This window comes from Rhinopithecus roxellana, chromosome 20 (assembly GCF_007565055.1).
Source record: "Rhinopithecus roxellana isolate Shanxi Qingling chromosome 20, ASM756505v1, whole genome shotgun sequence".
Classification (NCBI taxonomy): domain Eukaryota; kingdom Metazoa; phylum Chordata; class Mammalia; order Primates; family Cercopithecidae; genus Rhinopithecus; species Rhinopithecus roxellana.
In genome coordinates, this window is record NC_044568.1 from 68,505,904 (window position 1) to 68,573,483 (window position 67,580).

General features: G+C 42.2%; 1 protein-coding gene across 1 annotated transcript; it reads right to left on the bottom strand.

Moving 5' to 3' along the window:
• Positions 1 to 5,327: 5,327 nt before the first annotated feature.
• Positions 5,328 to 48,303, bottom strand: LOC104655878 (cytochrome b5 type B). The gene is made up of 5 exons (XM_010355416.2): positions 47,947 to 48,303; positions 23,118 to 23,246; positions 22,255 to 22,284; positions 11,009 to 11,037; positions 5,328 to 7,400 (listed from the first exon to the last, which is right to left on the bottom strand). Exons 1-5 carry the CDS (start codon positions 48,118 to 48,120, stop codon positions 7,310 to 7,312), a joined length of 453 nt encoding a protein of 150 aa, XP_010353718.1. The 5' UTR covers positions 48,121 to 48,303; the 3' UTR covers positions 5,328 to 7,309.
• Positions 48,304 to 67,580: the final 19,277 nt, after the last annotated feature.

Sequence of the window (67,580 nt, forward strand, 5' to 3'; positions counted from 1 at the left end):
CCAGCAGCTCAGGAGACTGAGGTAAGAGGACTGCTTGGCCCTGGGAGGCGGAGGCTACAGTGAGCCAGGATGATACTCCAGCACTCCAGCCTGGGTGACATTGTGAGACCCTTATCTCAAAAAATTAACTATCAAAAAAATGACTTTCTGTCTTATGGGAACTTAGGTATACTTGGAAAGGAAGAACTTTTTTTTTTTTCTCTGAGATGGAGTTTCACTCTTGTCCCCCAGGCTGGAGTGCAGTGGCACGATCTCAGTTCACTGCAACCCCCACCGCCCAGGTTCAAGAGAGTCTCCTGCCTCAGCCTCCCGAGTAGCTGGGAGTACAGGCGTGCACTACCACGTCCAGATAATTTTTGTATTTTTAATAGAGACAGGGTTTCACCATGTTGGCCAGGCTGGTCTCAAAACTCCTGACCTCAAGTGATCCATCCGCCTCAGCCTCCCAAAGTGCTGGGATTCCAGGCGTGGCCACCACACCCGGCCAGAAAGGAAGAACTCTTAAAAGGACATTACCCAGGCAAGTGTTTTACGGTCAGATAAGTTGCAGAGACCACAGTTGTCAAGATACGTGGGTTTCAGAAGCCCAATTTTAAGTAACTGAAAAGGCAAATTTGATTCACGTGAATGGCCCAGAGCTTGAATGTAGCTTTAAACGAAGGTGAATAGAGATGTTCAAACAGAACTGCATTCTTTCTGGATGGTCCAGTTTATAAACAAATTATTTCTTCCCATTGTTTTTAGGACAGAGCGTCAAGTACATTTTTGTACCACAACACAAAAATGAAGATGTAGCCAGTGCAGTGGTGCGTGCCTGTAGTCCCAGCTACTGGGGAGGCTGAGGTGGGAGGATGGCTTGAGCCCAGGAGTTCCAGTCCAGACGGGGCAACATAACAAGACCCCAGCTCCAAAACAAAAGAAAAAGAAAAGAGGAGCATAGCTGAGGTGTCGTCCTTTATAAGATAAACACGAGGCAAAGCAAGAGGGCAAGATGAGGTAGGATGAGAGGTAGGAAAAAAAAGTTACAAAAGAGAAAAAGGGGGTCAGACTGGGAGTCTCGGAAGCTCATTTTCCTGTGCTGTTCATGACTTAGCTTCTCCTGATTCCATCTCTATTTGTCTCTGATTAGATTTCTTAGGTTATTAAAATCAGAGTGAGTAGGTCTGTCAGAAGATTCTTATTATGAACATCATTGTATTGTCTGGGAAGACAATCCCACCTCAATTTCTGAAAAACAGGGAAGAAAAAAAAAAAAAGGAAAATGGGGCCAGGCACAGTGGCTCATGCCTGTAACCCCACACTTTGGGAGGCTGAGGCAGGAGGACTGGCTTGAGGCCGTGAGTTTGAGACCAGACTCGGCAACATAGTGAGGCTCTACTACTACCAAAAAAAAAAAAAATTTTTACGTTGCTGGGCATGGTGGCACACACCTGTAGTCCCAGCTAGTTGGGAGGCTGAGACTTGAGCGGAGTAGTTTGAGGGTACAGTGACCTATGATCATGCCACTGCTCTCCAACCTGGACGACAGAGCAAAACCTTCTTTAAAAAAAACCCCAAAAACTATGTATTTACATACATAGTTCCATGTTAACTTTTATCCAGGATCCTAGACTGATGAAATGCAAGGACTTCTCATATGTGCTGCTTAAGGATTTCATCAGTCGTCCTCAATTCTCAATCCTTTGCCTTTTTTTTTTTTTTTTTTTTTTGAGGCGGAGTCTCGCTCTGTCGCCCAGACTGGAGTGCAGTGGCCGGATCTCAGCTCACTGCAAGCTCCGCCTCCCAGGTTTATGCCTGCCTCAGCCTCCCGAGGAGCTGGGACTACAGGCACCCGCCACCTCGCCCGGCTAGTTTTTGTATTTTTTTTTTTAGTAGAGACGGGGTTTCACCGTGTTGGCCAGGATGGTCTCGATCTCCTGACCTCGTGATCCACCCGTCTCGGCCTCCCAAAGTGCTGGGATTACAGGCTTGAGCCACCGCACCCGGTCAATCCTTTGCCTTTTATGAAAAGTTTTTTCAGCAACATAGTTCAGATCTAAAATTCTCATTAACTGGCTTCAAGAAACTAAGCCATTTGCATGGGATTCAAGGGTCATTTCAAACTAGTCTCTACTGAGGGAGGTTTAAACCCTGGCTCTCAGGCCAGGGGAGGTGGCTCACGCCTGTAATCTCAGCACTTTGGAAGGCCAAGGCGGGTGGATCACTGCAGACCAGGAGTTCAAGACCAGCCTGGCCAGCATGGCGAAATCTCGTCTCTACAAAAAAATACAAAAATTAGAAGTGCCAGCTACTTGGGACGGTGAGTGAGGCGATTGCTTGAGCCCAGAAGGTAGAGGTTGCAGTGAACCAAGATCACACCACTGTGCTCCGGCCTGGGGGATAGAGACTCTGCCTCAAAACAAAACAAAACAAAAAAACCCTGGCTCTCCTCTTAGCTCTGTGGTCAAGTCAGGTGGCTCTCTGAGTTGCCATAAAAGTGTCCTTACAAGGTAGACAGGGACGGATCAGCAAGGTTTGTAAACCACATTGCATGGCACATAGTAGGTGTCAGAGAAATGACAGCATTACAAGTGCATTCTCATGTTTCACCTGGAAAGCCACTCTAGCCTCTCACTGCTTCATCAAATAATTTTGTTTTTAAAATGCTGGTATATATGTGATTAAGCTGACTGGGCTTTGCACATACATAGCAATCTAGTTCACTAATTAACGTTAGATTTATGCTATCAATTACCAGCAGCTTAACAGATTGTGTGGATATTTCTTCCTTTAAATTTACATAATTGGAATCAGTCTTCTACCTCAGACTTTCATCAATCGACCAGGATTTGTCAAGCACCTACCAACTATTCAGCATCAGGGAGAGTACTATGATAATAAACTCTTATTAGTATCGAAGATTAAACATTAAATTCAAACTTTGGTAACAAGAATGGGGGCATCCTTTCCTGTTAGTAATCCTCAGTTCCTGTGATAGTGAAATAGCCAAGCCCTAATGAACGATCTCTCAACAGAAATCTGATATGTTAGTAATGGTAGATGGCTATCAGTATGCTTTAAAGGTAATTATAGAAATGGTTTATTTCCCTTGTTTTATTAACACAGTCACTAAACTTCAATTTCAGTGTTTAATTTTCCCCAACAGTTTCAGCTATTTCCAAGAAAAACAATCATTTGAAGACTGGCATTGCAGATAACAAAACAGTATTACCTGGTACTGGCTTCTCTTTCAGTAGGTAGTTTCAGTGGAAACAGAACCTCAAACCTGGCTACCCCGTTCCCACTTCACATCCATTAAAACACAGCCTTACTTTTTGCATTTCACGATTATCAAATGAACGATTCACTTCACGAAAAGAACAGTGAGCAGAATCCTGGAGAACCACGGAACTCCCCACCACGTTGTGCTAAACACATCGTTAGCACAGACACGGGAGACTGTCATGCTTCTCAAATCCTTCTCTTCCAGAACACCTGAGGATTACAAAACCAACACTTCTACTTAAAAAAACATCTTTTTTAATTAAAAAAAAAATTAAGTGTAGTCAGGGCAAGAAAAGGAAAACAGTGGCTTTATTGTGTGTAGTTCTAACAAACATTCACTGTGTGTGCATTTCAGCAGAAAGAGACAAAGATCTTCGTTCAAAATATTCTGAAATAAAACAGGTAAACTAACTCCATTAGTGAATATACAAAAGGAATGTTAATGTTACTTGTTCACAGTCAAAGGTGAAGTTAAAAAAAAGGGAAGTTAAATAACTGAAGTAATGGTTTGCCCAAATAGCAAACGTAGGATACACGCGTGGGCAAAGAGCAGCTACTGAAGCTCACGAGGAGGATGCTGGATATAGGGTAGGTAACTTGACAAATGCCTCTGCTTCTTTGGAACCTTCTTCCTAGATCACCCCCACAAATTCCAAACCTGGCTCTTTCAGAGCACAACAGCCAAATGTAACTAAACTCCTCATTACTTCTGTGATATTTGGCAACAGAATGAGATAGTTAAAAAAAGAAAAATCAATTTCTTGTTGAGACAAGACATGTCTGAATCCATTTCTCCTGGGGTAGGAGGAGGTAATGAACATCAGCGTTCTGCATCTCAATCTCCTAAAATGGAATTTAACCAGATAGATATCACTTGAGATTTTAAAGCAGGAGATACCGTAAGTAATGATACTTAAGGCCTGTAAAGCATTTTTCATTGTCCCACATTGCAGCTAAATGAGTATAAACGCGACAGTGTTCTGATTTCACAACATATGCATTTATGACAACTGCTAAGAGAACTTTACAGGCTCAAAAGATAGGTTCCAAGGGATTTTTGTTTTTGCTTAAGCAGTCTTGAGGAGATCTAAACACAAGATAAACTTTGACCCCACCACTCTGTTATCTTGACAAATGTGGAAGTCATTTGGAAACCAAAACCAATTGCTGAGTAGGGGCTGGGGAATTTTGGTGTCATTTCAAACTAGTCTCTACTGAGGCAGGTTTAAACCCTGACTCTCAGACCAGGGGCAGTGGTACCAACACCCTCTATTTTGGTGGCATGAAACTTCTCTCACCTCCTCCTTCGTGCCCAGCAGCCACGATGTGTACAGTCCAGTTTGCAGCAGCAGCAGCAGTTAGTCTTCCTCAGGAATAAACAACCAAACACCCCAGAGACCAGCTCCAGGTGGCACTGTCAGCCAATGGGGACTGGCTCCACTTGCTCTCCAGAGGATTTTCACCACCTACCCATGGCAAGACTGTTTTGTGAATTCAAGTCTACTTCCTTAAAAAAAAGTCCTTTTGGATGGATCTGGCTAGTGTGCTATATTACTTTATTGTTTAGAACAACCTCCGCAAACTCTCACGCAAGATTTACCTTTCATCTGGCTGTTTTTGTAGGCAACAGAATAATAGTAAATGGACCCCCAAGTGGTTTTCCTAATACAAAGTGACATCACATCAGCAGTAGCTCAGAAGCAGCCCTGGGTACTGCAGGGATTTCATGGGTGGAAGAGACAAAGTCTAATTATCTTTTCCTCTGGCTCTCAGTAAAAAACAAGTCCAGATGTAAACAGGAAAAGAAAACCAATATGAAGTAGAAAAACATACCTTTTGCACTGGCATTTACCTTAAAAATAACAAAAACACCAATTTTACTTAAGATGGTAGTTCTTTAACACTGCTTATAAGCCAGATGTTTTTCATTCAATTTTGGACATTGCCAACACACTTTTACAACTGATTCAAGTTATCTTCAGGCTTGGCTTTAGATTGAATGCTCCCTTTCAAGCTCCTCAATACTCCTCTGTTCTTTACTTTTACCCCAATGTACTCTAATAATCACATAATTTATTTATGACAGGCAATCATATACCAATCCTTCCTTGCCTTTAAATAGAGAAGCATCAAGTCATACCACTTTTGTTAAATAATAACCAAGGTTTTTTATCAATATTGTCTTTAAAGTAGCATCTTATAATGCATACGAACATTTTTCTAAAGATAAAAGTTTTACTAAACCCATATCCCTGACAGTAAAACTCAGCCAGAAATCTCCTAAAATTACTCTCAAATATATCCAAGTGTGCAAGTACAAGGTTAATATTATTTTGATGAATTCTGTACTCATTCAACTACTAAATCACAGGATACAAGACCTGGATTGAACTTTTTCTTAAATAGTTTGCATGGGCAGTCCCTGGTTTGCTGGGCAGTTTCCTGTCTCATCAAATCCCTGGCAAGCTGGGAAGGAGGAAGGAGATGCTGAGCAGCCTCTATGGTCCTTCTTGAACCAAGCTGCTCCCTGCCGGATATGACAATGGCTCAGAAGCAGACTAGCAATTCTCAAAGGACAGGGAGAAAAATCACCAGAGTTGCTGGCAGAAAACAGCCAGTGTTCTATTTATTTCCTCAGGTGCTTCCATGGGGAAAAAAATAAAAGTCTAATATGCCAGAGAAATCATCACTGAACCAATAAGACACAGTAACATAATTCTAGTAACCTACTTCTCAATGAACACACATCAGAGAAAAAAACTGCCAGTATTTTATTCTTATGGAAAAACAGAACAAACCCACAAGTTGGAGTCATGGAGGTAAAATACAGAAGAAATGGAAAACGGGCTCTTGTCATGAACTCTCACTTTCAAATACCATTTTATATGGAAGTTACTTTACTCGGGGGCAAACAGAAGGCCATGCTGGAGTCTCTTACTTTTGGAAAATGGAGAATCAAAAATTTGCTAATCAACAAAAATAGGAGGGAAAATCCTTGGTAAAGCTCTACAGACGTAATTATACATTTATATTTTACCAATAAAAGATAGCTAGGGTAGAAAAAACAGATGGTTAGAAACTGGTGCCAAACCAAAGTGAAAGCTTCGGTGTTTTTTCTAAACCCCTATCCTGAAGCAGTGGTTTTCAGTATTTTTCTGAAGAAAGATAACTCTGAATTCACCAGGGTTCTATCACCCCAATTCATCCCTCCCTCTCCGGCCCCAAGACATAAAAGGGCCATGTAGTTTTTTTTGTCCAGCACCACTTGGGAAGGGACTGGGCTCAGGGGGTGGGAAGAGCTACCTGCTGCCCTAGCTTGAAAGGAAGGAGGAGGTGGCCACACCATTCCTTGTAGCTTTATCATGCACATAAAAGGAACAAAAATCATTTGGCAGTTTTAAGTTTAATAGGTGCATACCTTTACTTCAGGAATTAAACCCCTTATGATAAATAACAGAATTAAATCAGATTTTTTAAAAAAAAACAGATAAGGGTCTCGCTATATTGCCCAGGCTGGTCTCGAACTCTTGGCCTCAAGCAATCTTCCCACCTTGGCCTCCCAAAGTGCTAGGATTACAGGCCTGAGCCACTGCACCTAGCCCTAAATCAGAATTTTTTTTTTTTTTAATTTACTTAAAAGAAAAATGAAAAAATAAAAGTTTCAACACTAGACTGCCGCCCTGTTAAGAATGTCTAATGTGCAATCAAAGTATTGGAAAGCAGGCATTTTTACGAAAGAGCAATGTCACTATAACTTATGAACAGGAAGTTTTGAAATATAAGGGTACTCATGGAAACCAGTGAAGAGAGGAAACACCGGCAATCATTGGACACAGAACAGTGAGCAGGTACTTGGGGAGTAAGGCTCTGAGAGATGGAGGACGCTGGTCCCAGATCTGAGGTGGATGCCTGGCCAATCGTCTCGACTCCAAGGGGGAAGAATGCAACTGGCAGGATTCGAGGAGAGGGCACTTCTGCAGCCCCCAAGCAAGTCTCTAGTTTTCACCCCAAAATGGATGCACTTTCCAACTTCAGCAAGGCCTCCTCAGGAGGATTTGCTTTCCGATGTGTAGTAGCGGTACAGGAAACCTAAGAGAACAGCGCCTATGATGGGTAAAATCCAGTATGACCAGCAACTAGGAGGAGGGGGAGAAAGCAATAAAATTGTTAAGTATTTTAAGACAAATGTTCACTATCTTTCAGCTTTCACATGTTTTTATATGGGCAAGGAGTTTTTACTTTGGGAAATTTAACTGCTTTTATCACAAAGTAGTTGGGGAAAAAATATTTGGATTAGAGTGACAATATTACAAAGTAATTTTTTAAAAGGTTAAAAACAACCAATAGTATGATATCAAATAAGATGCCTTTACATGCCTTTATATGTGTTTCTACAAAGTCATATAGTGGTTATTTCTGAGTTAGGGATTATGGATACTCTCACATTGTCTTCTTTGTGCTTTTGCTTTTCACGTATTCTGCAATTAACATTTTTAAACAGGAAAAAACACCATTATGTAAGTGACATTTCATATATGTATTTTAAAAAAATCCATCCCAATATAAATTCGGAAGTAATCATATATAATATAACTACCAGAAATATCCTATCTGCTTCATATGTATTTTAAAGATTTAATCCTTACAACACCCTATGAAATAGGGTTATTATTCTCATCTCATACAAGAGAAACACGTAAGCTTTGCACCCCAAATCCCAAAGTTAGTAAGGGAGTTGGACAGTGTGATTCCAAACCCATCCTCTTAATCCCTAGTTAAGTTTGGACACTAATAAGGATACACATACACAAAAAGTATATACAGTTCTAATAGGGTAAATGGCAGCTTCAAAAGTACTGCAAGAGACTTTCCTTAGGAGCTTCAGAACAGTCATCATTCTCCTTAACATAATAATTCTTTAATAGAACTTATTAGCACACTAGTTTTAAAGTATAATTCTTCCATGATCCAAATGACCCGGCTGCCCCTCTACTTAAGACATATGAGTCTTGGTATTAAAAGGTTTTGAAGTCAATAAAACGAGCTGAAGTTCATAAGAAAAATGATTCTTTGCCTAAACATGCCTAGCACTCTGTATGCTTACGTATGGCAAACAGCTACGCTGGACTAGTTTGGAATGTCAGCCAGGTAGCTTTGTTTAAAATACCAAGCAATATGGCATGTATAACAGCAATATGCACTGGGAACTCTGAAGTAATCTCCTGATAAGAGTAATGAATTCAGACTCCTTTAAGAGCAATCACAAAAGCCTAAAGAATCCAAAAGTAGGATCCTTGAGAAAACACTGAAGAAGAAAATTTGTCTTTTTTTTTTTTTTGAGATAGAGTCTCGCTCTATCGCCCAGGCTGGAGTGCAACGGCGCGATCTCGGCTCACTGCAAGCTCCGCCTCCCGGGTTCACGCCATTCTCCTGCCTCAGCCAGTGGATCCGCCCGCCTAGGCCTCCCAAAGTGCTGGAATTACAGGCATGAGCCACCGTGCCCGGCCAGAAAATTTCTTTAGTACAAAAGACTGAGAATGGCTGACATCAATACTCACATAATCTTTCCTAATACTTAACTGCGACTGAGAAGAGACCCAGACGAAACACATTTATACTGCATCACAGGAGATTCAGGTTCAACAATAACTTCCTGTCGTAAGACAGACTTTTCTTCTTGGAGATTCATCCAGATTACTACATGTTTGTGATTCATTTATTTTTATTGTTTTGTAGTATTCCATTGTATGAATATACCACAGTTTATTAGGGTTGTTTCTGATGTTTGAATATCTCGAATAATGCTGCTGTGAATATTCTTGTACATATTTCTGGGTGTACTTGTGCACACATTTCTATCAAGTATATCATTAGAAATGGAATTGTTGGGTCAAAAGTTAATTCATCCTGTCAAATTTACTAGATAATGCCAACCTGCTTTCCAAAATGATTATATTCATTTACATTACCCTAGGAGTGTTTTTAAGAGTTGGGGGATAAACTTTCCAACCAATTCTTATTTGCAAAATTTTTAATTTTTACCAATCTGGTTAGGTATGAAATATACCTATGATTTTAATTCACATATCACTAATGATGAATGAGATTAAACCTCATTTCCATATGTTTACATTTGTGGTTTCCTTTTCTGTAAAGTGTTTAACTCTTTTTCTCATATTATTTTTTTTTTTTGTTTTTGAGATGGAGTCTTGCTCATCGCCCAGGCTGGAGTGCGGTGGCGCGATCTCGGCTCACTGCAAGCTCCGCCTCCCGGGTTCACGCCATTCTCCTGCCTCAGCCTCCCGAGTAGCTGGGACTACAGGCGCCCGCCACCACCCCCGGCTAATTTTTTGCATTTTTAGCAGAGATGGGGTTTCACCATGTTAGCCAGGATGGTCTCGATCTCCTGACCTCGTGATCCACCCGCCTTGGCCTCCCAAAGCACTGGGATTACAGGCGTGAGCTACCGTGCCCAGCCCTTTTTCTCATATTCTACTGAGGTTTTAAAAAACTGATTTGTAGGGATTCTTTATATCTTCTGCCTGATAATTCTTAATCAGTTTTATGTTTAGCATAAGTCTAAGTTTTATAGCATAAGCATAAGGTTTTTTTTGAAGATGGAGTTTCGTTCTTGTTGCCCAGGCTGGAGTGCAAGGGCACGATCTTGGCTCACTGCAACCTCCGCCTCCCAGGTTCAAGCGATTCTCCTGCCTCGGCCTCCCAAATAGCTGGGACTATAGGCACGCACCACCATGCCCAGCTAATCTTGTATTTTTAGTAGAGATGGGGTTTCACCATGTTGTCCAGGCTGGTCTCGAACTCCTGACCTCATGATCCACCCGCCTCAGCCTCCCAAAGTGCTAGGGTTACAGGCGTAAGCCACTGCACCCCGCCCTGCATAAGCATAAGTTTTATCTTTAAAATCTGCAATTCTGTGGCTTGTATTTTCAAAATTTTATGCAGCATTTTGTTGACCCTAAGCCCTCAATATTAAGGAAACTAAATTTACTAATAGTTCGTACTTTTTTATACTGTGTCCATTACCTCAAATAATAGATCTGACATTTTATGGGAAAAAAAAGACATATTTTCTTTCTCTGAAATACTTCGAGATATCCAAAAGATAGAATGGCTAGCTCTATATAATCTCCACAAATATATTGTACAGGCCAAGGATTCCACAGTCATTTTAGATACAGGCACTTAAGGGAAGGCAAATTATAACTTTCAGAGCTAATACTAATGAATTACTAATATTAATGCCAAGGAATATATTCTAAGTAAACCTGAGAAAATCCAAATTCCTAAATATGACTGTAGTGTTTTTTTCTTCTGTAAAATGTAATAATGGCACCTATCTTACAGAGTGGTTGTGAGAAGTAAATGAGATTAAGTTTTAAGTAGAATAGTGTAGCTAGTTTGAACTGCACAGCCTGAAGGCTGAACCACTAGTAGCTACCTGTCCATGCATACTGGCCTCTTACTGAGTGTGATTCCAATTTGTATCACAATAAGATTAAAAAATTACTCAAGGCATGAACTTTTTAGATTATTCAAAACGGCTAAAACTGTAAAAGCTAATTTTGCTAATGTCAAGGAACAACTGAATTTGCAGTGATTTGGGCCAAAAAAGAATTAGTTGTCAAGCTGCACTCGTAAATTATGTTACATACATATACTTACAAAAGAGTCTCTTGCCAGACATTACCTTGAACATAAGGAAATCTGTTAAGGGGATACTAACCTTTTGCATGTATCATGTTTTGAAGGGTCCTGAAAATGACACATATTCAAAAATAACAAAAAGAAACAAGATTAACATAGCACATATACATTTTCTTGAATAGCTACATAAACCCTGTAACTGATACCAGAACTTCACTTTTCATGCATTTTGGTGTTTATAAATATATAAGCAATGGATGTACTGGGAATTTTATTTCTGAAAACATACTGGCACTTTGCTAGGTTCCTTCCTACTGAAGAATCACTAATGAAAGCATAGAAATGACCTAAACTTTTTTAGATGTTAAAAAATGTTAATGATACAAACTATATTGAAATGGACTACTTTGTGGTCATGATGATGTGCCTGGTTCAGCTGGGCTTGCCACTGGCAGTAGCTAACATCATACTTTCTAAAAACCTTTTTTTTTTTTTTTTGAGACGGAGTCTCGCTCTGTCGCCCAGGCTGGAGTGCTGTGGCCGGATCTCAGCTCACTGCAACCTCCGCCTCCCGGGTTCACGCCGTTCTCCCGCCTCAGCCTCCCGGGTAGCTGGGACTACAGGCGCCGCCACCTCGCCCGGCTAGTTTTTTGTAGTTTTTAGTAGAGACGGGGTTTCACTGTGTTAGCCAGGATGGTCTCGATCTCCTGACCTTGTGATCCGCCCGTCTCGGCCTCCCAAAGTGCTGGGATTACAGGCTTGAGCCACCGCGCCCGGCCCTAAAAACCTTTTTAAAGCCCAAAAAGCTCTTCTAACACGTAGATCAACTGTGAAATCCTCTAGATCATACAGATGATTGCTTTGTAGATCACAAAAATATACTGGTTCACTCTTTGAAATCATAATAATTATGAAGGGAGACCTTAGAATTGATTTCACAATGAAAAGAGAAAAAATGGAGTCAAAGGAAAGAAAATGACAAAATAACCTTAAAAAACAAATCTTAGCAATAAAAGGTACTGAAGTATTGATATCTGCTACAACCTTCAGAGCATTATACTAAGTGAAAGAAAGCAGACACAAAAGACTACAGATTATATAAATCTGCTTTATAAAATGTTCAGAATAGGACAATCAATAGAGGTAGAAGTAGATTAGTGGTTGCCTTGGGCTGGCATGAGGAGGACGAGTTGTAGGGAAAGGGAAAATGACTGCTAATGAGTGTGGGGTTCCTTCTTGGAGTGAGGAAATTGTTCTCAAATAGACTGCACAGCTTTGTAAATACACTGAAAACCATTGACTTGTACATTTTAAATAGGTGAACTGTATGGTATGTGAATTGTATCACAATAAGGCTGTTATTAAAATTTTTTTACTCAATTTAAGTATCAAATGAGGTACTGATTCCATTAATCAGCTGTATAGTACAAAAGGCCTGCTAACTTACTGCCAGAGGACAATAAGACTTTTAGCATAGGTTACTGCTGCCCAAAATACCATCTTTGCAAAATGTAGAAGTATTTCACGGTATGAACATGGAATATTAGCTCTGCTTAACCACCGCTTTCAATAATCTCCAAGAATTTCCAGAAACCAATCACATTGGCCCCGATACACTTTAGAGCAGTCCATGAAATGAGTTTTAATTTCACATATATCCAAAACACTGCCATGCAAATGAATACATGCCCCAAACCTGAAAGAAATTAGCCTGTAGACAAGAAAAATGTCAAATGAAAGGTTTTAAAGAAACCATACTAACATACTACTATACTTCTTTAAGACTTTAATGATTATTGTTATCTGGGACATTTCAGCTAGTCTAGTAAGGACCTGATTAATTAAAATGAGTTACAGGTCAGTCTTTGAAAAATACAACAAATGTTACTATCTACTTTACAGATTCAGAAGGTGGGAGTGGTAGCGATGGTAGTATGTGCATCAAGTTAATTTATAATGTTGCCTTTTAAAATAAATATTCTACTACAGTAGCTGAGAAATAATTGAATTCCATCAAGAAAATGTTCATGGTCTTTTATGCTTTAGCTACATAAATACCAATGATTTATAGACAAAAAATGTAGTTACTATTTTTAAAAGGGATAATTTGAAAGGCTTATATGAGAGCATCACAGCATAATATATGTATTATGATGCTTAATCTATAATTACAGTAAAAATCATATACTTCATATAAACAGATTCTCTAGATTTCAAAGCTTTTAGCCTTTTACAATCAAAAGCCCTGGATGTCTGTTAAGTAGGGTGAGCTTTAGAAAAAGGTAATAAGCAACTGAAGAAAGAGAACAGAGACAGCCAAAACTGTACTATGGTGAAATGTAAGAATTTCTAAACAATAAATAATTTAAAACATATGGTGTTCTTTGAACTAAGTACTGCAAAATAGGCCTGTTTTAAGATCAATCCATCCCTGGGGCCAAAAAAAAAAAAAAAAAAAAAAGACCAAGTTGTTTAACTCATTAAAGGAAAGAGAAGAGAAAGAGGCATACACTCCCTCTAGGATACTGACAGCCAAGTAGATGCAAACCATAGTGACCCCACTTTTAATCAAATACATAATAATCAAAGAGATGTTGAAAGCACAGCTCTTAGCAGCCAAGACTCTCAGCCAAATTTGGAAATAAGCCAAATTGGTTATTTTAAACTGAAATGAAAAAAGTTCTATTAACACATAACCTCCCTTCCCTAGGCACAGCTCCCCCCAGTCTTCATTTCCACAGTTAAGCACTGGGCTAAATCTAATGGATGCTTAAGGGAAATTCTTACAGTTTATAGTTGACTTTAATCTATCCCTTCAGGTATTGAGGCATATCTGCCTGGTTATGTCCACGCTCTCAACCTTTGGCATGGAAAGTAATAACTGCAATACTATGACTTTAGTTACAAGAGCGAATCAAATCCACAGTTCTTCCAGCATAACCCCTACTAAGCAATTAATATGCATGCTTCTTTTTCTTCAAAAAGCTTAGAATACACTGGCAAACAACAAAATTGCTGTGAGTTTTGGTATTATAGGTTCTAAAAAAAAACTGCTGTTAAGTCTACTCTGACTTTAGCTCAAAACTCATGGAAATTAACTGTTTAAATAAAACTGGTTCCTCAAGTTCAAGGTTCATGAAGGCTTTACTTCCCCACTAAAACAAATAAGTAAGGGCTAGGCACTTTGGTTCACACCTATAATCCCAACACTTTGGGAAGGCTGAGGCAGGAGGATCGCCTGAGCCCAGGAGTTCAAGCTTGTAGCGAGCTAGGATTGTGCCACTGTACTCCAGCCTGGGGGACAGAGCAAAACCCTGTCTCAAAAATAAATAAATAAGTATATTTATATACATATAAACACTAAAGACAGACTTTTTAGGGAAAAAGGAAATATTTTGTAATACCTTAATAGAATTTTTATAAAGCTGCTCATAACTAAAATTATATCTAATATCTTCAAGCCCAATGTTATAAATCAGTTTCCTAATTTGTAAAATGAAAGGCTCAAATAAATGTGAATTCTAAAGTCATATTCAATTATCTCAACACAATTTTCTAAGCCAAGGACATTGTGGCGAAACCTATAGGAGCAGACTTCTAAAGGGTAGAGAGAAGAAAACACCATTCTCTCACATCTAGGAAGACTGAAGAAGCACTACCATAGGTAGATTTTTCTCTCTTCCACCAGCTACATGAAGGAGTGATTTCCCAGATACTCATCCGAGAGTATCGCATCGCGTCAGTGCACCATAAGCATTGACCCAATTTGTTAAGATTAAGAGAATGACAAAGAGGCCGGGCGTGGTGGCTTACACCTGTAATCCCAGCACTTTGGGAGGCCAATGTGGGCGGATCATGAGGTCAGGAGATTGAGATTGTCCTGGCCAACATAGTGAAACCCCCGTCTACCAAAAATACAAAAATTAGCTGGGTGTGGCAGCGCATGCCTGTAATCCCAGCTACCTGGGAGGCTGAGGCAGGAGAATTGCTTGAACCCAGGAGGCAGAGGTTGCAGCAAGCCGAAATAGGGCTACTGCACTCCAGCCTGGTGACAGAGTGAGATTCCACTCAAAAAAAAAAAAAAAAAAAGAGAGAATGACAAAGAAATGTCACAACTGGCAACCACATGGAAAGGATGTGGGGGTCAATGGGGGTGGATTTCATGATGAACTTTTTTTATGAGAAAACATGAGAGAAGAGCACACACTTAACGAATGGAGTATACTTTGTCATCAGGACATAAATGTAGGAAAGAATGAACCAGAATCATGATTATGATGCATTAAGACAGACAGGGCAGCCGAACACAGTGGCTCATGCCTGTAATCCCAGCACTTGGGGAGGTCGAGACAGGCGGATCACGAGGTCAGGAGATCGAGACCATCCTGGCTAACACGGTGAAACCCCATCTCTACTAAAAATACAAAAAAATTAGCTGGACGTGGTGGCATGCACCTGCAGTCCCAGCTACTTGGGAGGCCGAGGCAGGAGAATAGCTTGAACCCGAGAGGCAGAGGTTGCAGTGAGCCAAGATCACGCCACTGCACTCCAGCCTGGGCAACAGAGCGACACTCCGTCTCAAAAACAAAAAACAAAAAACAAAAAAACAACAACAGGGCATTATACTTTCAACCTATACAGCTTACATTTAGGCTTTCAAAAGCTTAAAAGGAAAATATGAAGTATATATAAAGACCTTATGTTTTAATTCCTACATTGCTATTCCAAGAGGATTCTAAGTAGTTAAAATTGGAAAAAGCAGATTTTAAGCCACAGGACACCTTTGGCAAATTTAATGGGTATTTAGGTGGCCTGGTAGAGACTATGTAGCTTTGAATTTGGAACACTTTGGTACCTCTGTAGCCAGTAACTTATGAAAAACAAGTTGGGAACTTCTGGCTTCAAATTCTAAACTGGAAAGGATTTTCCCCCCATAATACCATGGACTTTACAGCATGAGCTACCACTATATAAATTTTAACATTAGGTTCATTTTACCACCTAAAATGTTTGAGTATTGAAGGTATATGATTTCAGCATTTTATAGTCCCAACTATGACACAGTCACGTGGTATGGATCTTGCGGACAGCCTTCTCATCAAGCTCAAATATACTAAAATATACAAGTCAATAAGAACCATTTCTTTCTGGATATGAATATAATTTAACAATTACTGCCTTGCAAAGCATGTAATCCTAGAGTCGAACGGTTATATTAAAAAATTTCCCTGTAGATATGGCAAAATTCAAAGATGGAAAAACAGCTCCTAAAACAAATTGCTATAAACTCTCTTAAGAACTCATTGTGATAAAATATGTAACACCTCACTCAAAAAAAAAAAAAAACTAACACATTCACAGGATGATCTCTATTGGGACTTAAGAAGTGAAAAATTTAACATTGGAGGACTGATTTGAAAAGAATGTTTCGGCCGGGCGCGGTGGCTCAAGCCTGTAATCCCAGCACTTTGGGAGGCCAAGGCGGGTGGATCACGAGGTCAGGAGATCAAGACCATCCTGGCTAACATGGTGAAACCCCATCTCTACTAAAAATACAAAAAACTAGCCGGGCGTGGTGGCGGGCGCCTGTAGTCCCAGCTACTCGGAGGCTGAGGCGGGAGAATGGCGTGAACCCGGGAGGCGGAGCTTGCAGTGAGCCGAGATCGCGCCACTGCACTCCAGCCTGGGCGATAGAGCGAGACTCCATCTCAAAAAAAAAAAAAAAGAAAAGAAAAGAATGTTTCCTTGCCCTTCTGATCCCTTGTTTTGCAAAACTATACATCATTTCTAAGTAGAGCTTTACCAATAGAAGACATTAGTCCTTGAGAACCCTAAGCAAAGGGTATTTTGTCTTTTAAGAGTAATTTTGTCATCACATTCAACGCTTTCTTTCAAAAGATTATGTTACAAAGTGTAAGTGTTATAAAAAACAAGAAATAAGCCAAGCGCAGTAGCTGGTGGCTCAGGCCTGTAATCCCAGCACTTTGGGAGGCCAAGGCAGGCGGATCACCTGAGGTCAGGAGTTCGAGACCAGCCTGGCCAACATGGTGAAACCCCGTCTCTACTAAAAATACAAAAATTAGCCAGGCATGGTGGTGGGCGCCTGTAATCCCAGGTACTCAGAAGGCTGAGGCAGGAGGAGAATCGCTTGAACCCAGGAGGCAGAAGTTGCAGAGCTGAGATCGCGCCACTGCACTTCAACCTGGGTGAGAGAGCAACACTCCGTTTCCCCCACCAAAAACAAAACAAAACAAAACAACACACAGGAAATCAGGAAATAACCAGACAAAATTCTTTGGTAAATAGCAATCACTGCTTTTCTAAAGGGCATCAGGATCTCATTACAAACTTTAATAAATTAGGTAGTAGGCATGGTAGGGATAGTAAATAATTCTTAAAAATAAAAATTTTAATTTAATCAACTAACTATATTTCATAATTATAAACAATATATTCTTTTTAGTTTCTCTCCCATAAAAGAGGTAAACTGTATGTTACATAATACATTATATAACAGAAAACTGTATGTATAATAAAATTCAGTAGCATCTGGGAGAAAAAAATATAACTTTAAATGCAATTAATAGACTGCTTCTAACATGTAAAATTTACCAGATTCCAAAAGTTAAGCTTCTTAAGTTAAAAATGAAGTTTAAAAAACACATTAAGCCTCTATGGAGACAATTTTATTTGTTTTAAAAAACAGATCAAATCTTTTGAAAGCAAATGTCATCACATCAACACTTTCATCTATGGAATACTAAATATCTACTTAAAAAATGAGAAAGATCTTTTTTTTTTTTTTTTTGAGACAGAGTCTCGCTCTCTCGCCAGGCTGGAGTATAGTGGCGCGATCTCTGCTCACTGCAAGCTCCACCTCCCAGGTTCACGCCATTCTCCTGCCTCAGCCTCCCGAGTAGCTGGGACTACAGGTGATCGCCACCACGCCCAGCTAATTTTTTGTATTCTTGGTAGAGACGGGGTTTCACCATGTTAGCCAGGATGGTCTCGATCTCCTGACCTCGTGATCTGCCCGCCTCAGCCTCCCAAAGTGCTGGGATTGAAGGCGTGAGCCACCGCGCTTGGTCAACCTTTTTTATAGTATACTGTTTTGAACTATTTAAATTTTTTTTTACCATGTACATTTTATACTACTCATTCAAAAAAAATATAATGGGGAACTGGTCAATTTACTAGACCTATTTGACTACAAGATTTGACTAGTAAAGCAGTTGAACTACTATCTAGATAATATCTGTTGAATAAATGAATGCAATGGTGCCTACTTTTTTAGTCAGGTTAGGATTTGCATGCACTTTATCTCTTGAACTGATGGCAGATTAAGTGATAAAACAGCTAACCAAGAAGTAAACACATCATCAAAAGAGAGAATTCACAGACCACGAATATTTATAGTTTACTTGCTAAAGAGCAGGCAAGCGGACAGGCAAACTGGCACAGAGAGCACTAAGTCTGTTTCTAAGGTGAGTTTCCATAACCAAAAACAGACCAGAAAAATGTTAAGTCAAATATAAGTAGAAGATTGACGGCTCTCAGCATGAGGGTTAATCCAGCAAGGAAGAGATTCACAAAGACAAATGGTTTTTAATTCTAGTTAGTTATTTTTGATTGTAGCAGGTAAAACAAAAATCTGTTGCTAGATCTTTAAGTTTTTAAGTCTTTAGGTTTTTAGTATAATAATTCTGGGCCTTCAACTCAGGTACTATCCATTTAACAATAAAACAATGGTGACCACTAATTATTTACCTGTGTTATAAGAGTAATATGAAAGGTGTTTTCTAAAAGAATTAGGGAATGGTTACTGACTTATACACTGGAATAGCAACATTTTTAGTGTTTCTTGGGGGGCAGTAGGGAAGGTGTGGTTCAGACAGGAAGTAGATATGGGGTTGTGGAGGTGGGAGAGGAGACGAGTAGAAATAGAGGAAAGGAGAAGAACGAAAATGGAAATGAAAACTCCCTCCCATAGGCTGAAGATACCTTTAATTCGACTTTTAAAAATCACTTCTTCATAAAGATTCAGAAACCCTGAACCAAGAGAAATGAAGGTAACCAATGAAATGAACTCCACTTCCATTTCTTAATGGTGAATGGTTAAACCAGAGATAAAATATGAAGAAAAGAGACAGCTACATCCTAGACACCAAGTGCCTATTTAAACCTCCGTAAGAAATAAATGTGAGAGATCAAGAATTTCTTCCTGGAACTGAAGTCAGGTTGGAATATTCGCTCTACAAAAACCTATGTAGGTGGTCTTGAAAATGTTCCAAAAGGCCTTTCTTGCCTGATCTGCCTAAAGTAGAGCAGAGTGACTAGAGACACAACAGCCAGACTCTTTACTTAATGAAGACATGGCCCTTGAGTACAGTGACATGAGGAAAACCGGATTGAAAACACTGCCTTTAGTCACTGTTTAACCCAGATAGGGGCTAAACTACATTTGGAGACTTCTAAATTATTACAGAACTTGGTGAGTTTAAATGCTTTTTCTATATTTCTTACAAAAAAATCTAAGGTTCAATAGTTCTTTTGTATTTTTTTTTTTTGTTTTGTTTTGCTTTTTTTGAGATGGGGTCATGCTGTGTGACCCAGATGGAAGTGCAGTGGTGTTACCATGGCATACTGCAGCCTCAAATTCCTGGGCTCAAGCTATCCTCCAGCCTCAGCCTCCCCAGTAGCTGGGACTGGAGGCACACATTACCATGTGCAGCTAATTTTATGATTTTTTAAAAATAGAGACAGGGTCTCACCATGTTGCCCAGGCTGGTCTCCAACTGCTGGGCTCAAGTGATCCTTCCATCTCAGCCTCCCAAAATGTAGAGATTACAGGAGTGAGCCACTGCAACTGGATGGCTCAATAGTTTTAATTCAGCTGAGAAATTTCTAATTCTTTGGCCTATAGAAGGCAGACAGTGCTTATCACCGAAGAGAATTAAATTTTCCTAAGTTTTCAAATGAAAAGATGGGCATATCATTCAGCAAAAAGTTTGGGCTTAGATACCTACTTATCACCTAGATTACTTAAATTGCAAATTCCTAAACCCCATCTCCAGAGATTCCAAATCAGTAGAATGGAAGCCCAAGAAATAAACATTTCCTATATATTTTCATGTACATGCCAAGGGATTCCAATTGAGGTGATACAAGAACAGAATTTGGGGAACATTGTTCTACATTCCTAAGAATGGTCCTAACTATACTACCAAGAAAGAAAAACTGCAACAAGAAGCAATTTGTAGACTTCTAGACATTGTAATTGCAAACATATTTTTTCTATTGTTTTAATATAAAAGATGCTCTCATAGTTGCTGTGCAGAAATGTGTTATGGCTCCTATATCCCTTGAATCAGATGTTGACCTCCGAGACTGGTATTTTCTGGACATGTTCGATATACATATCAAGGCCATGCGTAGTTCAAATTTTACCATAATAACACAGGTTATTAAGAATAAGCAACAACAAAAAATGATGGCTGCTTACCTCCAGGGAAGGGGAACCTTTAAGACACTGAGAGCTGGAGATAGGAGGAAACTTTTTACAGAATACTATTTTGAACTATTTAATATATATATATATATATATATTTTTTTTTTTTTTTTTTTTTTTTTTTGAGACAGGAGTCTCGCTCTGTCGCCCAGGCTGGAGGGCAGTGGCCAGGATCTCAGCTCACTGCAAGCTCCGCCTCCCGGGTTTACGCCATTCTCCTGCCTCAGCCTCCCGAGTAGCTGGGACTACAGGCGCCTGCCACCTCGCCCGGCTAGTTTTTTTGTATTTTTTAGTAGAGACGGGGTTTCACCAGTGTTAGCCAGGATGGTCTCGATCTCCTGACCTTGTGATCCGCCCGTCTCGGCCTCCCAAAGTGCTGGGATTACAGGCTTGAGCCACCGCGCCCGGCCTTAATATATTTTTTTTAAAGGATTCAAGAATGGATAATACATGTGTTAGGAGGAGAAGGACAAACAACCAACAGTTGTTACAAAGTGTTTTAAGAACCATTTCATTCCCCTTTCAGAAACAATTCAATAGTTCAGAGTAGCAGTCCAGCAAGATGGAAGAGTTAATTTACACAAACACTCTGGATTGGAGGGCAACAGATGGCAGACACTGTTAAGCAAGCAATCTCTTGAGTTAATAGAATTCTTGTGTCTAGGCCAACTTTAATTGCTGTGTCAAACCTATTCAGTAATTCCAGCTCAATGAGGAATGGGAAGCAAGCAGCAAGGAGGAGAAAAAGGGGAGGGAGGCAGCATCACTTTCCTATGTTCTAGGTGGCACCTAAACTGCTGTCCCTTTAAGAGTGCTGTGTAACAGCTATCTGAAGGACAGAAACTAAAGAAAAGTGTTAGGGAATAGTTAGGGAATAAGGGAAATGAACCACCTAGCATGTGGGAGGCAGAAAATGGTTCCATATTTTCTTCCTGGTAGGTAATGCAGTACACATTAAAGTTTTCAAACACTCAAATACTTAGTCTTTTGTTTTCGCTGTGTTACTAAGTAACCGGGAAGGGTGTGAGCCTATTTGAGCCTACAGGATAAAAGAATTAAATTTAGAAAATAAGTACAGAAAGGCCTCTGTATTACAGATAAAGAAGATAACCTATAAGAAACAAAACAACTTTGAAATTATTTTTTTCCAACACAGAAACAATTATTATCACTTGTTCTACATAATATAAAAGTAAGGTATTTTTCTATAACTGAACCCATAAACTAATGTCTTTCAAAACCACACAAGGCATAGCTTTGGAGCTTCAGGGTTTTTTTTTTTTTTTGCTTTTTTTTTTGAGACGGAGTCTCACTCTGTCGCCCAGGCTGGAGTACAGTGCTGCAATCTCGACTCACTGTAAGCTCCTGCCTCCCGGGTTCATGCCATTCTCCTGCCTCAGCCTCCTGAGTAGCTGGGACTATAGGCACCTGCCACAGTGCCCGGCTCATTTTTTGTATTTTTAGTAGAGACAGGGTTTCACCGTGGTCTCGATCTCCTGACCTTGTGATCCGCCCACCTCGGCCTCCCAAAGTGCTGGGATTACAGGTGTGAGCCACCATGCCCAGCCAGGTTTCAGTTTTTTTAAAAAAAAAAAAAAGTGTATAGAAGCATTAGCAAAATGTTTCCTGCTGTTCAAGACTCAGCTATTCTTTTTTTCCTGAGATGACAAAGTCCAAATTCCTGAAAAATAGTATTTCTGCTTGGGGAAAAAGTAAATACTTTGTAACTTCTCTTGTTAAGAAAAAATGTTTCACAAAGCAGTTCTACTTGAGTAAACAGAAATATAAACACAGAAGACAAACCGATGACTTCTTACCTTGCTACCATTTTCAGGTTTAAGGTCACTCTGTTAAAAAAAGGAAAACAAATAATATTTTAAGACATATCCAAATGAATTCTCATTATATGCTTGTTTCTAACTTTGGAATATAAGACTATATTCTGGTGATAGTGAATTCCCTGGGAGACTTGAGGATCATAGAAAGATAGCCCTACTCTAAGCATATCACGGTCCCTTGTTAGCATGGTATATACAGACAGTTTTAAAAGTCCCTAATTACTACCTTTAGCAAGGAGCCTGCAAAAACAAGCAAACCACTATTTTAGGTAGAGGTATTATTGACTGCGTTACAAAAATAAATCAACACATAAAAATAATCCACAATCAGTTCCCTTAGCTTTTTAGAGATACTACATGTGCTACCTGGCAAAGAAGCTATATCCTAACACAGTAAGACTAGACAATTTTGGAGAAAATTTAGCCTGATGGCTAGGTTGAATGAATTTCCATCTTAACAATTCTTTTTTTTTTTTTTGAGATGGAGTCTCGCTCTGTCACCCAGGCTGGAGTGCAGTGGTGCAATCTTGGCACACTTCAACCTCTGCCTCCCAGGTTCAAGCAATTCTCATGCCTCAGCCTCCCAAGTAGATGGAATTACAAGGGTGCACCACCACACCCGGCTAATTTTTGTATTTTTTAGTAGAGGCAGGGTTTCACCATGTTGGCCAGGCTGGTCTCGAACTCCTGACCTCAAGTGATCCGCCTGCCTTGGCCTCCCAAAATACTGGGATGACAGGTGTGAGCCATCATGCCCAGCCAATAATTCATTTCTTCATCCTGTTCTGCAGCTATTGAGTAGTTTTCTCTGCATAAGGGTTGCTAGCGCTGATAGTTCTTACCGGATGGATATCACCAATATAGTACTGCTTTAGCATTTCTCTGGCATCAGAGGAGTGTCCTACATCTTCAAAGCTTTCACTTGCATCTACACCAGCTTGTTCCAGCAGAACCTCTTCTCCTCCAGGGTGCTACAAGGAAAATATATTTACTGAACTGAGGGTTCTCTAAAAAGCAAACCAACAAGTTACTTTTCCATACCCCTTTCTTCCTTTCTCCCTTTATTAGAAATAATAGAACAAATTGACACTGTGTGCTGCCCGGTAAGATGCAATGGGAAGAACATAGCATAACTTCTGTGATACTGTGGTCAAAAATGCATAATATGGGGATTACTGTGAGGACACCTAGGACAACCACAAATATAGAATATTCTAGAAAATCTCTCTGGACAGGTCTGGCCTGTGATCTCTAAAGATACCACCATCATGAGAAAGTAAAAGAAAGAGTGAAGAAACTGTTCCAGATTGAAGGAGGCTAGAGAGACATGACAACTGGGAACAATGTGCAATCCTAGGTTGGTTCCTTTTGCCAATATTATTAAGATAACTGCAGAAACCTGACTGAGGACTCCAGGCAAAGGGTATATGCAATTCTTCATTCTATTCTTGCAACTTTTCTGTAACTTTGAAATTGTTTCAAATTAAAAAGTTAACTTAGGCCAGGCGTGGTGGCTCATGCCTGTAATCCCAGCACTTAGGGAGGCCAAGACGGGCAGATCACTTGAGGTCAGGAGTTTGAGACCAGCCTGGCCAACTTGGTGAAACCCTGTCTGTACTAAAAATACAAAAAGTGCCAGGCATGGTGGTGGCGGGTGCCTGTAGTCCCAGCTACTCAGGAGGCCGAGGCAGGAGAATTGCTTAAACCTGGGAGGGGGAGGTTGCAGTGCGCCAAGATCATGGCACTGCACTCCAGCCTGGGCAAAAGAGCGAGACTCTGACTCAAAATAAGTGAAGAAATAGATAAGTTAACTATATAAAGTAGTGCCTCAGGAAGCAGATTCTATAACTATCAGCTATGTGACCCTGCATAAGTTATTAAGAAATTGAGATGTCTTTGGTTCCTTACTTGTAAAATGGAAATGTTAGTAAGAGTACCTATCTTGACAACTATTGTACATATTAAATGAGATAAGCATATAGAACACTTTGTACTCCAGAAGAGCATAATATAACACCATCTACGATTTTTAAATGTAGATACATATATGCATATTTATACCCATGCATAAAATATCTCTGGAAATGGTAAAAGAACCTAGTGGCTGGGAGATAGGGTAGAAGACTTCACCACATACTCTTCTGAAATTGTGTGTTTTTTTGTTTGTTTGTTTTTTGAGATGGAGTTTCGCTCTTGCTGCCCACACTAGAGGCACTGCACTCCAGCCTGGGCGACAGAGCGAGACTACGTCTCAAAATAAAATAAAATAAAATAAAATAAAAAATAAATAAACTGTAAATATTACTTCCCAGTCATAGTCACTAGCCAATGAGCTCCCTGAGGATAAGGATAACTTCTATTTTTATCTCCTAAAAGGTCTCCACCCAATGAGTGGGTCTCACATCCTAGTATTTAAGAATGCTATTTTAAAGCAAGAGTAAGGCCGGGCGCGGTGGCTCAAGCCTGTAATCCCAGCACTTTGAGAGGCCGAGACGGGCGGATCACGAGGTCAGGAGATCGAGACCATCCTGGCTAACATCGTGAAACCCCGTCTCTACTAAAAAAATACAAAAAACTAGCCGGGCGAGGTGGCGGGCGCCTGTAGTCCCAGCTACCCGGAAGGCTGAGGCAGGAGAATGGCCGTAAACCCGGGAGGCGGAGCTTGCAGTGAGCTGAGATCCGGCCACTGCACTCCAGCCTGGGCGACAGAGCCAGACTCCGTCTCAAAAAAAAAAAAAAAAAAAGAGTAAGATAGCCACCATTCATTTGTTATTATATCTGAAACTCTCAGGTGTGTTCTTTGTTGTGGAACTAAGTCATCAGTTCTGGAATTATGTCCCAATTTGTTCTATATATCTAAACTATGAACGGTATTATTTCGTTTTGACACATCCCAACTATTGTGTTGCCTTTCAAAGTAGAATGACAACAAAGTTCTGTAGTAGATTACGACATTTCAGGGAATGACTGAATTTATGACTTGCTACACAGTTCTTTCTAGAAAGTACTTTCACTTTCATCCATATCTCGCCACTTATAAACAAGAGAAATCACAACACTTTTTAAAAACATTAAGTAGGCCGGGCGCGGTGGCTCAAGCCTGTAATCCCAGCACTTTGGGAGGCCGAGACGGGCGGATCACGAGGTCAGGAGATCAAAACCATCCTGGCTAACACGGTGAAACCCCGTCTCTACTAAAAATACAAAAAACTAGCCGGGCGAGGTGGCGGCGCCTGTAGTCCCAGCTACACGGGAGGCTGAGGCAGGAGAATGGCGGGAACCCGGGAGGCGGAGCTTGCAGTGAGCTGAGATCTGGCCACTGCACTCCAGCCTGGGTGACAGAGCGAGACTCCGTCTTAAAAAAAAAAAAAAAAACATTAAGTAAAAATTATATATTCACTGTGGTAAATCTGGAAAAAAGAATAATCAACTAGAGTCCTGGAACAGAAATAAGTCCAGTTAACAATTTGGTGCATAAAATTTCATTTCCTGTGTATTCTTTCAATCATTTCAGCCATTAGTCTACAATGTTCTATGGAACCCTTACTATTTTGTGTGGTAGGCAGTGATAAATAGAAGTTTTCTGTGTTCTCACAAAGTGAATTCATATAGTACATAATGTTTTATAGCCTGCTTTTTTTTTCACTGAAGCAAGTGGGGGTCAGAGCGATCAAACAAAATTCTTTGGTTTAATAACTTTCACTCTAAAATGTGATCTTAATAGAGATGGCTTAGAATAAGCAAAAAGATGTCAGGGAGCTCTTGGTTTCTGTTTAGAACTCCATAGTCTCCAGACATAGTGAAAATCAAATGGATAAAGGGCTGCCGTGGGCCACTGGCAGCCCAGCTGGAGGAGCTGAAATCAGTGCAGTAGGCCCAAGGCTGTAGCAGGGTCCTGGCCAGTCTTAGGCCAAGATAATACTCAGGCTGAGGGAGCACGAGAAGGCCTCGAGGAGAACTCAAAGAGCCCCAGCACCCCAGGAGAAGCCAGACCAGCTCTCAGTGAAGGAGCTACTGTTCAACTCCAGCATCAGCCACTAGATGGTCCTGCCCATATTTATCATCTCCTTCTTCTCAGACATGATCTGCCACTACATGTTCACCCTGGTACAGAGCGACAAGAAGCTCACCCAGGAGCAAGTTGCTGAACAGTTAAGTCCTAATTTGAAGCAGAGCCTTCAGTGAAAATGGAAATTACATTCCCAAAAAGTCTTTTCTTGACATGAGAATATTACATCGACAACCCAGAGGATAAAAATATCACCACTTCCTCCCACTATGCTCTCAGGCATGATGAAAGGAAATATAACAAATGTCATCCCTATGATTCTTACTTGTGAATGGGTCAACATGACATACTCAGGCACTGTTGCAACCAAGGTCCTATTTCCACTGACCCTCTGTTTTCTGTTGTTGTTTGTTTGTTTGTTTGTTTTGAGACGGAGTCTTGCTCTGTCGCCCAGGCTGGAATGCAATGGCACCATCTCGGCTCACTGCAACCTCCGCCTCCCAAGTTCAAGCGATTCTCCTGCCTCAGCCTCCCAAGTAGCTGGGATTACAGGTGCCTGCCATCATGCCCGGCTAATTTTTGTGTTTTTAGTAGAGACAGGGTTTCACAGCATTGGCCAGGCTGGTCTCTAACTCCTGACCTCAGGTGATCCACCCGCCTCGGCCTCCTAAAGTGCTGGGATTACATGTGTGAGACAGTGCGCCCAGCCGACCCTCTGGTCCTATCCTGCAGCAAGTTATCAAACTACTCACATTAGATCCACCCTGAATGAGCTCTGTATCCTGGTATTTCCTCAACGTATTTGGACTTCAGAGAATTTACTGTGATTCTGGGCCAAGATAATGGCAATTGACCAATAAGAAATGAGGCAGGAACAGATAACCAGAGCAGCCATGGCCATGCCCACAGACACCAGCAAAGCTTCCAAGACAAAGTAGAAAGTTTTGGAGCTGATGCATTACCAGTGGACACCAGATGATGTCAAAGAGCTCATGGGCAAAGACCTTCACTTTGAAGGAAGTCCAAAAAGGAGTTACAAGACCAAGTGCCATGGCTCACGCCTGTAATCCCAGCACTTTGGGAGGCTGAAGAGGACGGATCACTTGAGGCCAGGAGTCTGAGACCAGTCCAGCCAACGTGGTGAAACCCTGTCTCTACTAAAAGTACAAAAATTAGCTGGGCATGCTGGCACTCGCCTGTAATCTCAACTATTCCGGAAAACCACTTGAACCCAGGAGGTGAAGGTTGCAGTGAGCCACGATCGCGCCACTGCACTCTAGCCTGGGCAACAGAGTAAAGCTCTGTCACAAAATAAATAAATAAACAAATAAATAAATAAATAGTTACAAACCTCTATTTTTTGAAGACAAAGCAGTAAAGATTAACTCTGCCAGAACTTGGAGTAGCCCTTAACCTGCTAACTTGTGTTTGAGCTAGAGCCTCTCAGAATTAAAAAAAAGAAAAAAAAAAAAAAAAAAAAAAAAAAAGGATCGCTAGGCACAGTGGCTCACACCTGTAATCCCAACACTTTGGGAGGCCAAGGCGGGATGATTGCTTGAGGCCAGGAATTCAAGACCAACCTGGGCAACCAAGCAAGACCCCGTTCTCCACACAAAAAAATTTAAAAATTAAAAAAGTATCCAGGCATGGTGGCCTGTAGTCCTGGCTACTCAGGAAGCTGAATTAGGAGGATCGCCCAGGAGCCAGGGAATTCAAGGCTGTGGCGCCACTGCACTGCAGCCTGGGCAACAGAGCGAGACCCTGTGTCTAAAAAAATTAAAAATACAATACATAAATATTAAAAAATAAAACATAATAATTTAAAAAGAAAGATATATGAGCCTCTCAGCATACAGCAAGGATCATTCTTATCTGAGCCAGGTTTCCCTTTATGCCTGAAACTAGAAAAAATGAAGGGCGTGTGCTGGATGATTTACAGGCAAAGAGCCATTTTAAAAATGTTTTACATTTTCCTTCTGGTGACTCTAGAAATGAAAGGCAGAGAAAGGGGAAAACTTAAGCTAGCCAAAATATAAACGTTTACCAAAAATTCAGTCTTTGAAAAAGCATTATTATTTTCTGAAAGATTTCATGTAAACAAAAAAAAAAAGGGCCGGGCACGGTGGCTCATGCCTATAATCCCAGCATGTTGGGAGGCCGAGGCGGGCGGATCACGAGGTCAGGAAATCGAGACCATCTGGCTAACACAATGAAACCCTGTCGCTACTAAAAATATAAAATATTAGCTGGGCGTGGTGGTGGGCACCTGTACTCCCAGCTATTCAGGAGGCTGAGGCAGAAGAATGGCAAGAACCCAGGAGGTGGAGCTTGCAGTGAGCCGAGTCTGCGCCACTGCACTCCGGCCCGGACAACAGAACAAGACTCTCTCTCAAAAAAAAAAAAAGAAAGAAAGAAAAAGCATTATTAATTATAACTAATTATTATATAAAGTCTGACTTTTAATCACAGTAAGCTCCTATTTTCTTGGGATCCAAGCACCCTGCATTTTTTTTTTTTTTTTTTTTTGAGACGGAGTCTGGCTCTGTCGCCCAGTCTGGAGTGCAGTGGCCGGATCTCAGCTCACTGCAAGCTCCGCCTCCCGGGTTCACGCCATTCTCCTGCCTCAGCCTCCTGAGTAGCTGGGACTACAGGCGCCCGCCACCTCGCCCGGCTAGTTTTTTTTTTTTTTTTTGTATTTTTTAGTAGAGACGGGGTTTCACCATGTTTGCCAGAGTGGTCTCAATCTCCTGACCTCGTGATCCGCCCGTCTTGGCCTCCCAAAGTGCTGGGATTACAGGCTTGAGCCACCGCGCCCGGCCAACACCCTGCATTTTTATATTTAATTGTTAGTATTTTTATAACTTTCTTTACAAAAGTAATAATTTTCATTATCAAAAATTTCGAAACTATAGATAAGCAAAATGAATCTCCCTGTATTGTTCATTTTGAGCCTACAAGATGACATGAAGAGCAAATATGTGAAAACTTCATTCACACAAACTCTTTTCAGACAGATTATCCAGGGCCAGGAGACGTAGCAAACCTTCTTTATATATTAATACTATCCAGGGAAAATTAGTGACCCTGACATACTGCTAGATCTATTTCCTAGAACTTTCAGGACCATCAAAGACAGGTTAAGTAATGGGAAGTTCTTGATCTAGAGTTGAGAATATTATCAAACTCACTGAAAAAAATGAGTTTCTATACAGTATATGTCCAGTCAGTTGAACTAAAAACCCCAAATATTCTAGATAAGAGTTTACATAACTTTTTAAGAAGGCAGAGAGATCAACTGCTGGCAGACATGTAGGTGGGGGTTGCACAGGAATTTTTCTGTCTGGAATAAATGTCCAGGGAAGTGGCAGGGTACCATTTCTGTATCAACAGGTAGATGAAATTTGTATAATGAGCACTGTAATCAAGAAAGAAGTGACTCTTGACTACAAATTAAACCACCTCGCTTTCTCTTTAAGAAACAAATCAAAGAGAAGTAAGGCTGGTCGTGGTGGCTCATGCCTGTAATCCCAGCACTTTGGGAGGCCGAGGCGGGCGGATCACAAGGTCAGGAGATCAAGACCATCCTGGCCAACATGGTGAAACCCTGTCTCTACTAAAACACAAAAAATTAGCTGTACATAGTGGCATGTGCCTGTAGTCCCAGCTACTCAGGAGGCTGAGGCAGGAGAATCACTTGAACCCAGGAGGCGGAGGTTGCAGTGAGCCGAGATCGTGCCACTGTACCCCAGCCTGGATAACAGAACAAGACTCCACCTCAAAAAAAAAAAAAAGAGAGAGAAGTAAAACTGGGAAATCAGAGTATCTGTGGACTGTATTAATGTCAATATCCTGGTTGTGATATAGTACTAAAGTCTTGCAAAATGTTACAAATGGGAGAAGAGTACAATGGATCTCTATCATTTCTTACAACTACATATGAATTTATAATTATCTCAATAAAAATTTCCATTAAAAAAGAAATCAAATGAAGGCCAGGCACGGCGGCTCATGCCTGTAATCCCAGCACTTTGGGAGATCAAAGTGGGAGGATCGCTTGAGCCTGGGAGTTCATGACCATCCTGGACAACAAGTGAAACGCTATCTCTTTTAAAAAAATAAATAAAAAATCAAATGAGATCCCCTAAATATATACTGAAATGTGTAACAGAGATATGTATTTACACACACACACAAAACACACAGGCCATAGCTGCATTATTCATTACAGTCCCAAACTGGAAACAGCCCAAACGTCTATAGCAGACTATATATAAATTGAGATATAATAATATAATGGAATCCTAATCTGCAATGAAAAAGAATGAACCACTGCCACATACACAACACATGAGAATGCAATATGTTGAACTGAAGAAACTAGACACAAAAGAATATACACTGTGAAATTTCCATTTATAAAAAGTTCAAACACAGGCAAAATGAATCTATGCTGTTATGGTAATACAGTGGGTACCTCTGGGGATGAGGAAGAACCAGATGGTGGTTATACAAGTGTGCTCACTTACTACAGTGACATCTTATGGCTAAATCTCAAAAATATAGGCAGTATGTAAAGTAGTCAAATTCATAGAAACACAAAGTAGAATGTGACTGCCAGGTGCTGGGGAAAGGAAAAAAAGGGAATTTGTTTAATGAGTATAGTCTCATTTTTGCAAGATGTAAAAGTTCTGAAGAACATTCTGATTCACAACAATATTCAATATTCAAAATTTAAAACAATTGAATTGTACACTTAAAAATGTTTAAGATAGGCCAGGTGCAGTGGCTCAGGCCTATACTCCCAGGACTTTGGGAGGCTGAGGCAGGAGGATCAGTAGAGGCCAGGGGTTGAAGACCAGCCTGGGTAACACAGCAAGACCCACATCTATATTAAAAATAAAGAAAAAAAACTGGCCAGGTGTGGTGGTGCACACCTGTAGTCCCAGCTACTTGGCAGGCTGAGGCAGAAAGACTGCTTGAGTCTAGGAGTTCAGAGCTGCAATGAGCTATGATCACACCACTGCACTCGAGCCTGAGTGACAGACCAAGACCCTGTCTTTAAAACAAACAAATGTTTAAGATGGTAGATTTCGGCTCACACCTGTAATCCCAGCACTTGGGGAGGCTGAGGCAGGTAGATCACCTGAGGTTGGGAGTTTGAGACCAGCCTGGCCAACATGGCGAAACCTCATCTCTACTGAAAATACAAAAATCAGCTTGGTGTAGTGGCCCGCACCTGTAATTCCAGCTACTCAGGAGGCTGAGGCAGGAAAATCACTTGAACCCAGGAGGCGGAGGTTACAGTGAGCAGAGATCACGCCACTGCACTCCAGCCTGGGTGACAGAGACTGTCTCAAAAAAACAAAAACAAGGCCGGGCGTGGTGGCTCAAGCCTGTAATGCCAGCACTTTGGGAGGCCGAGACGGGCGGATCACGAGGTCAGGAGATCAAGACCATCCTGGCTAACACAGTGAAACCCCGTCTCTACTAAAAAATACAAAAAACTAGCCGGGCGAGGTGGCGGGCGCCTGTAGTCCCAGTTACTCGAGAGGCTGAGGCAGAATGGCATAAACCCAGGAGGCAGAGCTTGCAGTGAGCTGAAATCCGGCCACAGCACTCCAGCCCGGGCAACAGAGCGAGACTCCGTCTCAAAAACAAAACAAAACAAACCAAAACAAAACAAAAAGATGGTAGATGTCATGCTGTTTTTACCATAATATAAACTTTTAAGTAAAATACAATTAAAAATGGAAATAGGCTGGGCCCAGTGGCTCACGACTGTAATCCCAGCACTTTGGGAGGCCAAGGCAAGCGGATCATGAGGTCAGGAGTTCCAGACCATCCTGGCCAACACAGTGACCCCATCTCTACCAAACCCCATCTCTACCAAAAATATCAAAATTAGCTAGGTGTAGTGGCGGGCACCTGTAGTCCCAGCTCTTCAGGAGGCTGAGGCAGAAGAATCGCTTGAACCCAGGAGGCGGAGGTTGCAGTGAGCTGAGATCGAGCTCTCAGTTGATTTTTCACAAGGATGCCAAGTCCATTCAGTGGAGGAAAGAACAGTCTTTTCAACAAATGATGCTGGGAAACTGGATTTCCACATGCAAAGGAAAGAAGTTGAACCCCTACCCCCCACCACATTACAAAAATTAACTCAAAATGGATCAACAACCTAAATATAAAAGCTAAAATCGTAAGACTCTCGGAAAAAACATAAGGGTAAATGTTCATGACCTTGGGATTGGCAATGGATTCTTAGATATGATACCAGAAGCATGGCAACAACAACAAAAAACAGATAAATTGGACTCCATCAAAATAAAAACTTTTGAGCATCAAAGGACATCAAGAGTAAAAAGACAATGTACAGAATGTGAGAAAATATTTACGAATCATATATCTGATCAAGAATTAATATCCAGAATATATAAAGAACTGTAACCTAACAACAAAGACACTCCAATTTAAAAGTGGGCAGAGAGTTGGGCGCGGTGGCTCACACGCCTGTAATCCCAGCACTTTGGGGGGCTGAGGCGGGCAGATCACAAGGGCAGGAGATCGAGACCATCCTGGCTAACAGGTGAAACCCCGTCTCTACTAAAAATACAAAAAATTAGCCGGGCGTGGTGGCGGGCGCCTGTAGTCCCAGCTACTCAGGAGGCTGAGGCAGGAGAATGGCGTGAACCCGGGAGGCGGAGCTTGTAGTGAGCCGAGATCGCGCCACTGCACTCCAGCCTGGGCGGCAGAGCGAGACTCTGTCTCAAAAAAAAAAAAAAAGGAAAAAAGGGCAGAGAAAGAGCTCTCTCGCTCTCTCTACTTCTTCTCACATCCAAATTTTTAAAAAGGCAAAGAACTCTAGTAGACATTTTCCAAAGAAAATATACAAATGACCAATAAGAAGATGAAAAGATGTGCAATATCAGCAGTCATTAAGGAAATGAATTCTGTCAGAAAGGGATTCCCCAAACCAAAAAAAAGAAATGAAAATCAAACCATAACGAGACACCACTTTACACCTGCTAGGATGACTACAATTAAAAAAAAAAAAATCAAAAAATGGGTTCTTTGTATATTGCTGGTGGGAATATAAAATAGTGCAGCTGCTGTGGGAAATAGTTTGGAGGTTCCTCAAAAAGTCAAACATAGAATGTCCATATGACCCAACAATTCCACTCTTAGATATGTCCAAATGAATTAAAAACAGATTCACACAGATACTTGTACACCAATGTTCACTGCAGCATTGTTCACAAAAGCCAAATGGTGGACAACCCATGCCTATAAACAGATGAATAGATACACAAAATGTGGTATATACATAAAATATTATTCAGCCTTAAAAATGAATGAAATGGGCCGGGTGTGGTGGCTCAAGCCTGTAATCCCAGCACTTTGGGAGGCCGAGACAGGCGGATCACGAGGTCAGGAGGTCGAGACCATTCCGGCTAACACGGTGAAACCCCGTTTCTACTAAAAAATACGAAAAATTAGCCGGGCGAGATGGCGGGCGCCTGTAGTCCCAGCTACTCGGGAGGCTGAGGCAGGAGAATGGCGTGAAGCCGGGAGACGGAGCTTGCAGTGAGCCGAGATCCGGCCACTGCACTCCAGCCTGAGTGACAGAGGGAGACTCCATCTCAAAAAAAAAAAAAAAAAAAAGAATGAAATTCTGATACATACTACAACACGAATGAACCTTGAAGACATTATGCTAAGTAAAATAAGCCAGATACAACAGGACAAATAGTGTTGATTCCATTTATATCCTAGAGTAGTCAAATTGATAGAAACAGAAACTAGAACTGTGATTACGAAAGGCTGGGAAGAGGGGGAAAGAGGGACTTATAGGTACAGAGTTTCAGTTTGGAGTAATGAAAAATTCTGGAGATAGGTGGTAGTGATGATTGCACAGCAATGTGAATGTACTTAATGCCAATGAACTGTACACTTAACAATTAATAAAATGGTAAATTTTATGTTATATATATTTTACAAATAAAAATAAAACAAAACACATTATGCTAAGTGAAAGAAGCCAAATACAAAATGACAAATATTATATGATTCCATTTATATGGGGTACCTAGAAAAGGCAAATTCAATAGAGACAGAAAGTAGATTAGGCATTAGCTTGAGTTTGGGGAGAGGCATACGGAGTTATGGCTTAATGGTTAGAGTTTCTGTTTGGGATGGTAATGAAAAAATTTTGGAAATAGATGGTGGTGATGACTGCATAACAGTGTAAACATAATTAACGCCACTGAATTATACAATTAAAAATGGTTAAAATGGCAAATTTTGTTATCTATATTTCACCACAACAAAAAAAGCGTAAAGTTAGGTTTACATATCTATAATTAATATAAACTAAAAATGTGCTTTTGTCTGAATCGTAACAAAACAAGACAGAAGTATATGGGAGGTTATGCTCAGTAGTCTAGATTAACTGTCTATACTATTCAAATCCACTAGACACTCAAAAATTCCTCCCTACTTTTTATTAAGTAAACCTAGCAAGACAGTAGGTATTTCCCATTTTCTTCTAGGATTTGCTTTGTATTTAAATCTCGTGTGAACTTGCAAAAAACATTCTTCCAACCTGAATAGCCTTGTACTTTAACACTAATGGACTCTGTGCTACTTTTTTTTTTTTTTTTTTTTTTTGAGACGGAGTCTGGCTCTGTCGCCCAGGCTGGAGTGCGGTGGCCGGATCTCAGCTCACCGCAAGCTCCGCCTCCCAGGTTCATGCCATTCTCCTGCCTCAGCCTCCCAAGTAGCTGGGACTACAGGCGCCCGCCTCGTCGCCCGGCTAGTTTTTTGTATTCTTTAGTAGAGACGGGGTTTCACCGTATTAGCCAGGGTGGTCTCGATCTCCTGACCTTGTGATCCGCCCGTCTCGGCCTCCCAAAGTGCTAGGATTACAGGCTTGAGCCACCGCGCCCGGCCGTCTACTTAATATTATGTACGCAGTTACACAATATTAGAAATGAAATGTTTCAAATAAACTATACTGCTGCCGAGATTATAAACCGCCAAAAGAGACAAAACAATGATTGTGATCTATTCATTTCTATCTAAGTCAAGCAATAATAATCAAGTGAAATACTTTACAGCTACAAAGGAAATTTCAGCAATGTCCTCTTGTGAAAAATTTTATCCAGTTCAACTGTCCAAAGAATATGTGATAGGAATAGGGGAAATCTATTGACTTTTCCTTAAGTTCATTTACTTTACTAAGTACTGTTGGAACGCAGACAGAAAATCTGTTTCAACAGAGAAAGAGGACAAATTCCTTACGGAAAATAATACTTCCAGATTACTAATTCTATGGAAATAGGGGACTGCCGGGCAGAAAAGAGGAGAATGTGAAGAATGGCAGCTACAGAATAAAAATCTTGTTGGAAAAAAAATTACACAAATTCTCTGTGGGTGGAAATTCCATAGTGATGTAATAAAAATATAACAATGGAGATATACTAGAGACCACCTGACTTGGAAAATTAAATCTAGAAATATTAAGATTGAGGAAGTGCAAAATTAGGCCTGGTGATGAAAAGGGGGTTCCTCTAGCTAAACACGTTACCTCATCAAAATAAAACATGGAGGTTAAAATTTTGGAGAGGACAAAAACTACTTCCTAAAAAACAGTCTGCAGGGCAGAGAAAGATAACAGACCTGGGGGGTGAACAGGAGGAAATGGTGCAGGTCTATAGGTATTCGCATTTGGGTTAGAATGAGCCTGATAAGAAAAGGCTGTCACCTGAGAGGCAAACCAGCTGGCTGCCAGGAATGGTGTAACCTTGGCAGGGTCTGAAGTGCAGGTCTGCAGATCCAAACATAACTTGACATCCTTATCCCCACAAGATGGGGTCCCACTGCACTGATTCTCACAACGCCATAGGTTCCTTCATGGTATTTATGTATCACAATTGCAATTATTTATTTAATATCTTTCTTCTCCATCAGACTAGATAAACTCCATTGGGAACAGAGACCACATCTGTCCCATTCATGGCTGTTTTAGAACACAGTCTGGTGCCTGGAACATAATGGGAGCTAGGGAGTGAGCACACACACAGCTCACAAATGCGAACACACACTTGTGTGTTCTAGGATTTGCTTTGTACTTTAACACTGTTAAAGTGCATGCCATGCCCCTGGGCAAAATGAATACATAAATGAAAGTAGATTCCTTGATCAGGTCACCTCACCTGGGCAGTGGTAGAGGTTAAATTCTGCCTCCTCGGCCAGGCGTGGTGGCTCAAGCCTATAATCCCAGCACTATGGGAGGCCGAGGCGGGCAGATCACAAGGTCAGGAGATCGAGCCCATCCTGGCTAACACGGTGAAACCCCGTCTCTACTAAAAATACAAAAAACTAGCCGGGCGAGGTGGCGGCGCCTGTGGTTCCAGCTACTCGGGAGGCTGAGGCAGGAGAATGGCGTGCACCCGGGAGGCGGAGCTTGCAGTGAGCCCAGATCGCGCCACTGCACTCTAGCCTGGGCGACAGAGCAAGACTCCGTCTCAAAAAATAAATAAATAAATAAAAATAAATAAATTCTGCCTCATCTTATTTCTCACCTTCCCGGAACTAACCACTTGGAACCACTCTTGGCAGAGAGTATTCTTTCTATAAAATTATAATATGAGGCCGGGCACAGTGGCTCACTCCTGTAATCCCAGCATTTGGGAGGCTGAGCTGGGAAGATCACCTGAGGTCAGGAGTTTGAGACCAGCCTGACCAACATGGTGAAACCTTGTCTCTGTTAAAAACACAAAAAATTAGCCAGGCGTGGTGGCGGGTACCTGCAATCCCAGCTACTTGGGAGGCCGAGGCAGGAGAATTGCTTGAACCCAGGAGGCAGAGGTTGTAAAGAGACCGTGCCAGTGCACTCCAGCCTGGGAGACACAGTGAGACTCCATCTCAAAAATAAATGAATTAATTAATTTAATTATAATGTTAATTCCACCGGCCAGGCAACTATCAACTTTCTTTTGACCAGCCTTGGAGAAATCCAGTAGGAATTATTAGTCAAACTCCAAAGCTTTCAAGAAATACCCTAGGATTGTACCAAATAGAGCCTGCATTCTCAGCAGTCTTAAGGCAAGGCCACTCTATACCTCACACAACAATTGCTTGGGCACAGATCTTCCCTGCAAATCCAAGTCATCTAATTTATCTCTCAATCCTTCAAAGCACTTGCCACTTGGTACTCAAAAGATGCTGCAGGAAACAATGCAATTTTGTATTAAATGCAATTTTGTATTAAAAACCAAATAATCACTAACACTTACTGAGCTCTTTAAGCCAGGTAATATGCCATAGTAAATCTATATATGCATTATTTAAATTACTTGTTACAACCACAACTACCCTGTGAAGTATGTGCTATTATCTCCATTTTACAGAGGGAAAAGGGCCTTTACAGAGCCCTTTACAAAGTTCCACAACTATTAAGTGGTAAAGTAGAAAGCTCAACCAGACACTTGGACCCCAAAGCTAACACCTAGCCACTAAAAAAAATGCTTTCAAGTCAAAAACAACAAGCAACCCAATTTTAAAAAGGGCAAGACCAAACAGATACTTCATAAAAAGGCATATATAAATGGCCAATAAGCCCATGGAAAGATACAACATCATTAGTCATCAGGAAAATGCAAGTTAAAACCACAATTATATACCATTACACACCCATTACAATGGCTTTTTTTTTTTGAGACGAAGTCTTGCTCTGTCGCCCAGGCTGGAGTGCAGTGGCGCGATCTCGGCTCACTGCAACCTCCACCTCCCAGGTTCAAGCGATTCTCCTGCCTCAGCCTCCCAAGTAGCTGGGACTACAGGCATGCGCCACCACACGTGGCTAACTTTGTATTTTTAGAAGAGATGGGGTTTCACTATGTTAGCCAGGCTGGTCTCAATCTCCTGACCTCGTGATCTGTCTACCTCGGCCTCCTAAAGGACTGGGATTACAGGCATGAGCCACAGTGCCTGGCCCACCACACACCCATTAGAATGGCTAAAAGTAAAATAACTGACAAATACCATGTGTCAATGAAGATGTGAAGAAACTGGAAAACCTACATTGTGGTGGGAGTATAAAATGATATAAACACTTTGGGAAATGCTCTGGCAGTTGCTTAAAAAGTTAAACAGACACATAACCTAGTAATCTCACTCCTAGCAATTCCACTACTAGGTATTTGCCCAGGAGGAATAAAATCATACGGCCACACAAAGATTTGTACATGACAGTTCCTAGCAGTTTTATTCATAATAGCCCCAAACTGGAGACAACGAAAATGTCAATCAACAGGTGAATGGATAAAATTTTGGCATGTTCACACAATGAAATCAGAAGTTACAAATCACTGATAATACAGAAAAAAATAGATGAATCTCACAGATATACTGAGCAAAAGAAGCTAGACAGAAGAGTACTTACTATAGTGTTAGAAATAAAATCAGTGTGTTTGGGGACAACACTGGTAGAAATGTTCTATACAGTCATGTGCCACACAATATGGTCAACAATGGACCATATATATGATGGTGGTCCCATAACTACACCACCTAGGTTTGTGTAAATATACTCTATGATGTTCATAAAGGGATAAAATCACCTAATGATGCAGTTCTCAGAATGTACCCTCATTGTGAAGTGACCCATGACCGTATATTGATTGTGATGGTGATTATACAGATGAGACATTTGTCAAAAATCACTGAACTCTACAGTCAAAATCTGTATATTTTATTGTCCCTACATTTGATTTCAATTAAGATTGTCATTAATCATCTAAGTCATTAAGATGATTTAGAGAAAAAGTGACAGCAAAATATTGATAAACCCAAATGTTTATCAACAGGATACTGCTTAAATAAATTATGATCCATACAATGAATCCTATGCAGCTGTGGTGAAGGAGGAGGAGGGATGCCAGTTATTGCTATGGAAAGATCCCTGAGATATACAGTTAAGTGAAAAAGGCAAGACACAGATCAGTGTGCATAGTATGTTATCTTTTGTGTAAAAAAAGAGTAACTATATTCACCTTGGCTTGTATATGCAAGAAGAAACTACACAAACAATGGTACACAAACAGCGGTAGTTAACTTTAGAAGGCAGTGAACCTGGGCAGAGGGGAAGGTAGCTTTTCACTATATACCTGTTTGACCTACTTAAGAAATGAAAAAATTACCTAGGTTCCAGGAAAGGGGTAACTGTTCTAACTCCCTATACCACATTCCCAATCATTCCAAATTATATCTAAAATGTGAACAAAGCTATAAAACAGACCTAATTCCATACTCTGCAGCCATGAAAAACATTGAGGCAGATCCTAGGGTATGGTTAAGAGTACAGGCCATAGGCCAGGCGTGGTGGCTCAGGCCTGTAATCCCAGCACTTTGGGAGGCTGAGGCGGGCAGATCAACTGAGGTCAGGAGTTCAAGACCAGCCTGGCCAACGTGGCAAAACCCAAGGGGAACATCACACACCGGGGCCTGTCGTGGAGTGGGGAGAGGGGGCAGGGATAGCATTAGGAGATATACCTAATGTAAATGACGAGTTAAGAGTTGCAGCACACCAACATGGCACATGTATACATATGTAACAAACCTGCACGTTGTGCACATGTACTATAGAACTTAAAAGTATAATAAAAAAAGAAAAAAATACAAAAATTAGCCGGGCATGGTGGCAGGTGCCTGTAATCCCGGCTACTCGGGAGGCTGAGGCAGGGAGAATCGCTTGAACCCGAGAGGTGGAGGTTGCAGTGAGCCAAGATCACACCATTGCACTCCAGCCTGGGTGATGGAGCAAGACTGTCTCAAAAAAAAAAAAAAAGAGTAGAGTACAGGCTATAGGGTCACAGTGCTCGAGTTCAAACCTCACCTGTGTCACCTAACTTTATGACTGTGAAAGCTCCTCCTCTGCTCCTGTTTTCTCATCTCTAAAACGGGTTTTTGGGAAGCTAAAAGAGAAATTACATGTAAAGCACTTAGAATAATAAGCACCCAATAAATACTATGACAACTACTAGGGCAAATCAACTAATAGAATACTATGACTCTATTTCTGTATATATTTGTACATATTTGTATATATAAGTATATACATGTTTGTACATATAAGTATATGCACAGAAGATGTAGTATTCAAATTATTGGGATTGAAATAGTTTAGCCTAGCCTAACTTTAATGTGTTCAGAACACTTACGTTCGCCTACAGTTGGGCAAAATCATCTAACATGAAGCCTAACTTATAATAAAGTGTTGAATATTTCATGTAATTTATTGAATACCATACTGAAAGTGAAAAACAGAATGGTTGCATGGGTACTAACATGTCACTTTCACACCATGGTAAAGTCAAAAAATTTTAAGTCAAGCCATAGTAGTCATGGACAGTCTGTAAATTGCTTCAATGCCATCCCTCATCTTAAAACATGTCAGTGGTTTTCTATTATCTTTTGGATCTAATCCAAACTACCTACCTGACCTTGCATGTCCTGGCTCCCACCTAGCTCTCTGGCCATTCTTGTCCTTCATTCACTACAGACACAGCTTCTTTCAGTCCCACTGATGTGCCAAACTCTTGTTTGACTTCAAATGCTGCTGGAATGCTCTTTTCTGTATTCTTTCCAAATCAGGTTCATGACCGCCAGCTCAATTAAAAATTATCTTCTCACAGAGGCTTTCCCCGATCACTCTTATTAAATTAAATCTTGCCTGATTTTTCTTTCTCGTTTGTTTTCTTCATAAAAGTGCCACGATTTAAAATTATTTCATCTGTCTGTTTTTGTTTTGACTCCTCTAGAATGGTAGCTTCAAGAAGGCAGTATCATGGGGTTTTTTTGTTTTGTTTGTTTGTTTTGAGACAGGGTCTCGCTGTCACCTAGGCTGGAGTGCAGTGGCGCTATCTCGGCTCACTGCAGCCTCGATGTCCTGGCCTCAAGCCATTCTCCCACCCCAGCCTCCTGAGTGGCTGGGACTACAGGCTCATGCCACCATGCTCGTCTAATTTTCGTATTTTTTGTAGAGATGGGGTTTCACCATGTTGCCTAGGCTGGTCTCAAACTCCTGAGCTCAAGTGATCTGTCCACTTTGGCTTACCAAATGCTGGGATTACAGGTGTCAGCCACTGCACCCAGCTTTGTTTTGTTTTTAAGACAGAATCTCACTCTGTCGCCCAGGCTGGGGTTCCATATTTATTTTTATACACCACCAAGGCCTACTACTACACAGAACTTAACAAATAGTTGTTGGGTTAATAAAATGTTATCTCATTTACAAGATGGGTCCTAAAGTAATATTCTCATTTATGGTGACAGTTTCTAAAAACATTTATAGGCCGGTGCTGTGGCTCACACCTGTAATCCCAGCACTTTGGGAGGCCGAGGTGGGCAGATCACTTGAGGTCAGGTGTTCGAGACCAGCCTACCCAACATGGTGAAACCCTATCTCATAAAAATTAGCCAGATGTGGTGGGAGGCACCTGTAGTGCCAGCTATTCCAGAGGCTGAGGCAGGAGAATCACTTGAACCCAGGAGGCAGAGGTTGCAGTGAGCTAAGATAATGCTACTGCACTCCAGCCTGGGTGACAAAGCAAGACTCCATCTTAAAATAAATAAATAAATACGCATATAAAGTTTTAAAATAGGGCTGGGCGTGGTGGCTCATGCCTGTAATCCCAGCACTTTGGGAGGCCCAGGTAGGTGGATCACCAGAGGTAAGGAGTTCAAGACGCGCCTGGCCAACATGGCGAAACACCATCTCTACTAAAAACAGAAAAATTAGCCGGGCGTGGTGGCATGCACCTGTAATCTCAGCTACTCAGGAGGCTGAAGCATGAGAATTGCCTGAATCTGGGAGGCAGAGGTTGCAGTAAGCCGAGATCATACCATTGCACAGCAGCCTGGGTGACAAGAGCAAAACTCCGTCTCAAAAAAAGAAAAAAAAGTTTAAAAAATCACAATGTGGCCGGGCGCAGTGGCTCAAGCCTGTAATCCCAGCACTTTGGGAGGCCGAGACAGGTGGATCGCGAGGTCAGGAGATCGAGACCATCCTGGCTAACAGGGTGAAACCCCGTCTCTACTAAAAAATACAAAAAACTAGCCGGGCGAGGTGGCAGGCGCCTGTGGTCCCAGCTGCTCAGGAGGCTGAGGCAGGAGAATGGCGTAAACCCGGGAGGCGGAGCTTGCAGTGAGCTGAGATCCGGCCACTGTACTCCAGCCTGGGTGACAGAGCAGGACTCTGTCTCAAAAAAAAAAAAAAATCACAATGTTACTTCAAGTCACTTTTTTGACAAATGGTTATCTATATACAAGTCAATGGCTTCCAAATTTTCACTTGTGATACCCAGTAAGAAAATAATTTTACACTGCAATCCAGTAAACACCATATACATGAGACATTATAGGCCAGGCACAGTGGCTCATGCCTGTAATCCTAACACTTTGGGAGGCCAAGGCGGGTGGATCACTTGAGCCCAGAGTTTGAAACCAGCCTGGGAAACATGATGAAACTCCATCTCTACAAAAAAATACAAAAAAAATTAGCTGTGTGTGGTAATATATGCCTGTAGTCCCAGCTACCCGGGAGGCTGAGGGGGGAGGACTGCTTGAACCCAGGAGGCAGAGGTTGCAGTAAGCCAAGATGGCACCATTGCACTCAAGCCTGGACAACAGAGCCAGACTGTCTCCAAAAAGAAAAAAAAAAGACATTATATATAACTGAACAAAGTTTCACAAAATTTTACTCTTGATAAGAGAGATGCACTTTGATATTTTCTATTCAATGTCATAAGATATTACAATCATTTTTATGTGATTTTTCTAAACTACTAAATAGTGGAAAGATAATTACATGCTCTACTTTCATTCATGATTTCAACAACTTACGAATGCACTGATTCAAACAATGCAAAATTAATCTGCTAGGGAAAGATAATTCAATTATATTACCAATTCTAAACTACCATATTCAAACTCCAGTATTACACTCTAACCAGTCATCAATCAAAAAAAATGGTAACCTACAGACACAGGACACTTAGATTAGCAACCCCTTGCTAAAGGAGGGGCCCCAAAGTGACATCAGAGTGGAAAGAGAAGGATGAACGCCAATGTAAGTCTTCCCTCTCTCACCTAATAGCAACCCAATTCTTGAAGACTCATAAGCCAAAAACTTTGGTGTTATCGTTGACTCCTTTTTCTTTCATTCCCCAAATCTGGCGCACCATTAAATCCTATTGGCTCTTCCATCACAACACATCCAAAATCTGACACTTGTTCTGGTCCAACCCACTATCTCTTGCCTAATTACTAAAACAGCCTCCTAACTGAGCTCCTCAATTCTGCCCTTGTCCTCTTGAGAAGGTGAAGCCAGCTGGACTTCCTGGGTGGAGTGGGGACTTGGTGAACTTTTCTGTGTCTAGCTAGAGGATTGTAAACGGCCCAATCAGAGCTCTGTGTCTAGCTAAAGGATTGTAAATGTACCAATCAGCACTCTGTAAAAACACACCAATCAACACTGTGTCTAGCTAAAGAATTGTAAATGCACCAATCAGCACTGTGTAAAAAATGAACCAATCAGCACTCTGTAAAATGGACCAATCAGCAGTCTACAAAATGGACCAATCGGCAGGATGTGGGTGGGGACAAATAAGGGAATAAAAGCTGGCCACCCCAGCCAGCAGCAGCAACCTGCTCAGGTCCCCTTACATACTATGGAAGCTTTGTTCTTTCACTCTTCACAATAAATCTTGCTGGTGCTCACTCTTTGGGTCCGTGCCACCTTTAAGAGGTGTAACAACTCACGGTGAAGGTCCATGGCTTCATTCTTAAAGTCAGCGAGACCAAGAACCCACCAGAAGGAACCAACTCCAGACACACTGTTCCTTCAGTCTTTCACAACAATGTAGTCAGAATGATCCCATTAAGCCATTAAGTCACATCATGTCACTCTTCTGCTCCAGTGATTTCCCATCTCAGAATAAAAGCGAAAGTCCTTCCTAAAAGGAAGTTGCATGTGATCTGCCCTCCCCTGATCATTCTGATCTCATCTGCAAGTATCCAACCACTGTGGCCTCCCTCACTGTTCCTCAAACACACCAGACATCCTCCCATCTTAAGGCCTTTGAACTTGTTTCCTCTGCCAGGAAAGCTCTTCCTACAGATATCCTCATGGCTAGCTCCCTCACTTTGCTCCTGGCTTTTACTTAGTCATCTTCATAAAGTTATCTCGCCACCATTGCTAAAATTTCAAACCCTCCTCCTCACACCACATACACATTCCACAGTCCTCCTCCCTGTATTATTTTTCTTTTTTTTTGTGATGGAGTCTCGCTGTATCACCAGGCTACAGTGCAGTGCCACAATCTCGGCTCACTACAACCTCCATCTTCTGGGTTCAAGTGATTCTCCTGCCTCAGCCTCCCGAGTAGATAGGACTACAGGCACATGCCACCACGCCCAGCTAATTTTTGTATTTTTAGTAGAGATGGGGTTTCACCATGTTGGCCAGGATGCTCTGGATCCAGACCTCATGATCCACCCGCCTCAGCCTCCCAAAGTACTGGGATTACAGGCGTAAGCCACCGTGTCCAGCCCTCTGTATTATTTTTCTTCTTAGTGCTCACCACTACCTAACATAGTATATATTTTAGTTATTTATTCTTATTATCTGCCTCCTGTGCCATGTAATCTCCATGAGGGCATAGCTGTTCATTCACTACTAAATCCCCAGCACCTAGAACAGTGTCTGGCACATAGTAAAGGCTTAATAAACAAGTGAATGAATGAGTAGGCTTGGAATGAACAAGAAAACAGAATAGTTTAAATAAGAATAGCTAATTAGGCTGAGTGCAGTGGCTCACACCTGTAATCTCAGCACTTTGGGAGGCCCAGGCAGGAGGATCCCTTGAGCCCAGGAGTTCCAGACCACACTGGGCAACATAGTGGGATCCCAATTCTACAAAAAATTTAAAAAATTAGCCAGGTGCGGTGGTGCACACCTTTTCCTAACTATTCGGGAGGTTGAAATGGAAGGATCACTTGACCCCAGGAGACTGAGGCTGCAGGGAGCCGCACTCCAGCCTGGGTGAAAGTAAGACCTTGTCTCAAAAAACAAAACAAAAAAAACAAAACTGCAGGTAAAGATCTGCAGCTCAAGCTCCAAGGGAAACTTTGGCACATTAGTGATGTCTCTGGCTATATCAGCATGTGGTTGAAACAGGTTAGTTACTTCTGGAATCTTCACAGAGGAAAAAAAAAAAAAAAAAGAAACAGGTAGCAACTATTACTTGAGACTGAATTAATGCTGTCTGTAAGGGCTGAGTATTCCCTCCAAGCTCACCATCTATTCTGAATCAATCAAGAAAAAAAATGGGGAGAGATAAAACCACAAATGAAAAACATGATTTTCTTTTCTCTTTTTTTTCTCTTTTTTTTTGAGACAGAGTCTCGCTCTGTCACCCAGGTTGGAGTCCAGCAGCACCACCTCAACTTACTGCAGCCTCCGCCTCCCAGGTTCAAGCGATTCTCCTACCTCAGCCTCCCAAGTAGCTGGGATCACAGGTGCCACCACGCCTGGCTTTATTTTATATTTTTAGCAGAGATGAGGTTTCACCATGTTGGCCAGACTGGTCTCGAACTCCTGACCTCAGGTGACCTGCCCGCCTCTGCCTCCAAAAGTGCTGGGATTACAGGCATAAGTCACTATGCCCGGCCAAAAACCTTGATTTTCTACCCATTATAAACCATGCTTTAGCATGAAACTTATTATGAAGCAAATACCAGAAGTCATAGCTAAGGCTAGAATTTTGAAGTAATGCTATGCGGACAAGAGAAATCAAGAGATCTGTCAAATCTGCTACTAACTGATTGTATGACCAGGGTCTCTCTGAACCTATTACTTGTACCTCTGTTAAAATAAAAATCACCACTATCCAAGACACCCTCCACTAGTTGTTCTGAAGATGAAATAATGGGAAAGCCCCCCCCCGCTTTTTTTTTGGAGTCTCACTCTGTCGCCCCGACTGGAGTGCAATGGCGCGATCTTGGCTCACTGCAACCTCTGCCTCCCTGGTTCAAGTGATTCTCCTGCCTCAGCCTCCCGAGTAGCTGGGACTACAGAGTCTCAGGCTGGAGTGCAGTGGGGTGCAGTGGCATGATCTCAGATCTCAGCTCACTGAAAGCTCCGCCTCCCGGGTTCCCGCCATTCTCCTGCCTCGGCCTCCCAAGTAGCTGGGACTACAGGCGCCCACCATCACTCCCAGCTAATATTTTGTATTTTTAGTAGAGACGGGGTTTCACCGTGTTAGCCAGGATGGTCTCGATCTCCTGATCTCGTGATCCGCCCGTCTCGACCTCACAAAGTGCTGGGATTACAGGCGAGACCCACCGCACCCCGCCAGAAAGCACTTTTAAAAGCATAAAATGCCATACACCATACAAATGCAAGAAGTTACTAAATTCTGAGTTTGTTAAGTTATTGTTCACTATTAAGATTTATTAAAAATAATGTTCTTTGGGGGAAACTTTTACATTTTGAAAGTTTTTAGAATTAAAAGTCATGATGCAGAGATTTCTCTTTTAGGCCCCAAATTAATCGAAAAAATATTTCACTAGTATATTTGCTTCAGAGAAATAGAAGTGAACTTTCACAAGTCATTAATCTATTGCTCAAAATAAAATGATCTCACACACACACGGGCACACACACAATCAAAGCTTCAAACCAATCTTTAGTGGCTGCATATCACTAGTTGCCTGGGGTTGGGAGAGAATGGCTGCAAAGGGAAAGGAAGCTTTTTAGAGTGACGGAAATGGTTTATGTCTTAACATGGATGAATACATTTTTCAAAACTCAGCAAAATGTACATTTTAGATAGGCACAATTTACGTATGTACATTACACCTCAATAAAGTTAGTTTAAATTTGTAAAAGTCTATCCTGTTTCCTTAATTAAAAAAAAAAATTAGTTGCACCATGGTCTCAAAGATAATTTTTAAAATGAGATCTAATGCAACAGGCTTGAAGATTAAATAAAACAGGCTTGAATATTTAAGAAAAATGACAAAACATGAGTCAATGACAAAAAAAAAAAAAGGTTGATTTATGAATTTCTGGCCTCAAGGTCAACTCAGATTAGGGGGAAAAAAACAATGGAAGCATAATCAAGATGCGGGAGCGTGCGAAGAGAAATCTCAGCTTCTACTCTAGAAGACAAAAACCAAAAACGGTATTACTTCAGAAGGCACACTGGAAAAGCACAGCTGTGGGTGCACTTCAGATCTAGGTTCAATGGATCTAGGCCGTTAACTGCATGGCCTTGAGAGTTCTCAACCTGTGAGCCTCAGTTTTCCTTTCTGTAAAATAAAGATAATGATGGCTTAGAGTTTAGCTGAGCACACAGCAAGTGCTCGACACATAAGTAATACATGATATTTCATAAGGCATCAGAACTCGGAGCTGACTGGAAATGCTTGCAAACTAAAGCCTTCTCCCCAATCCCACCCCAGTTTCCCTCTGAGGGTCGTGATCCCTTTCGTACGCCTTATCGCCCCCAGCCAAGCCTCCCTTCCTTCCCACATACCCTCCACACAGCCTTTTCACCCCTCGCCCCAGCAGCTCCAGAGGCCTCCCACCTCCCAGGCCCCACCTCGTTGAGGAAGCGGGTGACATCGTAGACTCGCCCATGGATCACAAGCCACAGTTCCTTCAAGGAGTTACGCTTTGCCACCTCCTCCAATCGGTAATAGGTGACTGAGGTCTCGACTTCCTGCCCTTTCCCATCGCTACCGCTAGCTTCCGCAGTCGCCATTGAACCGGACATACCGCCTCTCCACCGCTAACTGAGATTCCGCGACTACTTTCCTGGAGAGCCCGCTCTCAGCCTTCCTCGGCTTCCGTAACCAGGGCCCATAAGGCCTTGAGACGGTTCCTAGCAACAGCCAATCACACTTCCGAATAGTGCCTGGTTCGTTTTCTTTTCACCAATGAAACGAGTGACTCAGTTAGAAGTCCCGCCCACTCCTCGCCAGATCCTCCAGGCGAAAGTCTGGTTCGAGGTCGAACTAACCAATTAAGGTCGTTCAGCCCCTCCAATCTCGCCAATCAGATACCGCGATTTTTGGACTGGCGCCGAAAAGAGGTGTGCAGACAGCTGTCACCTCAGGAGAGGTTCCCCTTCGCTCAGCCTGTGGGCCTTTAGGGTCTCCAGTGTTCCGCTTCCCTTCCCATCGCTGTGGCTTTCTCCTGAGTCTCAGGAAGCTAGTTTCCCCTACACTACCGGCACAGCTTGTATCCCAGCCCTGATTTTACATCTTTGCTGCCTCCAGGTCGTGATCTGGCCAATCCCGTCTCTCCTCAGTTTCCCCATCAGTAAAATGGGCTTGATAAGCTCTCTCTTACAAATGGGTTGGCCTTTTTTTTTTTTCTTTTTTCTTTTTTTTTTTTTTTTTTTTTTTGAGACAGGGTCTCGCTCTGTCACCCAGGCTGGAGTGCAGTGGTGCGATCTTGGCTCACTGCAACCTCCGCCTCCCAATTTCAAGCGACTCTCCTGTCTCAGCCTCCCGAGTAGCTGGAATTACAGGCATGCGCCACCACGCCCGGCTAATTTTTGTATTCTTACTAGAGACGGGGTTTCACCATGTTGGCCAGGCTGGTCTTGAACTCCTGACCTCAGGTGATCCCCCCGCTTAGGCCTCCCAAAGGGCTGGGATTACAGGCGTGAGCCACCGCGCCTGGCCCGGTTTGCCTATTTTAATGAGAGTGCCTGTAAAGCGCTTGGCGCATAGTAATCGCTAAACACGGTAGCCAATTAGAAAGGCAATTGCTGTCCCGAGTCCTTGGGACAGCAATTGGGGGTAGAGCGTGCCAAGTATCCCATGTTTCTACCACCATTCAGAATCCGATTTTCAAACGAATTCTGTGATGATCAGGATCAATCTGCACTATTTTAGTCTCTACGTGATCTAAAACAGAATTGAACTTAACTGCTCTCCAATAGCGGTCCCGGCACTTTGGAATTCCAAGTTTGGTTAAGGTGCAGTGTTGTGAGCCACTTTTTAACTGCCATTATAACTGACAGATTGCTCTTCCTATAATGTCATTTCCATCTTGTCACTCTCGCAGTCTACCGTTCAGGGGTGTCCACAAGCCATTCGCAACCTCTTTCACTAACATTTAATATTTTCCACCATTCCCTTTATAAGCCTGTTGCACCAGCCCTGACTCCAAAACCTGCTGGTTTAAAACCACATCTGTGGTCATTCCAGGTCCACCAAGTTAATTTCAGATCACGTAGAGATGAAAATAGTGCAGATCGATCCTGATCATCACAGAATTCGTTCGAAAATCGGATTCTGAATGGTGGTAGAAACATGGGATACTCCACGCTCTACCCGCAATTGCTGTCCCAAGGACTCCTCTTCCTTTCAATGCCTACTGGCTTTTCAAATTCCTCTTCGGTTTCTTCTATTTTCAAACTTCTCCTACCGTTCTGAGCTCCAGTAGTTCCATTCCTTTGTAGTACCTAAGAAAGCATATTACTATTTTGGGAAACCTGCTACATCTATAAATTTTAACTTTACAGAATTTACTTCCCTGGTTAGGCTGACACGATGAGAGCAGTCTCACAAGATTCTTAGGATCCTCCATAAACTCCAGATTCAAATATTTACATTTATTCCAGACATTTACTATTTACTGTTACAAGTCTTAGGATAGGCATTGGGAGTAGAGAGATAACATAAGAAACAAAATCTCTGAAAGAAATAAAAACATTTACAGGCTGAATGCAGCAGCTCAAGTCCCGTAATTCCAGCACTTTGGGAGGCCAAGGTGGACAGATCGCTTAAACCCAGGAGTTCAAGACCACTTTGGGCAACTAGTGAGGCTCTTGTCTCTTCAAAAAATACAAAAATTATCTAGGCATGGTGGCACACAATTATAATCCCAGATATTTGAGAGGCTGAGATCTGAGGATGGCTTGAGTCTGGGAAGTCAAGGCTGCAGTGAGGTGTGATCACACCACTGCACTCCAGCCTGGATGACAGAGCGAAACCCTGTCTCAAAAAAGATAAGTAAATAAAAATAAAAAATTACAAAGTCTAGCACTTAAGTAATACATACATGTAACATTTTATTTGAAATTTTTTTTTAGAATTTCTAACAAGTAAGTTACAAGAATAACACAATGAATGACCGCATACTTTTAGCTTAGGTTTACCAATTGTTAACATTTTTCAATATTTGATTTTTTTCCATGTATATTTTGATCGTTGTTGTTAATAGTGCAGAACTATTTCAGACATCACCCACCCTTTACAGCCAAATAATTCTACATGTATCTTCTAAAAATAAGAACATATTGTTACATAACTGCAGTATGATTTTCAAATTCAGAGAATTTAACATTCACACAAAACTATTCTCTAACATACTCTCCATATTATCTTCCATTATTGCATTCTTGTCCTCTGTGGAATTTTAGTGTGTCTGTATGATCCAAGATCCGGTTGGGGATCATGTATTGCACTTATCTAAGTCTCTTGAGTCTCCTTTAACCTGGAACATTTCCTTAACTTTGCTTTTGCTTTCATGACATTGACATTTTTAAATAGTATATCCTCAAATTGAATTTTACACTGAAAAATTATTGTGACCTAAATGTTTTGGTTATAAGTTTATATTCACAATTTATAGCACATGTTAGCCGGAAAGTCTGGCTTGGAATACCTGTCCCTACCACTCACATACTTGGTGACCTTGGGCAGGTTTCTTAGCCTCTTTTTTTCCATGCGGATATCCACTACCCACTTGTTCCGACACCATCTGATGAAAACACAATTCCACCTTCAATTGTTTTCCTGTCTCTGTCAAAAATTGATTGATCATTTAAGTGTGGTTCTCTTTCTGAACTTTCTATTCTGTTCCAACGACTTATTTGTTTATCTTTATGCCAGTTCCACAGTCTTGACTACTGTAACTTTGTAGTAAGGCATTAAATCAGGTAATATGAGTCTTAAGGCTTTGCTCTTAACTTTTGAAAATTATTTTTGCTATTCGACATTCTTTGTATTTCCACGGACTTTTTTTTTTTTTTTCACTCTCGTCACCCAGATTGGAGTGCAATGGTACAGTCTCAGCTCACTGCAACCTACACCTCCCAGGTTCAAAAGATTCTCCTGTCTCAGCCTCTGGAGTAGCTGGGATTACAGGCCCCCACCACCACACTCGGCTAATTTTTGTATTTTTAATGGAGAGGGGGTTTCACCATGCTGGCCAGGCTGGTCTCAAACTCCTGTCCTCAGGTGATCCACTCACCTCAGCCTCCTAAAGTGCTGGGATTACAGGCATGAGCCACTGTGCCCGGCCCCACATACTATTTAAAATCAGCTTATTGACCAAGTGATCAAATTAAAACATCGCCACAATAAATTGTGTTGACAGCACCTGGTGTGATGTGATGAAAAGGGCATGTTGCCACTGTGGCATTCTTCCATAAAACTCATAACCATAGTTCAAGCATGGGAAAAACATCAGGTAAACCCAAACTGAGGGACATTCTACATAATGCCTGACCAGTACTCCTCAAAACTGTCAAGCTCATTAAAAAAAAAAAAAAAAGGAAAGACTGAGAAATTGTCACAGACTCAAGTAAACTAAGGAGACGTGACAATTAAATGCAGTGTAGTATCCTGGACTGGATCCTAGAACAGAAAAAGGGCACTAGGAAAAAACTAGCGAAATCCAAATAAAACAGTAAGGTGCCAGTGTTGACTTCTTACTTTTGACAAACATATTATGGTAATGTAAAATGTTATCATTACGGGAAATTGAGTGAGTATACAGAAACTCACTGTATTATTTTTGCAACTTTTCTATAAATCTAAAATTATTACAAAAATAAAGGTTATTATTTTTTACTAGGCACTGTGTCTCATGCCTGTAATCCCAGCACTTTTGAGGCAAAGGCACAAGGATTGCTTGAGCTCTGGAGTTCAAGACTAACCTGGACAACATAGCAAGACCTCATCTCTTTTTTTTTTTTTTTTTTGAGACAGAGTCTTGCTCTGTCACCCAGGCTGGAGCTCAGTGGTGTGATCTCGGCTCACTACAACCTCCACCTTCCGGGTTCAAGCAATTCTCCTGACTCAGCCTCCCGAGTAACTGGGATTATAGGCACCCACCACCATTCCCAGCTAATTTCTTTGTATTTTTAATAGAGACAGGGTTTCACCGTGTTGGCCAGGCTGGTCTCAAACTCTTGATCTCAAGCAATCCGCCTACCTCGGCCTCCCAAAGTGCTGGGATTACAAATGTGAGATACCGCGCCTAGCGGTATCTCTTTAAAAAATGTAAAAATTAACTGTGCATGATGGTGGGCACCTATGGTCCCAGCTCCTTGGGAGGCTGAGGCAGAAGGATTGCTTGAACCCAGGAGTTGGAGGCTACAGTGAGCTATGATTGTGCCACTGCACTCCAGCCTGGGTGGCAGAGTGAGACCCTATTTCTAAAAAAAAATCAGCTTCTTAATTTTTGCAAAAGGGCTTATAGATGAATTTACAGAAAAAAGACATCTTAAAAACCTTACGTTTCATAAACCATTTACTTCAATTTTTTTAAATTTGTAGTTTTCAATGTAGACATCTTCAGTTTCTTTTGTTAAATTTATTTCTAAATATTTTGTTTTTTAATGCCCCTATAAATGAAATTACTTCATTTTCCAATTCTTTGCTGCCAGTCTAGATAAATATAATTGATTTTGTACATTGACTTAGTATCCTATACCTTGCCAAATTCACTTATAGTTCCTGTAATTATTTTGTGGATTTCTTAGAATTATCTGTGTAATAATTATGTCAACTGCGAATAGGCACAGCTTTGCTTCCACCTTTCTTCCTGATCTGTATGCCACTTTTTTCCTTGCGTTATTGCACTGGCTAGGACTTTCAGTACAGTGTTGAATAGAAATGGTGAAGTGAGCATCCCTGTCTTGTTCCTAATCTTAGGAGGAAAGCATTCTGTCTTTCACAATTAAATATAATTTTTCAGTAGATGCCTTTTATCAGCTTGAGGATCTTGAGGATCTAGTTTCCTGAGTTTGTTTTATTTTTATTTTGTTTTTATTAAGAAAGGGTGTTGAGGCCGGGCGCGGTGGCTCAAGCCTGTAATCCTAGCACTTTGGGAGGCCGAGACGGGCGGATCGCGAGATCAGGAGATCAAGACCATCCTGACTAACACGGTGAAACCCCGTCTCTACTAAAAACTACAAAAAAACTAGCCGGGCGAGGTGGCGGCGCCTGTAGTCCCAGCTACCTGGGAGGCTGAGGCAGGAGAATGGCGTGAACCCGGGAGGCGGAGCTTGCAGTGAGCTGAGATCCGGCCACAGCACTCCAGCCTGGGTGACAGAGCGAGACTCCGTCTCAAAAAAAAAAAAAAAAAGAAAGGGTGTTGAATCCTGTTGAATATTTTCTCTCTCTTTTTTTTTTTTTTTTTTTTGTTGTTGTTGTTGTTGTTATTGTTGTTGAGACAGGATTTTGCTCTGTGGCCCAGGCTGAAGTGCAGAAGCATGATCATGGCTCACTGCAGTCTCGACCACCTGGGCTCATAAGCAATCCTTCCACCTCAACATCCCAAGTAGCTGAGACCACAGGCTGACACCACCACACCTGGCTAATTTTTGTATTTTTTGTAGAGACACGGTTTTGCCATGTCGCCCAGGCTGGTCTAAAACTCCTGAGCTCATGTGATACACCCACCTCAGCCTCCCAAAGTGCTAGGATTATAGGCATGAGCCACTGTGCCTGGCCTGTTGAATATGTTTTATACATCTATCAGAATGATCATATTCTTTTTCTCCTTTATTTTGTTAATATGATGAACTACACTGAGTGGTTTTCAAAAACTTAACCATCTGGCCGCGCATGGTGGCTCACACCTGTAATCCCAACACTTTGGGAGGCTGAAGTGGGCGGATTATGAGGTCAGGAGATCAAGACCATCCTGACTAACACGGTGAAACCCCGTCTCTACTAAAAATACAAAAAATTAGCCAGGCATGGTGGCATGCACCTGTAGTCCCAGCTACTTGGGAGGCTGAGGCAGGAGAATTGCTTGAACCTGAGAGGCGGAGGTTGCAGTGAGCCGAGATCATGCCATTGCACTCCAGCCTGGGTGACAGAGTAAGACTCCTGTGGGGAAAAGAGAGATCAGACTGTTACTGTGTCTATATAGAAAGAAGTAGACTTAAGAGACTCCATTTTGTTCTGTGTTTGAGATGCTGTTAATCTGTGACCCTACCCCCAACGCTGTCCTTGCAAGAGACATGTGCTGTGGTGACTCAAGGTTTAACAGATTTGGGCTGTGCAGGGTGTGCTTTGTTAAACAAGTGCCTGAAGGCAGTATGCTTGTGAAAAGTCATCACCATTCTCTTAATCTCAAATACCCAGGGACACATACACTGCGGAAGGTTGCAGGGACCTCTGCCTAGGAAAGCTAGGTATTGTCCAAGGTTTCTCCCCACGTGATAGTCTGAAATATGGCCTCGTGGGAAGGGAAAGACCTGATCATCCCCCAGCCTGACACCCATGAAGGGTATGTGCTGAGGAGGTTTAGTAATAGAGGAAAGAAGGCCTCTTGGCAGTTGAGATAGAGAAAAGCATCTGTCTCCTGCCCGTCCCTGGGCAATGGAACGTCTCAATGTAAAACCCGATTGTATGTTCTGCTTATTGAGATGGGAGAAAACCGCCTTAGGGCTGAAGGTGAGAGTGCTAGCAGCAGTACTGCTTTTTATGCACTAAAAAGGTATATGGAGATGTTTGCATGTGCATATCAAGGCACAGCACTTTTCCTTAAACTTCTTCATGTCAGAGATCTTTATTCATATGTCTTACTGCTGACCTTCTCCCTCTGATGATCCTATTATCCTGCCACTTCCCTTTTCTAAGATGGTAAAGATAATGATCAATAAATACTGAGGGAACTCAGAGACCGGTGCTGGCGCGGGTCCTCTGAATGCTGAGTGCCGGTCCCCTGGGCCCACTTTTTCTTTCTGTATACTTTGTCTCTGTGTCTCATTTCTTTTCTCAAGTCTCTCGTTCCACCTAACCGCCCACAGGTTTGGAGGGGTAGGCCACCTTTGGAGGGGTAGGCCACCCCTTCAACTCCATCTCAAAAAAAAAAAACAAAAAACTTAACTGTCTTTGCATTCCTGAGATAAATCCCACTTTGGTTATGATGCTAATCTCGTTTATTGAATTCACTTTGCTAATATTTTAAAAGGATCTTTGCATTTCTATTCATGAAGAGTATTGGTCTGTAATTTTCTCTTCTTGAAGGTCTTTGATAGATTTTTTTCAAGCTCTTTGACAAAAATTTACTGGGTAGCTACAGTAAAGCATTATGGCGACATGAGAATTAAACAAAATTCTTAGCACACTGCCTATCACAGAGAGTCACCAGTAAATGCTGGCTATTTTGGGGGCTATTGCTTCTAGATGCTGAAAAATGAAACCCAGTTCTTAAGGAAAATTACAAGGAAGATGGCACTTAACCATATAAAACAATTTTAACATGAACATTTTACTATTGCTGTTTTTACAAGTTAGAAAATCCTCTCCCCAGGCTGGATGATAATCAGTGTGTATTCTGTAATTTATCTCAGATAACACTACCTTAGCATGTGAGACACTGCTCCACTGCACTAGAGTTGTTATTTTTATTTATTTTATTTTATTTATTTATTTATTTATTTTTTGAGACAGGATCTTGTTCTGTCCCCCAAGCTGGAGTGCAGTGGCGCGATCTCGGCTCACTGCAAGCTCTGCCTCCCGGGTTCACGCCATTCTGCCTCAGCCTCCCAAGTAGCTGGGACTACAGGAGCCCACCACTATGACTGGCCAATTTTCTTTTTGTATTTTTAGTAGAGATGGGGTTTCACCATGTTAGCCAGGATGGTCTCGATCTTCTGACCTCGTGATCCGTCCTCCTCAGCCTCCCAAAGTGCTAGGATTACAGGCGTGAGCCACCGTGCCCGGCCTGGAGTTGTTATTTACCTTGCAAGCTCATTTTACTGCTTTTGTATAAACAGGAAATGGTCAAGGCAAACACTGTGCATGCTCTTTGAGAACAGAGCAAGAAGCAAGGTTGCTGTCCCAGTTTCTGCAGTCATCAGGCATGCCCTGTGTTCTCATACCCTTTTGAGGTGGCAGCGGAGAGGAATGTTCCCTTTTCCTCTTCCAGGAATGAAATACAATGAGATGGCCTTCCAATCTGCTCTTGCCCTTCTCAAGATATTATGTTCCCTGGCAACCTACTCTTTGCCCCTGCCAGAGGGAAGACAAACTTCTAAAGCTGTCACACTCCAACACTCCAACACTCTTTCCCTTCCCAGGGCCAGGCCTGAGTCATCCAGTGTTTGGGAGGCTTCAGGAAAGTTAGGCTTCCTTGCAAAGTTAGGAACCTATATCCTCCAGGGGATAGCCTCAGAGGGTGTTTGGCTTGTCAGCACTCTGGTGTAGATCCCACCCCCAAGTCAGCCAGATCTTCCTGGCCAGTTAGGTGGCCTCTTCTGGAGTTTCACCCAAGAACATCTTGTCAGTCTTATACCAGTGAGGCCCAACCCCCACCAGCCCAGCCCAGCTTCTAGGAGTGAAAAAAACTATAGGCTGATGCAAACAGCCATTGGCAAGGATGCTTTCCACCCTGGGTTGGTTTTCCTGGCTTCAGAACATTCACTGTTCTTCCTTCCAGTGTTTGCTACCTTATTTTTAATAGGTAATAAATACAATTCACTTGTATTTTGTTTATCCCTTCCACAGCCCTTCCCTTTTTATACAAAGCATAGCTTATTATACTTTATTGTTTTATTTGTTGCTTTATTCACTTAAAATTTTTCTTCAAGCTCATTCAATATATTTATTTATTTATTTATTTACTGAGACAGAGTCTCACCCCATCACCCAGTCTGGAGTGCAGTGGCACAATCTTGGCTCACTGCAACCTCCACCTCCCAGGTTCAAGTGATTCTTCTGCCTCAGCCTCCCAAGTAGCAGGGATTACAGACACAAGTCACCATGCCCGGCTGATTTTTGTAATTTTAGTAGAGATGGGATTTCACCATGTTAGCCAGGCTGATCTCTAACTCCTTGCCTCAAGTGATCTGCCTGCCTTGGCCTCTCAAAGTGCTGGGATTACAGGCTCAATATCATTTTATTAGTTTATTATTTTAATGTATTATTATATATATATGTTTGAGACAGAGTCTCTGTCACTAAGGTTGAATGCAGTCTCAGCTCACTGCAACCTTGGCCTCCCAGGTTCAAACAATTCTCCTGCCCCAGCCTCCCAAGTAGCTGGGATTACAGGCACACTCCACCACGCCCACCTAATTTTTGTATTTTTAGTATAGGTGGCATTTCACCGTGTTGGCCAGGATGGTCTCAAACTCCTGACCTCACCATGTTGGCCAGCCTGGGTGACAGAGCAAAATTCTGACTCAAAAAAAAAAAAAAAAAAAAAAAACTCACATATATTCCTAGCAGCATTATTCATAATATCCAAAAAGTGGAAACAATCTAAATGTCCATCAATTAATGCATGGATAAATAAAATATGGTTATATCCTTAAAATGGAATAGTAGGCCGGGCGCAGTGGCTCACGCCTGTAATCCCAGCACTTTGGGAGGCCAAGGACAGGCGGATCACGAGGTCAGGAGATTGAGATCATCCTGGCTAACATGGTGAAACCCCGTCTCTACTAAAAATACCAAAAATTAGCCCATCTCTACTAAAAATACAAAAAATTAGCCAGGCAGGGTGGCGGGCGCCTGTAGTCCCAGCTACTTGGGAGGCTGAGGCAGGAGAAAGGCGTGAACTTGGGAGGCGGAGCTTGCAGCGAGCCGAGATCACGCCACTGCACTCCAGCCTGGGCGACAGAGTGAGACTCTCTCTCAAAAAAAAAAAAGCAAAAAAAAAAAAACCATGAAGTAGTATTCAGCAACAAAAAAACATGCTAAAACATGGTGAAAACATCATGCTAAGTGAAATAAGCCAGTCACAAAAGATCACATTCTATATGATTTTATTTACTAGGAAATTTCTAAAACAGGCACATCTGTAGAAAAAGAAAGTAGATTTAGTGGTTGCCTAGGACTGAGAGAGTTGGGGAGAAATGGGGAGTGACTGCTAATGGGTAAGAGTTTTCTTTTGGGAAAGATGAATATGTTCTAAAATTAAATTGAATCTCATAAATATGCATAATTATTATGTATCAAAATGATAAAATAAGTTAAATTGTAATGATGATTGCACAATCCTATGACTATACTAAAAAATATTCAATTTTACAAGATAAATGGGTGAATTGTATAGTATGTGAGTTATATCTCAATAAAGCTGTTAAAATCACAAACGAAACCTAGATACAGTGTTAGAAGTCTATATTCGATGTTACAGAAAAGTCATGAAGAGGAGGAAGGAGAGTGATTTAAAAATATTGAAAGACTGCAATCCCTGTCAGGTGCAGAGCCACTGAGTAAATGGATGTGAAAAGACTTTAAAATTATGAAACTCTTTATAATATAAGGGGTTCTTTTTACTTTTTTTATTCTTCTTGTTTTTTTTTCCTTTTAGACGTGGTCTTGCTCTGTCGCCCAGGCTGGAGTCCAATGCCAAGATCTCAGCTCACTGCAACCTCTGCCTCCCAGGTTCAAGCGATTCTCCAGCCTTAGCCTCCCGAGTCACTGGGACTACAGGTGTGCCCCACCATGCCCAGCTAATTTTTGCTTTTTAGTAGACATGGGATTTCACCATGTTGGCCAAGATGGTCTCAATCTCTTGACCTCATGATCCACCTGCTTCAGCCTCCCAAAGTGCTGGGATTACAGGCGTGAGCCACCGCGCCCGGCTCTTCTTTTTTTTTTTTTTTTTTTTTTTTTTTGAGACAGGGTCTCAGTCTCTTGCCCTGGAGTGCATTGGCATGGTCATAGCTCACTGGAACCTCAAACTTCTGGGTTCAAGTTATTCTCCTGCCTCAGCCTCCCAAGTAGCTAGGTCTACAGGCATGTGCCACCATGCCCGGCTAATTTCTTTTATTTTTAGTAGAGACAGAGTCTCCCTATGTTGCCCAGGCTGGTCTAAAACTTCTAGGCTCAAGCAATCCTCCTGCCTCGGCCTTCCAAAGTGCTGGGATTACAGGCATGAGACACAGCGCCTGGCCAGATTCTTTTCGTTAAAGACAATCTAGCACATATATTAGATGACTGTCACTGTTTTTACTACAGTCTGTTGGGCAACGGCCACTTTGATAAGTCATAATCTTTCTATAAACACAAAGTTTCCTGTAGGTTGGTTTTGTCCTCCAAATGCACCAGTTGTCTTTGGCCAATGGCCTTTTTCTAGTCTGTTGAGGATGAGTAGCAAGAAAACTCCATGGTGATTAAATTAACTTTTACTGTTTATTTTATTTTATTTTATTTTATTTATTTTATTTTATTTTATTTTTGAAACAGAGTCTTACACTGTCGCCCAGGCTAGAGTGCAATGGCTCAGTCTTGGCTCACTGCAACCTCTGCCTCCCAGCCTCAAGCGGATCTCTATCCTCCCTCAGCCTCCCAAGTAACTGGAACTACAGGCACACGCCACCACGCCTGGCTAACTTTTGTATTTTTAGCAGAGGACCAGGTTTCACCATGTTGGCCAGGCTGGTCTCTAACTCCTGACCTCAGCCTCCCAAAGTCCTGGGATTACAGGCGTGAGCCACCACGCCTGATCATTTACTGTCTTTAAAAAATCACTTTAATAAGATATCATTTTTTGGCCAGGCACGGTGGCTCATGCCTGTAATCCTAGGACTTTGGGAAGCCAAGGCGGGTGAATCAACTGAGATCAGGAGTTCAAGATCAGCCTGACCAACATGGTGAAACCTAGTCTCTACTAAATACAAAAAATTAGGCCGAGTGCAGTCACTCACACCTGTAATCCCAACACTTTGGGAGGCCGAGGAGGGTGGATCACAAGGTCAGGAGTTCGAGACCAGCCTGGCCAATAGAGTGACACCCCATCTCTACTAAAAGTACAAAAGTTAACTGGGCGTGTTGGCACACACCTGTAAACCCAGCTACTTGGGAGGCTGAGACAGGAAAATCACTTGAACTCGGGAGGTGGAGGTTGCAGTGAGCGAGATTGTGCCACTGCACTCTAGTCTGGGCAACAGAGTGAGACTCCACCTCAGAAATCAATCAATCAATCAATCAATCAATCAAACTCCACAGCTGGCCAAAATTACCCTTAAAACTAGGGGTAAGGTGTAGTGTTAAAAGTTGGAGGCAGGCTGGGCGCGGTGGCCCATGCCTATAATCCCAGCACTTTGGGAGGCTAAGGCGGGCAGATCACCTGAGGTTGGGAATTCGAGGTCAGTCTGACCAACATGGTGAAACCCCGTCTCTACTAAAAATACAAAATTAGCCGAGTGTGGTGGCGCATGCCTGTAATCCCAACTACTCAGGAGGCTGAGGCAGGAAAATCGCTTGAACCCGGGAGGCGGAGGTTGCGGTGAGCCAAGATCACGCCATTGCTCTCCAGCCTGGGCAACAAGAGTGAAACTCTGGCTCAAAAAAAAAAAAAAAAAAAAAAAAATCTGGAGGCAGTATGTTGTACTGCCACCAGGCTTTTAGAGATGTTTACTGCAAGCCCTTTAAGGCAATGGATCCTTCAAGCCAGTCACATAGGCTTTGGATGTACTATGTCAAGCAGAACCTGCATCAGATCCTCATAGAAAAGGGAAAATAAGCTAGGACCTCCCCTTTCATTCTTTCTCCTCTCCCTTTAAATAAAACAAGGAGCTGGGCATAGTGGCTCATGCCTGTAATCCCAGAACTTTGGGAGGCCAAGGCAGGAAGATCGCCTGAGCTCAGGAGTTTGAGACCAATCTGGGCAACACGGAGAGATCCCACCTCTTCAAACATTTTTAAAATTAGCTGAATGCGGTGGCACACGCCAGTGGGCCCAGCTCCTTCGGGAACTGTGGCAGGAGGATTGCTTGAGCCCAAGAGATTGTGGCTGCAGTGAGCCATGTTCACGACACTGCACTCCAGCCTGGGCAACAGAGCAAGACCTTGTCTCCAAACAAAAAAGCAAAAAACAAAACAAGGGTTTGTGAACACTGGTCTTGAGTGCACAGAGCGCCTACCTTCCTTTACCAGGAGCAAAACACTGAGTGGTCTTTGTAACCTCGGCCTCCCAAAGTTCTGGGATTACAGGCGTGAGCCACGGTGCCTGACTGTAACAATCTACACATCTAACCTTTTGCACTGTCAGATCCAAAGGGAAAAAACCTGATGAGTTGTGATGAATTGTTTGGGGAAGTGGCATGGGCAGACCACTCACTGTAGAGGGCCCAGCATATCACAGAGGACTGAAGGGGCCAAGACAAGGGAGAGGTTGGGCGGAAATGTGTTACCCACCAATCCCCCAACTCTGGTGAGTCTGTGCCTTTTCTGATACCACCAGCAGAAAGTCACAGTCCTTTCCTTGCAAATAATGTTTTAGAAATGTCCTGGCTGGTGTGGTGGCTCACCCCAGTAATCCCAGCACTTTGGGAGGCTGAGGTAGGAGGATCACTTGAGGCCAGGAGTTCGAGACCAGCCTGGGCAACATGATAAGACCCCCTCTCTACCAAAAAAAATTCAAAAATTAGCCAGGCATGGTGGCAGTTGCCTATGGTCCCAGCTACTCAGGAGGCTGAGGCAGGAGGATTGCTTGAGATCACTTGAACCCAGGAGGCTGAGGCTGCAGTGAGCTGTGTTCATGCCTCTGCACTCCAGCCTGAGCAACACAGCAAGACTCTGTCTCAAAAAAAAAAAAAAAAAAAAAAAAAAAAAAAAAGGAAAAGAAAAGGAAAAGCAATTAACTTCTGGAGCTCACTCCCACCCCCAATCCACTCGGGCATCTTGTGTTTCGAGTCAAGGTTGTAGCAGGCCCCGCCCCACTCTGGAGCACAGATCCGGTGCAGCCTTTTGAGAGGCATCTTCAGTGCTTACAATACCGCTGAAGCCCATACCCATGGAGCACATACCATTAGTGAGCACGATGGCACCTGCAGTTCTGCGCAACAGCTTCATAGCCTTTTGTTTGAAGTGCTGCCATAATGACGTTCACATTATTGTAACGCCGATGATTCAGATATGGCCTTGTCTCCTTTCCAACGCACACAACTTGTGTTTTTCATTTTAGGTTCCAGGGAGGGCTAGAAACATCCCCCTCTTCCCTCCTGAGGAAGAAAGTAAGCTTCGCAGTCTTTTCAGGATTTCTGAGGTTCAGCTTATTCTCTAGTGTCCGTGTTTTATACTTTGTCACTGGGAGAAAAGGTTGGAAACAAAAGGGAATGAAATCCACCTCCACTTTCTTCTTAACAGAAAAACAACTTTGGGATTAGTTTATTTTGCCGCCACTGTCAACGTGCAGAGTTTTAGAAAATCATAGAAAATGTGAAGCCTTGTTTCCTTTTTCTCACTCTCTCCCTCCCACCCTCCTCCAAAAAAAATACAATTTTGCTGTATTTTCCTCTCGGAAAATGCCAACCAGGCCTCAAGGTAGGAGGACCAAACCGAATCGGTCATGTCGCTCCTTTTCTTCCATTTCTTTCAAATTTCCATGACACCAGCTTAAGAGAGAAGGCCTGGGTGGTGGATAAAAATGCAATATTCAAGCAGCTATCAAGGGGTGTTGGGATGGTGAGCCACGCTGGGGCGTCAGGGGCAGCCCTCCATCACTTGAGTATGGTGGAGGCCCCCGGGGCTCTGGTCAAGGTGAGCACAGCTCCTTCAGAAAGTGAGGACACCTGCCCCCTTACGCTGAGCCTGAAATCAGCGGCTGTCACTAGCCAGCATATGTGTCTCCAAAATGGCTTAATTTCTTTTTATTTTTATTTGTTTATTTTTTGAGATGGAGTTTTGCTCTCGTTGCCCAGGCTGGAGTACAATGGCATGATCTCGGCTCACCACAACCTCTGCCTTCTGGGTTCAAGCAATTCTCCTGCCTCGGCCTCCTGAGTAGCTGGGATTACAGGTATGTACCACCATGCCCAGGTTTCACCATGTTGGTCAGGCTGGTCTTGAATTCTTGGGTGATCCGCCTACCTCAGCCTCCCAAAGTGCTTTGATGACAGGTATGAGCCACCACACCCGGCTTCAGGATGGCTTAATTTCTATATGTCAAGCACAGGCCTGTCTTGGAGGATTTTCCCTCTGCTGGAATGGTCTCCCCAACCCCTGCTTCACATACAGACCTTATTCCAATGTCAGTTTAAATGTCATTGCCTTCCTAAGATCATGGCTCACCACTTCCTCCTAAGTGGTTACCCAGTGTTTCTCTAACACATCATTCTGTTTTCTTTATTCTCCATTTGTTCATGGCTACATGACACTTTCTTTTTCTTTTTCTTTTCTTTCTTTCTTTTTTTTTTTGAGATGGAGTCTCACTCTGTTGCCCAGGCTAGAGTGTAGTGGCACAATCTCAGTTCACTGCAACCTCTGCCTCCCAGGTTCAAGAGATTCTCCTGCCTCAGCCTCCCGAGTAGCTAGGATCACAGGCACCCGCCACCATGCTCGGCTAATTTTTGTATTTTTTGTAGAGATGGGGTTTCATCACGTTGACCAGGCTGGTCTCAAACTCCTCACCTCAAGTGATCCTCCCACTTCGGCCTCCCAAAGTGCTGGGATTATAGGCATGAGCCACCGCACCCAGCCTACATGACATTTTCTGATTTGTGTGTTGATTGATGTGTATGCTTTCTGTGTCCTCTGTCCAACATCATGCATTGTACACAGTAGGTGCTTGATAACTATCTGCTCAGCTTCTGGGGTAAGGAAAAAGGGGTAAAGCTTCTAAACAGAGTTTTTTTGAGGTCGGAGTGTGGGAAAGGAATTTGGCCTTGCCGCTGGGTTGAGAATGCCTCCAGGCAGCTCCAAACCTCGATGCTTTCTTCTTAAAGCATTTTAACTTTGTGCTAACTTGAGCAGTGGACATGAGACCCACCCCCGGTTAAGTTCAGGTTAGGTTTGGGACACTGGGATATTTTCTTTCATCCATAATCACTGGATCAAGTCCTATAAATCAAACAGTTGAGACACAAAACACAAACAAGGTCGTAATTTGTTTCTTCCTGCCCTCTGTTTTTCTTGGCATGGAAAAACTCAAGCTTTTCCTGACTAAGGATGGGTAATGACATTGAGGGGTGATTCATTAAAAGTGGCCTAAGTAACTGGCCTTTTATTTCTTCTCATTCTTTCCCCATATTGTCCCAAACTCTGTAAGGAAACACATTGAATAAAATAATTCTTCTGTTGATAAAGAACTTTCCCTTGATTCTTTGTTCACTTGCAGCTGTATGTTCCCAGAATCAAATCCTTTGAATTGGAGAGGCCAGTGTGAGTATGGGTAAATGTGATGGGTATTTCTGGTAGAGAAAAAAAGGCCAAGAGCCCCGGCTTATGGAAGCCACTCTCTTACCACCTTTTCTTTCTTTCTTTTCTTTTCTTTTTTTTTTTTTTTTTTTGAGACAGAGTCTTTCTTGCTCTGTTACCAGGCTGGAGTGCAGTGGCATGATCTCAGCTCACTGCAACCTTCAACTCCCTGGTACAAGCGATTCTCCTGCCTCAGCCTCCCATGTAGCTCAGATTACAGGCACGCGCCACCATACCCAGCTAATTTTTGTATTTTTTAGTGGAGATGGGGTTTCACTATGTTGGCCAGGATGTTCTCGATCTCCTGACCTTGTGATCCGCCCGCCTCGGCCTCCCAAAGTGCTGGGATTACAGGCATGAGCTACCGTGCCCAGCCTCTTACCACCTTTTCTTAACCAAGCTGCCTATTAAGTAAAGAAATTGTTCCTGTCCCTAGGGATCCTGGACACCCAATCAAGAGTGGGGTGTTGCTGTGGCTGAGTCTGGGAGCCTCAGTTCCTCAACTCTACAATGGATGTCATAATATGAGTACCTTCTTCTCACATGAGTGCCTTTTCTTTTCTTTTCTTTTCTTTTCTTTTCTTTTCTTTTCTTTTCTTTTGACAGAGGGTCTGGCTCTGTCTCCCAGGCTAGAGTGTGAGTGTAGTGGCATCATCTCAACTCACGACAACCTCCACCTCCCAGGCTCAAGCCATCGTCCTACCTCAGCCTCCTGAATAGCTGGGACTATGGACACGAACCCTCACACCTGGCTAATTTTTTGTATTTTTTGTAGTGATGGGGGTTTCACTGTGCTGCCGAGGCTGGTCTTGAACTCCTGAGCTCAAGCACCTCCCACCTTGGCCTCCCAAAGTGCTGGGATTACAGGCATGAGCCACCTCGCCCAGCCGTGTGTGCCAGTATTTCAACCATTCTTGAGGCCAGGAAAGAGAAAAGGACGTGGTGACAACAACAAAAATTCCATGTAATAATGCAACTACATCATAATATTAGGAGAAATAGCAGAATAAACCATTTTCATCTTCTACATCATGCGCTTCTATATTATTTGAGCTACTTTTATACAATTTTTAAGGAATATGAAGAAATTTTAAAATATGTACAGAAAAAAGGCTGAACAGTAATAAACTCAAAGGTTAACAATAGCTATCTCAGAGTTGAGGGCTTGGAGCTGACTTTAACTTTCATCTTTATACTTTTCTATGCTTCTCTATATCTGTTTAGTTACTTCAAAGATTGTATATTACTTTTATAATGAAAAATTAATAATAATAAAATACTGTGTTATTTAAGCTGGTGTGTATGCACCAAACTCCTGCTTCTCTCTGTGGAAGTGGAACAATCTATTTTCCAAGAAGTGGGCGTAAAAGGATACAAGTGGGTTGGGCGAGATGGGGGACAGATGTGACTGTGGTCCCGGTCAGGGTGAGGCTGTGGAAAAATACCAGGGATGCCCCACCCTGCACGTGGTTGTGATGAAGTCCACTATTAAATCGCTGCTCCGTTGTTCCCCGCCCCGCTCCATGTGATATAATCCATTTCCTCTCACCTGCAGTTGTAAGTAAATCTAACTTTTCTGCCTTTCTCGTAATTTCCCTCTGAGGCTACTTCTAGCCCTCCACTATCTCTGTGGATTCCCAAGGAGAACAGCTTCTTCTCCTGGGGCTGGGAACACAGCAAGGAAGGGGAGAGGTGAGAGGATGAATCTATGGGTCCCTGATCCTCTAAGTTGGTGGTTCTTGATAACTTTTGAGAAGGGATTCAATAAATAGCAGACTCAGCCTGGCCAACATGGCAAAACCCCATCTCTACTAAAAATACAAAAATTAGCCAGACGTGGTGGCGCACGCCTGTAGTCCCAGCTACTTGGAAGGCTGAGGCAGGAGGATCACTTGAACCCTGGAGGTGGAGGTTGCAGTGAGCCAAGATGGCTCCACTTTATTCTAGCCTGGGTGACAGACTGAGACACTGTCTCAAAAAAAAAAAATATATATATATATATATATGTATGTATGTATGTATGTATGTATGTATGTATCTCACACTTCCTCCCTACTCAGGCTCTAAATCAATTGAGGGGGCAAAAAAAAGTCAGAAGATGGATAATCTTCTGATAAAGTGACAAAGGCTATAGGCTGGAGAATGTGGCTGAGTGTGTCCTTGTATCCTAATAAGACAGACTATCCCATCAGTCCCAAGCAGTAGTGGACTGGAACACCCTCCCATGTGGAAGGAGAGAATTTGTGCTCCCTTCTTGGTCCTCAGATACCAGGAAGAGGAAGACACGGCAACTCATGCCCAGTTTCTCCTAATGCTCTCCTTTCCCTATGTGCAGGAGTAAGGACTGAAGAGGAGGCTGGAGCGTTATGGTAGTTGATGGCCCTCCACACTGAAAGAAATATCTGGAGTGGGAGGAAGCATTTTCTTCTCCAAAAATTCTTTAAAAAAAAAAAAAAAAAGGCCTTGCTTTGTCACCTAGGCTGGACGGCAGTGCAGTGGTGCAATCTGAGCTTACTGCAACCTCCACCTCCCGGGTTGAAGCAATTCTCCTGCCTCAGCCTCCCGAGTAGCTGGGATCATAGGCATCTGCCACCATGCTCGGCTAATTTTTGTATTTTTAGTAGAGACAGGGTTTCACCATGTTGGCCATGCTGGTCGTGAACTCCTGACCTCAAGTGATCCGCCCGCCTCGGCCTCCCAAAGTGCTGGGATTACAGGCATGAGCCACCGCGCCTGGCCCCAAAATTCTTACTATTTCTTGGATTATACAATAATTTTGAGTATGTGAAGCAAGCTGTGAACCACCATCCAAGGAAAATGCACA

Coding starts and splice junctions, on each gene's coding strand:
- LOC104655878 (XM_010355416.2), bottom strand. CDS start 48,120: ATGTCCGGTTCAATGGCGACTGCGGAAGCTAGCGGTAGCGATGGGAAA. Junction 23,247..47,946: donor TCACCCGCTTCCTCAACGAG/GTGGGGCCTGGG, acceptor TTTTCCTTGTAG/CACCCTGGAGGAGAAGAGGT. Junction 22,285..23,117: donor ATATTGGTGATATCCATCCG/GTAAGAACTATC, acceptor TTTTTTTAACAG/AGTGACCTTAAACCTGAAAA.